Source organism: Triticum aestivum, chromosome 7B (assembly GCF_018294505.1).
Source record: "Triticum aestivum cultivar Chinese Spring chromosome 7B, IWGSC CS RefSeq v2.1, whole genome shotgun sequence".
Classification (NCBI taxonomy): domain Eukaryota; kingdom Viridiplantae; phylum Streptophyta; class Magnoliopsida; order Poales; family Poaceae; genus Triticum; species Triticum aestivum.
The window spans coordinates 672,308,120-672,379,390 of record NC_057813.1 but is presented as its reverse complement, the minus strand read 5'-3'; the positions used below and the strand labels follow the sequence as shown (position 1 = coordinate 672,379,390).

Sequence of the window (71,271 nt, the reverse complement as noted above, 5' to 3'; positions counted from 1 at the left end):
AGATCATGGTGATGGTATAGCAATGAGAGGGAAGAGTGTTCATCCACGTACCCTCGTAGACCATAAGCGGAAGCGTTAGCACAACGCGGTTGATGTAGTCGTACGTCTTCACGATCCGACCGATCCAAGCACCGAACGTACGGAGCCTCCGAGTTCAGCACACGTTTAGCTCGATGACGATCTCCGGCCTCCGATCCAGCAAAGCTCCGGAGATGAGTCCCGTCAGCACGACGGTGTGGTGACGATGATGATGTTCTACCGGCGCAGGGCTTCGCCTAAACTCCGCGACGATATGACCGAGGTGGAATATGGTGGAGGGGGGCACCGCACGCGGCTAAGGAACGATCCGTAGATCAATTTGTGTGTCTATGGGGTGCCCCCCCGCCCCCGTATATAAAGGAGCAAGGGGGGAGGCCGGTCGGCCCTTGGGGCGTGCCAAGGAGGGGGGAGTCCTCCTCCTAGTGGGAGTAGGACTCCCCTTTCCTAGTCCAACTAGGAAGGAGGAAGGGGGAAGGAAAGAGGGGGAGAGGGAGAGGGAAAGAGGGGCCGCGCCCCCCTCCCCTAGTCCAATTCGGACTCCCCATGGGAGGGGGCACGCCACCTCCTGGGCTGCAGCCCTCTCTCTCCCTTCAGGCCCACTAAGGCCCAATACTTCCCCGGGGGGTTCCGGTAACCCCTCCAGCACTCCGGTTTTCTCCGAAATCACCCGGAACACTTCCGATGTCCGAATATAGTCGTCCAATATATCAATCTTTATGTCTCGACCATTTCAAGACTCCTCGTCATGTCCGTGATCACATCCGGGACTCCGAACAAACTTTGGTACATCAAAACTTATAAACTCATAATAAAAATGTCATCATAACGTTAAGCGTGTGGAGCCTACGGGTTTGAGAACTATGTAGACATGACCTAGAACTATTCTTGGTCAATAACCAACAGCGGGACCTGGATGCCCATATTGGTTCCTACATATTCTACGAAGATCTTTATCGGTCAAACCGCATAACAACATACGTTGTTCCCTTTGTCATCGGTATGTTACTTGCCCGAGATTTGATCGTCGGTATCCAATACCTAGTTCAATCTCGTTACCGGCAAGTCTCTTTACTCGTTCTGTAGTGCATCATCCCGCAACCAACTCATTTGGTCATATTGCTTGCAAGGCTTATAATGATGTGCATTACCGAGAGGGCCCAGAGATACCTCTCTGACGGTCGGAGTGACAAAACCTAATCTCAAAATACGCCAACTCAACATGTACCTTCGGAGACACCTGTAGTACTCCTTTATAATCACCCAGTTACGTTGTGACGTTTGGTAGTACCCAAAGTGTTCCTCCGGTAAACGGGAGCTGCATAATTCTCATAGTTACAGGAACATGTATAAGTCATGAAGAAAGCAATAGCAGTATACTAAACGATCAAGTGCTAGGCTAACGGAATGGGTCATGTCAATCACATCATTCTTCTAATGATGTGATCCCACTAATCAAATGACAACACATGTCTATGGTCAGGAAACATAACCATCTTTGATCAATGAGCTAGTCAAGTAGAGGCATACTAGTGACTATATGTTTTGTCTATGTATTCACACATGTATCATGTTTCCGGTTAATACAATTCTAGCATGAATAATAAACATTTATCATGATATGAGGAAATAAATAATAACTTTATTATTGCCTCTAGGGCATATTTCCTTCACTGTCGTGCGTAGCACCTGCCGATCAGGCATGACAAAGCGTAGCACCTGTCGGTCAGGCATGACTTGACATCACTACCGAAGCTCCGTGCAAGACGAAGCCGCTCCACCTCCTGCCTCTCACATCCAGCGCTGCTCCGGAAGCGATGCTCCCAAGAGAGAAACGACACCGCAGTGCCGCCATCGTCCGATCTGGAACACCAGATCCTAGGGTTTCCCCCGGAGCAGCACGAGTGGGTCGACAATAGTTACACGATGATGCCTTCATCAAGGTAACGGTGAGAATGTCGCCATCGCCTGCCGTCGGCTCGGTTTTCACCGGCAACCATGTCTCCCCTACTCGCAGCCGGGACAAGATGATGGATCTCGAGATCCGATCACCAAGCCTCTGGCCGGCCATCTCGGGAAGAAGATGACCACCACGTCCACCAGTGTCACCACGCCGGGCACGCGTCGCCGCCGGCACCCCCATGGTGCCTAGAGGCCGACAAGCCCCGACGATTCCCATGCCTTGCCAGCCGCCATGGCCCAGACCCCGGCACCACCAGATCCAGATCGGATCGGGGTCCGCAACCGCCGCAGAGGCATCACCACTGGACGGTGCCTAGCCCTCCAGCCCGCCGCCGAGTCATCGGCGGAGCTCCGCCGCGCCACGCCGCCAAGCCGCCGCCGGGATAACTCGCGCCGCCACTAGAGAAGCCGCAGCCGCCGCGCGTTGGAGAGGCCTCAAGCCGCAGCTGCCCCGCCGCCGGGCAGGGGCGCCGCCACCCAGCATGCCCTCCGCCGCGCCGTTGGGTCCCGCCCAGCCCAGCGCCGTCCCGCTCCAGACGCCAACCGCAAGGAGAGGGGCAAGATCTCCGCCACCACCAACGCCGGCCGGTCTTTGCCCAGCGGCGCTGTGCGGTGGCGGCGGGGGGGGGGGGAGACATCGACGAGGGAGGATGAGGGGCGGTGGCGGCGGGGGGGGGGCATCGACGAGGGAGGACGAGTGGCGGCGGCGGGTTGATGATTTATGGAGTGTTCAAACCTGGGGGATAATCAAATACTGTTTTCCGAGAACAATCTCGGGAGTCGCATAATCACTACAACAAGAAATGAGACTGTTGCAAAAGCAGGTGCAGGTGACCATGTTTACAGGACTTGTCTTCTTAACGAAGCCGATGCCGAAACTTTGTTTTCCCGAAGAACTTTTGGGACTGTGGGTGGGTGCCCTGCCCATTTGAAGGACGTTTCAGCTCAGATCATGAGAAAGTGTGGTGGTTTGCCACTCGCTATAGTGAGCGTGGGTGGCTTATTAGCCAGCAAGGTGCGCACAAGAGATGAATTTGAGAGGTCAGGACTGGAATGGCGGACAAATTCAGAGCTAGGAGGGATGAAACAGATCATCAAACTTAGCTACAGTGATCTTCCTGCCAATCTCAAGGCATGCCTATTGCACCTAAGCATATTTCCTGAGAACCATGAGATCGAAATAGAGCGTCTTGCGAGGCGTTGGGTTGCAGAAGGGTTCGTCAGTGAACAGCGTGGCACAAGCATAGAGGAAACAGCGAGAAACTACATCAGTGAGCTCATTGGCAGAAACTTAATCCAACCATCACAGCTGAATCATGATGGCACCCATAGGAGCTATGTTCTTCATCTAGTAATACACGATTTCATCATTTGCAAGTCCATGGAAGACAACTTTGTTGCCCTGGTGCATGCTCAATAGCAAGATGTCAAACCTTGTAATGGCACTGTCCGACGGCTATCTTTACCTTTTTTTTGTGGTTGATCTTTACTTAATAGTGATAAGCATGATCAGGCTGCTGCACAAATTGATGGGGCAAATGTGTCTCGTGCTCGCTCCATCACCATATTTTCTCATACTGGTCGCATGCCTCGTCTAAGTGAACTCAGTGTACTGCGGGTTCTTGATCTCGAAGGTTGTGTAGGTCCGGTGTGCCTTGATGGTCTCTACAAATTGCTGCTTCTGAGGTACTTGAACCTGAAAGGAACAGATGTCAGCGAGCTCCCTGTACAAATCGGAGAGCTAATATGCTTGGAGACACTGGATGTGAGATCCACAAAGGTGAAAGAGCTACCTCGCAGCATTCTCAGGCTGGAAAAGTTAATGCATTTGCTCGCGGGGAATGCCAAGTTGTCGAGTGGGATAAGCAAGATGAAGTCATTGCTAACACTCTCGTGCAGCAATATTGAGAAGAGTGCTGATACGAACCTCATTCAAGAGCTCAGTGAAATGGCAAGCTTGAAAGAACTGGAACTATTTTGTAATGTTATGCAGACGTCTGGAGATAAGAAACAAGTCGCATTTCCAAGCGATGGATTTCGTAGTCTTAAGAAACTTTCGATAAGGTGCAGTTTGCCATCAGTGGCCTTTGTGACCGATGCTTTATCGAAGTTTGAAGTGCTTGAACTAAAGTTTGAAGATGGCCTTTCAGAGGAGTCGAGTGGTGTGTCTAGTATAGAGCATCTGTCAGGCCTGAAGCATATGATCATTGAGTTTTCACAGCATGATGCGGGTGCTGCAGCAGCAATTAATGCAGTCAAGAAGACTGCTGAGAAGGTGCATCCTAATTGTCAAGTGATCATCGTGAATGCTGATAGGCTAGTCATAGTGGGAGTAACTTAGCAAGTAACATAGCGCACTTCGAGAAATTTTTGCTTATGTGGCATGTAGTTAATGAGAAGTGGTAACATAATATGTTACTGTAACATAGCGCTTTCCAAGACAAGATGAGTCTACAAGCTAATTAATGAAGTCCTCTATGACACTACTACTATGTTACTTTGCACTATGAAGATAGTAACTTAGACTTGACACTAGTCTAAGTTACTCCCCACGAATAGACTTTTGGAGCATTGTGCACATCTGATTCTGAGCAAGCATGGGGGATGTGACATACCTTCTACCGGAGACAGTCAAGGGCATTTGATGATTCGTTTCAACACACTTCCTTAAACAGCGTTCTCATGATTAATGTAGTGAATTGGTGCTTGAATAAGTCAAGTGATGCCCCTAGAACTAGGCATTATCTATCGTTCCTCAAATTAAATGTATGATGTTTTCCATTGTTACTTGCTTCTATGCCAAGTGTTTTGATGGGAGGGTGTATCTTACAGAAACTTTATTTTGCTTTCAGTTTCAGTCTGCAAACTATACTAGCAAATGACCCTGCATGGAGTTCGTGTGAATACCTTCTATGTAAGTCGCCTGAATTTTGAATTTGGGTCCATCTAGACCGTTGATTCTTGCTCTGAGATTCGTGTTTTTTTTTTCAGGGCTGTTCTATGAGATGGTTTGGGCTATTTTTTTTGGACTGACCACATATTTGGGCCAGTCAATTGCTACTGGGCTTAAGCCCATTACATATCACGCCCAGCCCATCCCTCTTTCCCTTTGTTTTTGTTTTCTGTTTTTCTGTGTTTCTCCTTTTGCTTTTTGTTTATCTTTATTGATTGGTATTAAAAAAATTTTCTAAGTATCTTTGGGATGTTGGGTAAGTGTAAATGTGTACACACAAATTCTGTGTAATATGTGCAAAAAATACAGTATTATATGATTATTGTTTGCATACTACAAGAAGTGCAAATTTAGAGCAAAATTGTGTGCATTTTTTTAACTTTCTTACAATACTTCTATTCTTAAAGATTAATATCAATGGCACTAATTCATTGTTCCTTATAAAACTTCCTTATTTTGATTTTCATTTTATTTCTTCCCTAGGGGTAGTACATCTCCACTAACTCATTCCTTAATAGGATTATTTTTTTGAAAAATTCCTCTATTATACGCCAATTCTTGCATTTTTTTAAAAAAAATTGTGTATATTGTGTGAAAATTTTGTCATTGTCTGTTTTAGATATTTATTTTATTTTATTTCTTCTTAAAGGGTAATACCGATGCCACCAATTCATTCTCTCTTAGGAAACCTCATTATTTTGATTTACTTTTAGTTTTAGTTTTGGTTTTATTTTCTTTCTTCCTAAAGTGTAATATCAATGCCACTAATTCATTAGTCCTTATAAAACTTCCTTATTTTGATTTTCATTTAGTTATTATTTCATTTTATTTCTTGCCTAAGGTTATTACATTTCCACTAACTCATTCTTTTATAGGATTTTTTTTTGAAAATTCCTCTATTATACACCAATTCTTACATTATTTTTATTCTTAAAGATTAATATCAATGGCACTAATTCATTGTTCCTTATAAAACTTCCTTATTTTGATTTTCATTTTATTTCTTCCCTAGGGGTAGTACATCTCCACTAACTCATTCCTTAATAGGATTATTTTTTTGAAAAATTCCTCTATTATACGCCAATTCTTGCATTTTTTAAAAAAAATTGTGTATATTGTGTGAAAATTTTGTCATTGTCTGTTTTAGATATTTATTTTATTTTATTTCTTCTTAAAGGGTAATACCGATGCCACCAATTCATTCTCTCTTAGGAAACCTCATTATTTTGATTTACTTTTAGTTTTAGTTTTGGTTTTATTTTCTTTCTTCCTAAAGTGTAATATCAATGCCACTAATTCATTAGTCCTTATAAAACTTCCTTATTTTGATTTTCATTTAGTTATTATTTCATTTTATTTCTTGCCTAAGGTTATTACATTTCCACTAACTCATTCTTTTATAGGATTTTTTTTTGAAAATTCCTCTATTATACACCAATTCTTACATTATTTTTATTCTTAAAGATTAATATCAATGGCACTAATTCATTGTTCCTTATAAACTTCCTTAGTTTGATTTTCATTTAGTTATTATTTCATTTTATTTCTTCCCTAAGGGTAGTACATTTCCACTAACTCATTCCTTTTTAGGATTTGTTTTTGAAAATTCCTCTATTATACTCCAATTCTTGCATTTTCTTTTTAAAAATTTGTGTATATTGTGTGCAAATTTTGCCATTGTTTGTTTTAGATATTTATTTTATTTTATTTCTTCTTAAAGGGTAATACCAGTGCCACCAATTCATTCTCTCTCTTAGAAAACCTCATTATTTTGATTTTCTTTTAGTTGTTGTCTTCTTAAAGTGTAATATCAATGCCGCTGATTCTTATTTTCTTAAAAACTTCACTATATTAAGAAATAAATTTTTCACTTTCTTTCAATCTTATTTCCTTGTCTTGGATTATTTATCCTCCTAATTATTTTCTATTAAATTATTTTTATTTTATAATTTCATATATGAACTTATTATATCTTTTATCCATCTAGTAAGCATGGCACACATATATGTCATGTAATGCGCAGGTTCCAAGCCTAGATGACCTACAGTCCGTGAAACGGAACAGGGCACCCTATGCAGCCCCTAGCCCGTTTATCGTTGGCTCAAAATTCGAGCAACTAACCAACGAGTACTCGTTGTCAGAGTTAGCAGCACGCATGGCCCCCTTCGGGCCCTTGTCCCTCCCACTGCCAGCCCCGACATCTATCTCAGCCTCGATAGCCGGAATTGAGCTCATTGCCCACACCAGCCGTCAAATCTTCCTTTGGGTTTCCCAACCATTGGATCCTGCGAGAGCACAGAAGCTGAATTTTGTGGGCATTAGTTTTACACATTATCTGAAACAGCAACAACAACCACGGTGCCCAAAAACCTTCTCTCTCATGCATTATAATTTTTTAGGCATCAAGTTTCAGAGCATCTTCAATGACTGTACTACTTTTTTTTGGAACGAGGAGGTAAAAAACGGCCTCTAATAACTGCCTAACCGCAATTCCTTTCGCAAAGTTGACTTCAGCGGCTGCTGTTAAACGAGCAACGCTGCTCGAAACCAACTTTCTTTTCGATGCCTTCTCTGCCTCCTCGGCCATCAACCATCCTCGCCACTCCGGCGACCAATTCCGGCCGCTGTTCAATGGATTCGGTCGCGAATCGGCCGCCAGCCGCGTCCGTTTGTGCGCCCGGCGACCAGCGCCCCTCCCCGCCGAGTGTCTAAGCCGACGAACAGTGCCACGTAGTTGCCGTCCTTACATTACTAAACTTGCCGTCGGAAACGTTCCATTTGCCATTGCTCGTAGCTGGCCTTCGGGCGTTATCAGATTTTAAAAGCTACGTCGGACAAAGCATCACTTTTGACATAGATGCTGTAAAAATCGGTTTTTTATAGGTCTACATCATCATAATATCTATGGGAGATGCTCTAAGATGTCGACACGTGGGCGGGAGCAGAGGCTTCATGAGTGCTGCAGAGCATGGCGGTCAGACGCTTACCCCGTTTGGCCATCTCGTCGTCCTCTCACCTGCTCGATAGATCACGTGATCATCATTCACCTCCTCCGCCTCCCCCGCTTTGCTCGCCTGCCCAGCTACAGCCTACAGGCTACAGCACCCTGAAGCTCGCCGGCGCCGACGCAAGGTAAGCCCAACCCAACCCCCCGGACTGGCTCGCTTCCCCCTTCCTCTGAGCGACATTGGTGATTGGACTGACTGATCCTCGCTGAGCCGTACGTAAAACCTCAGGTTGGTTGGTTGGTTGGCGGCGGGGGCGGCGGCGGTCTGCCCATGGCTTCCGGCGAGGCTCCTGATGGGCGGTACGTGATGCCAAACCCCTCTCTCCGTCTCTCGAGATTTCGCTCCATATCCGGCCGGTGAGGCAGCTCCAATTGACCGTCTTTGCTTTCCCGATTTCGGTAGGATTCGCGAGGCAGGGGGTTCCCGGAGGAGCGACCGGAGCAGCAGCGATACCCTGCGTCGGCGTCACGCAGCTGGAGCAGTCACCAAGCGCGTGAAGGACGAAGTGCCGGACCCCTCGGAGCCGCCGCCGGCCGCGGCGCCTCGCCCTGTCCAGAGCAGAGAGGAGCAGTTCGTGTGGCCGTGGATGGGCGTGCGGAGAGGCGGACGACAGATCGGGGAGAGCGGGAACCGGCTCAAGGAGCGGCTCGCCGCCTTCTGCCCGCACAAGGTCGTGCCTTTGTGGAGCCACAGAGGCCACACCGGGAACGCCATCGTCGAGTTCGGGAAGGACTACGCCTCTCTCGGCCACGCCTTCAGCTTCGAGAACCACTTCGAGGCGCAGGGCCACGGCAAACGGGGCTGGGAGGCGAGCAGGTACCGAGGTGCGCCGGAGATGTTTGGGTGGGTTGCGAGGGCCGACGATCGACGAACGCCGGGGCTCGTCGGGGAGTACCTGCAGAGGAACGGCGATCTGAAGTCTGTTGCAGAGCTTGAGAGCGAGGGGACGCGCAAGACTGACAAGCTGGTGGCCAATTTGGCCGGCCAGATTGAGGTGAAGGCCAAGCATGCCCAAGAGCTCGAATCCAAGTACAGTGAGAGGACTACATCAATGGACAACGTGATGGAAGTGAAGGAGCTCATTCTCCAGAGATACAACCATGGTCTGTTGCAAAAATCTTTCTGTTCATATATGTGCTCTGTTTATATGCATTTCTGAACTTGCATTGGGGCCTTCTGAACTTGCATTGTCACCAGAAATCCACAAGATGCAGCAACTTGCTCGTCGGCACTCGCAGAGGATCATCGATGAGAATCAGAAGGTCCGTTCGGAGCTGGATTCCAAGATGCAGGTTCTTGAATTCAAATCCAAGCAGGTCGATGAGCTTGCTGTGCGTAGCGAATCTGACATAAGGAATCTTGAGAAGGAGAAGGAAAAGGTACGCGCCGGATGTCTCCCATAAAAATATCATATATGGAAATTAGTTCATCTCTTTTTGTTTGTTATGGATGATGGTTCATTGTTTGACTGCTTCTTTCTAAGAAAAAATCACCACAAAATTGCTTTGTAGAAAAATATTTCCTGTGTTCAGAACCCAAAAAATCATGGTACAGTTGTAAAGACTGTACCAGAACAATGCTCAGGATGCTACTTGAGTGATGGAACACATATTCACACAAACGAGAGGCAAATATTTCTTTCACTTGTAGAGTGATTATTAATCATTAATCCCCCTTTTCTCATAATTACAGAGTTCCACTAAGCCTAAACACAAAAAAACACTACCCTAGTGTTCTTTCTGTTACTACTTCTTGTGCTGTGTCTGCTAGAGAAACCTAGAACATGTTGTTGCAAACACTTGCGTTAACATGGGATTAATCTAGAGAGAGACCTGAGGCGGAAAATGATGAGGTGATCAGATCCCATGTCCATCTGACACAAACACATGCCATTGAAAAAATGCATCTTTCTGTTTACTTTTTTTTTTGTCATTCGACATTTCGATCTACTCCCTCCGTTCCAAAATAGATGACCCAACTTTATACTAACTTTAGTATAAAGTTGGGCCATCTATTTTGGAACGGAGGGAGTAGAACATTTTGACAATTTGAGCAAAATGCATGGAACTTCTGTTTTAATCTCTAGAGACAGCATGGTGGTAGGTAGGTAAACAACTAAACATGTAGATGCTGTTAGGTGCCCTCCACTCGGTGTTTCTGCATAACACTCATGTCAGGCTGTTGTGGTGAATACAGAACATGATCAAAGCAAAATTTCTCAAGATGGCAACATTGGAGCAACAGAAGGCCGACGAAAATGTCCTGAGGCTTGTGGAGAAACACAAGGTTTGCGGCTTGATATATTATGTCACTTGACTTCTTTACATGCTAATTCATATGACTGTCTTACTTTGCTTGAAATGGCAAACTGTAGAGGGAGAAAGAAGCTGCTGTAGATGAGATTATCAAGTTAGAGCAGAAACTGGATGCCAGACAGAAGCTTGAGTTAAAAATAAGACAGCTGCAGGGAAAATTGAATGTTATGAAGCATATGCCAGGTGAGGAAGACTTTGAATCAAAGAGGAAAATTGATCAACTTAGCGAGGAGCTGCAGGAGAAGTATGATGAAATAAATGAGATGGAATCACTCCACGGGGCTCTGCTTATGAAGGAAAGGATGAGCAACGATGAGTTGCAAGATGCTCGGATGAAGCTAATAGATGTAAGTTATCTCATTTATTGTGCACTTGCACTTGTCTAGTATTTTGTTTGAATTTACATCTTCGAGCTATCTGTCGCATATGCTGCAGGGCTTGTTGGATATCACAACTGGCCGAGCAAATATAGGCATTAAAAGAATGGGTGATCTTGATCTGAAATCATTCACGATTGCCTGCAAACGTAAAATGGCAAAAGAAGATGCAGAAGTTACTGCTTCCATTCTTTGTTCAAAGTGGGAGGATGAGATTAGAAATCCAGAATGGCACCCGTTTAAAGTTGTCATGGATGGCGGCAAAGCGAAGGTAATAATCTCTTCACTCTTGCTTTTATTCACGTACGGTTCTCTAATAGCTTCTAACCTTGAGTTGTCAATTCCACGGTGAATTTCCTGTTCTGCAAACAGTAAGGTGGTACATATATGTTGACAGTCACGGGTTAGCTAAGCTTCATCTACTTAATTTGGTACCTTGTGGAAATTTGCATAGCATTGTATTGAATAAATGGCGATATGTATTTACCAAATACTTGCTTTTGTCCTTTTATCACTTTTCTGTAAACCTGCCAGTCAGTTCTATGGTAGTCAAGTTATCTGTAATTCGTCAGCTTTCAGAACAGAGTCCATCTAGCATTTGCTCGTGGAGTTATGTGTGGGGCAACCAAACTATTTCCCGATAAAAAGCTTTGCCACTCGGTACCCAGTTACCCTCATCGCCGCATGCTAATAACTCACCCTCCTAGAAGTATATGATGTTCCTTAGTCTCAGTTAAATTGAGAAAATTAAATGGCATTCTCTGCTCTGTCTCAACTGAAGCAGAGTAGTGAGCTACTGAACCCCATTGTCTGATGAACAGTTTAGAGATGAACAGTTTAGATCTGATTGTGTCTGAAGCAGGAGTGAACTGAACCTTGGCCTGCTGCTGCACTGACGTCCCCCATTGTCTATTAAACAGTTTAGACCTGATTGTGACTGAAGCAGAGCAGTGAACTGAACCTTCAGCTGCTGCACTGCCCTATGTCTGTTTTTTTTCCTCATGAACGGTTGGATGGTTGTCGGAGTTTGGTGCCCGGATTATTCAGCCTTGACATGAATTCTGCTAATTTGAGATTGTGAAGTGCCATTTTAGGACCATTTATTTTTTGTCAGACTGCTAATTTGGTTGTGTGGTGGCTGGTTCTCTTATTGATTTGCATTTGCATGGATGGTGTGATTGCCTGGCGCTGGGCATTCCTAACAAAACTCTACTTTCTTTTTTTCAGGGAGGGATGCCTAACAATGGTTATGCCCCTTTCTGGATCGGGGCAGTTCGTCGCAAATCTCAGAAAATGGGGAAAAGTGCAGCAGGCGTGAACCATGGCATATTCCCATAAGAGGAACTGCATGTGTTTTGATTTCTTTCACAGGCAAGCCGCTGGCTTATAGCTCAGCTGAAAACGGCGAGAAGGTAAACAGTAAGATGCGGTGAAATGGAACAGTAATAACTGTGAATAACGCCTCAGTGGTATAGGGGAGCGAATCGAGCCGCTGGATCCTGCCGCGATCTACGATCTGGGCCGTCCGTTAACTGAAGTTTTTACAACACTGCTAACTGAAGGTGATGCCGAGGCTCTGCAACAGAGTATGGTCTGACAATGCACCCTTTGCAGCTTTGCTGCTATGCTAACTATTCGATTCGCCAAGGTCCAGCTCGGACGCTGAGCCTGTTGGTTAACTCGGATCAGGCGGACCCACCATCTCGCCAAGTCTGTTGCTTGCCGCCGCCATTGCTGGGAAACTGTCTCGCCAATCCGAGAAAGTTGCTGAACTAGTCCATGCACGCACGCACGCACGCGCGTACAAAAGCTCTAAATAGGGGTTGAATTTACTTGCTTATAAAATCATAGCGAACTTTTCATGGACGTCGTCAAAGGATTTTTCATGCATAGGAATGATCTCGCGCTTCCAGCTGTGTGCAAATCGTTGAATTAGTCCTTGCACGTGCGTGTACACGTAATACTCCCTCTGTAAACTAATATAAGAGCGTTTAGATCACTATTTTAGTATTCTAAACGCTTTTATATTAGTTTACGGAGGGAGTACATACAGAAGGTCGCTTCTCATTCCATCCCGTTGGTCCATGGTGTCCGAGCCGTCACTTTCGGGATGAATGGAGTAATAATATTGAGAGGAAGATATATTATTGACCACAAGCCCCAGATCCAACCGGCCATGCCCTCCCATGCAGTTAATTCACGCTTATTTGACGCACGAGCGCGAATGTCCCTATGTTGAAATGGGCAGAGCACCCGCCTTCCCCGCAAATTTGGTATGATTTTGGTAAATTCAAATACTTCAGGCTTCAGTATTTAGGAGTTTAGGTAGACTTTCAGCAAAGTTCATCAATTATTCTTTTTATCATACAACAAGGTACATACATGCCTTTTCTCTCTAAATAAAAGATAAACATTACAACTGCACCAAACAAGGGCATATGCCCACAAAAATGGTTTCATTAAATTTTGCATGAATAAATTAAGCAATACACAAGTATTTCCCCAAAAAATGTAATCATAAATAATACTACTCCTAGATACCACGATTACACTACATTTTAAGTTAAAAAATAAGTGATCTAAACATCAAACTTACAATACTATATACGGTGGTTTACGTTATAATATAATCTTTCTAACTGTTAAAAACAAGATTGATCTAAACATCAAGTGAGCTTTTGGCAAGGAGTGGTGTCGTTGTAGCCGATGCCCTTCCTTTTTGTGGGGAAGATCATGAACACAAAACTGGACAGAAACGCGATGCCCAGAGGCAGGTTCTTGAGAAGCTCCTGAGTGTTCATGCCAGGGTTGGGGAAGAAGCAGTTCTGCAGCCCCACGTCGCTGAAAGCCATCGTGAGGAACACCAGGGCCGTGAAGACGGCACGGATGAAGTCGAGCAGCCGGATGCGGAGCCTCCGGAACTCCGCGGGAGTCCACTGCAACTTTTGCTCTTCGTCCGAGAAGTTGAAGACGTTGAAACCGCGCGGCGTGGCGATGTCGTAGTAGAGTTTCTGGTCGCGGCCGAGTACGCTGTCGATGAAGGTGAAGAGGACGCACGAGATAGTAAGGATGATATATGACCAGCGCCGTCGTGAGCCACTGGTTGGAGGAGAAGCACTTGCCGTGGTTGGTGAAGGACGGGGACAACGCCTGGTATGCCAGCACCGTGCCCGTCGGCAGCAGCTGCGCAAGGTCCAGCGGCAGCCATCTCGTCGCCGGCGATCTGGTCGGACAGCGGGCATGGCAACATCTTGTATCTCCAGCGCTTACAGGTACCGCATCCCGCGTCCCCCATTAGTCTCGCTCGCGGCAACATCGAACGAACTACCGCCGTCTTCGTGGTAGTGGTTAACCTAGCGGGGCAGGTAACCTAGCTACCCGGCGGCGCAGGTGATCGTGGATCTTGTTCCGGTAGTGGTGCTCCTCGTGATCTGGGTTTTTTCAGTCTAGGGTTAACATAGCGTCGGTTGCCGTCGGCTCTGTGCACCACGACTATCGTTATTTGATGTGGTGGCTAACCTAGGTATCCGGCGGAAGAGGTAATCACAGATCTAGCTAGGTTTGGTAGTGCTGCTCCTCGCGATTCAAAGTGATCACGACGGGTGTCGTGCCCATCTTCCTTACTAGGTTTGCAAGATCTGAACGCCCTCGATTGGGGTAGTTTACTTAACATCCGTGATAGTGTGCTATGTTCTGTATATTTCAGTATTGATAATGTTTGCACATGTGATGATACATATTATTTGTTGTAGAAAATGGCGAACGATGAGTTAACTGCTATCATGGTAGACATGAAGTTTGGAGAACTGATGAAAGACTTGATAGAAGATTAGTCAGATGATGAAAATTCAGATCGTCGAGATTGGTCAGAGAATGGGAACGAATGGGAAGATCTTAATGTGAGTGGCATTATCATGTTGTAATTTTTTGTGGCATCCGACAACATTATATTTTTGTGTTGTTTATAGATGGATGTGCTTGATGATGGTCAAGAAAATAACTCGGAGCTCTCGAATGAAGATTACATTAGTCAGGTACGGAAGTGGAATTTTTTGTTAACATGCAAATTGAGTTTTTCCTGGAATATTATATTATAAGTAATTATGTATTTGTGTTGTATTTTTCAGCTAATTTCCGAATGTCATAATGCGTACGACTATTACAGTGAATCAAACGCGAAGACATGCCTTAATGACGAATCATTAGATACACATGATTCTGGGGAGTCGAAGTCGTTGGTCATCATGAGTGACGTATGTATGTAATCAATGTTGTAGGAAAGTAATGATAAACCATAGAAAACTGTTTTCATGACTATGTTTTGATTGTGTAGGTGACAGAAGATGAGGGGGAAGAGAATGTCCAAGATACTGCCAGTGCAAATGATAAGAGGAATATGTTCATGCACATAATGGAAATGACTTTTATGTCTCACGATGTTGCGTTTGATTTCGATGGAGTTTAGTGGACGGGAAAAATATTCAGCATTGACATGAATGCGGCTAATGTGACATTGTGAAGTGCCATTGTAGGACCGACTGCTAATATTAATTTGGATGTGTGATGGCTAGTTCTCATATTGATTTGCATTGCATGCATAGTGTTTACACTATAGCTCAGCTGAAAAACGGTACACCATAATTAAGCCGCTCGGTGCTCGGCATGCCCACAAAACCCTACATTTTACATAGAAGATGGATGCTCACCATAATTAAGCCGCTGGTTTATACTATAGCTCAGCTGAAAAACGGTACATAACGCTTCATCAGTGGTAGGGGAGCCGCTGGATCGTGCCGCGAGCTTCGATCTAGGCCGTCCATTAACTGAAGACTTGAACACCTGCTAACTGAAAAGGTGCTGTCGGGGCTCTGGAACAGAGTATGTATGGTCTGACACAATGCACCCTCTGCTGCTGCTATGCTGACGGCGACTGCTAGGCGCCGGCGCACCGGCCGAAGTTCGCAGCCCTCCGATGCAGCGATTCGCAGCCGTCAGATGAGGCACCCGTTACCTTTCTTCCTCCTCGCCTATCCTCCATCCTCCCGCCGCCACACGCCAGCGCACATCCCCCGAGCCATGTCTTCCTCATCGCACCTCCCACGTCCTCGCATAGCGGCTTCAAGCTTATGCGGCGCCCGCTCCTCCCCTCGCGCTCCACTCGCCGCTCATCGGACCACCGTGGACCTCCACCCCTTCGTCTCCGTAGGTTGCAACCACCACGGCACCAGGCCGTCATTCGTCAGAGCACCAACAGGGGGACGTTCGTCGTGCCTCATGTTGGTTGCAGCGTTCTGCGCTCCCGATTCGAACATCTCCCGACGCCGGTTCCAACTCGCCGTTTACAAAAAGTTACAAGCAGAAATGTCACCGGCGCGTGGAACGCCGATGAACTGGTTTCAGCAAAAGTTGTGATGCTGCCCGCACGCATGCTGATGGCTGGTTCCAGCAATTTGTGGTGCCGGTCGTAGCACCCCATCTCGCCAAGTGTAGGGAAAGGTCAGGATATCGTCCTGCACAACTGGCCCGCCTTCCAGCGACCATGGAGAGGAGACCTGGGATGACCTAAATTATCCAACGATTGTCCATGCACATGCGCGCTCACGCGCGTGCAAAAGCTCTCAACAGGGGTTGAATTTACTTTTCATGGATCTCGCGCTCCCCGTGCAAGCCGTTGAATTAGTCCTTGCAGGTACCCGCGCACGTGATACATACACAAGGTCGCCTTTTATTTTATATATCACCCCCTTTCACCCTTTCTCACGAATGGAGTAATGTTGAAGGGGAAGGAAATAAAGGTGACATTGTGTATGTACTTCTCGAAGCATGGGAACCTATTCAGAGTGCCAAACGATCCATTGACTTTGACGACAAAACTCCTGATCAGCGAAACACCACCATTGCAAACACTGCTCACTGTGTGGGATCTGAGGAGTTGTACATGGACCTGCTTTTCTCTCCCCCAACGGACGAGGCATGACTCCTTCCTTTTGGAAGATTGGTGGAACAAGATAACCGTGGTAAAGGTTGCCTTTCACAATCAATTTGCATGGTGTTGAAGCCAGGATTCATGTGATGTGGAATGCGTGGAAGGAGCGGAATAGACGACCTTCAACGAGACCCCCTTACTAATGTGCTCGATGTAGCTTATCTTGCAAAGTAGGACATTAACCATAGGCGGTTAGGCTGTTAGCACTCACACCAGACATGAAGTTCGCGTTTTCGTTTTTCTTTTCCTTTCTCTTTTATTTTCTTGGCTCAGTGTAAATATTTATTGTAGTCTTTTTTTTTGCTTTGTCCCTGCGTTGATAAAATAGGCAGAGCGCCCAACTTTCCTGATTTTCTTAAGAAAAAAAAACTTCTCATCCTGCGAGACAAATTTGGTATGATTTTGGTAAATTCAATTGTTCAAATAACTCAGGCTTCATAATTCAGGTACGTGTTTGCGTAGACTTTTAGCGAAGTTGATCAATTACACTTTTTGCGTGAGAAGGTTTATACATGCCTTTTACATTTAATTAAAAGATATATATTATAATCATAGCATTGTACAAGGGCACCTGTTGACACGAATGGTTTCCTTAAATTTGGCATGAATGAACTGTACAATACACAAGCATTACAGAAAACAAAGTAAGCATATGTAAAACTACTCCTATATACCGTGATTAACTGTTAAAACAAGTGATCTAAACATTATAATCTACTGAAATCTATCTAACTGTTCAGAATCTATCCTCAAGCTGTAATACTATATAGCATTTTTTTTTGAAAAGGGGATGTACCCCAGCCTCTGCATCAGAAAGATGCATTGTACTATATAGCGTGATTATACTAAAATGTATCTAACTGTTCAGAAAAAGATGATGTTAAAATCAAGTGAGCTTTTGGCGAGGAGTGGTGTCGCTGTAGCCGAAGCCCTTCCTTTTTGCGGGGAATATCATGAACACAAAGCTGGATAGAAACGCGATGCCAAGTGGCAGGTTCTTCAAAAGCTCCTCGGTGTTCCTGCCGGCGCTGGGAAAGAAGCAGTTCTGCAGCGCCACGTCGCTGAAAGCCACGGTGAGGAACACCAGGGCCGTGAAGACCGTACGAAGTCGAGCGGCCGGATGCGGAGCCTCCGGAACTCGGCGGGAGTCCACTGCAGCGTCTCCTCTTCGTCTGAGAAGTTGAAGACGTTGAAACCGCGTGGCGTGGCGATGGCGTAGTAGAGCTTCTGGTCGCGGCCGAGGACGCTGTCGGTGAAGGAGAAGAGGACGCACGAGATGGTGAGGACGATGACCAGCGCCGCGGTGAGCCACTGATTGGAGGAGAAGCACTTGCCGTGGTTGGTGAAGGATGGGGACAGCGCCTGGTACGCCAGCACCGTGCCCGTCGGCAGGAGCTGCGCGAGGTTCGCCGCGCTTGACATGACCTTGTCCGTCGCCATGGCTGCTGCTGGCACCGTAGTTGGGACGTCGCCCTCGTCCTTGGGCGTTGCCGGAGCCGTCGGCTGGCCGTTGGTGTTTGGACTTGGAGGCATCTGGATCACGGCGGAAGATGGGGAAGATGATGCCATGGTGTGGTCGATTAGAGATATCCTAAGCTGTTCCATTCGTGTGGCAACGCAAGCGTTGGTGTGTTATATATAGGCGAATCCTTTTAGAATGGGTCCAAAGTTGGCCGCGTTGATTTGTCTATTCCAATGTGGCGTGGCATGCTAGCTGAAGGCTGGACGCTGCAGATGTTGACTTCAACTTTTCTAGGCGTGGTGAGTCGTTTCTACGTGCATTGAATTGTCTATGTACGTTTGCATCCCATTTTTGCTAGAGTTCCTCGTATGTTATTTGATCACGAAATTTTGCACGCATCTTTGATGCAAAAAAGTTTCATGTTTTTTGATCTTTTTGCTATTGTTTTGCATTTACTGTTCACCGACGTACATATTTACAGTTTTTTGTTTGTCACGAGCTGCTCAAATATCGAAACACCACGAAATTTTGCACGGATCTTGCGCACCAGAGTATCTTCGATGCTGTAAAATTTCAGTTTTTTTTATTTTTTTGCTATTTTTTTGATTTAACTGTTCACCGATTTACTGTTCATCCCGGACTAAAACCGCCCGAAGCGGCATGAGGGACGGAAACTATCCGGTTTTGATAGTTGAGGGACGAAAACTCTTCAATTCAGGGTTGAGGAACGATTTCTAAACTCTTGGAAGAGTTCGAGGACGAAAAATATACTTATCCCATCCCTTCCCAAAAGCCTGAGTATCTTTGGTAGTACTGTACGTGCTCAATTCGTCTGCTGTGATACTCGGACTAGACAGAGTATGCATGGCTAGTCCATCCAAGACTTTGCAATGTTCTTGGCCTTCCGACCACCAGGATGACGAAAATTGTGTGATTCACAGTGCTCAGTACGCACAACCTCCGTAGTTTATTTACTACTAGGAGGGGGCTAAATTATCCAACGATTGTCCAAGTACGCACGCGCGTACAAAACTCTTGAAAGGGCCTTTACTTTCCACTCTCAATGGGGGTTGAATTTACTAAAAATCATATACCGAATTTCCATGGACTTCGTCAGAGTCAGACCATTGTTTCTAACTCTCATGAATTACTAACTCATGCCTCCGATGCAAGTCGTTGAATTATTCCTAGCACGTGCGCGCGTACTACGTACAGAATGTCGATTTTTATTCCATCCGGTTGGTCCATGGCGTCCCATCCCTTTCCGGATGAATGGAGTAGAGTAATAATATGGAGAGGAAGATATATTGACCACAAACCGCAGATACAGTCGGCCACGTACACCACTCACTATCTCATGCCCTGCCGTGCCGTTAATTCACGTTTATTTGACGCGCGAGGGCAAATGTGCGATAATGAAGAAACACCATTTCATCAGCCTAGAAACAGCCGGATTATTGGTGCGCAAATTTTCTTCGCTACTCCTTTATTTATTTTTTGATATTATTTGTAATTGGGTGGTTCCTCAAAAAAGAAAAAAAATCAAGGGGCAACCATCATTTTCGTCTAACAGTACGTTCATATTGAGATTGCAGCTTGCCATCAAGACGTCTTCAATATTACTCCATTCAACCCCGAAAGCGACACACCATGGACCAACAGAGCAGAAACAAAAGCGACCTTTGTTATGTACTACCTCCGTCCTGATTTATTAGTTTTCTATATAATTTGTGCTAAATTTTAACCAAAAATTGAACGGAAACAATATTAGTGCATGTCAACAAAAATTATATCGTAATTGACAAACTATCGGTGCATGTCAAGAAAAATTATATCGTTGAATTCATATTTAAACATAGTTTTCAATGATATAATTTTTTGTGACATGCGTGAACATTTTATTAGTTAAATTTATAGTCAAAATTTGACATAGATTACAATAGAGACCAATAAATCAAGACGGAGGTAGTACTTCTTGAAGCGTGATATCCTGTTCGGAGTGCCAAACAATCCATTGACTTTGACGACTTCGATGGCATCATTTTTGGACATCAGCTAAACCAACGTTGCAAACCCTGTTAACTCGTGGAATCTGAAGAGTTGTATGCACTTGGTTTTCTGTCCACCCAGGGACGACACACGACTTCACCATTTGGAAGATTGGTGGAGCAAGAGTATTTTGAACTGAGATAAAGCTTGCCTTTCATAATTTATTTGCCGAAGTGATGATTTGTGTGATGTGGAATGCGTGGAAGGAGCAGAACGGACGAACCTTCAACGAAATCACATTTACTATTGTGCTCGATGTGGTTTATCTTGTAAAGGAAGACGTTGACCAAAGATGGTTAGCTCTCACACTAGATATGAAGTTCACGTTCTTCTTTTTCTTTTCTTTTCTATCTTTTTTTCTATCTCCATGTAATATTTTTGTACTCCTTTATTCCATGTCCCTATGTTGAAATGGGCAGTGCACCCGCCTTCCCCCTAAATGGTAGTATGATTTTGGTAAATCAAATACTCCAGGCTTCAGTATTTATGAGTTTAGGTAACTTTCAGCGAAGTTCATTATTTATTCTTTTTATACAAGAAGGTACATACATGCCTTTTCTCTCTAATTAGAAGATAAACATTACAACTGCAGCGAACAAGGGCATCTGCCCACACAAATGATTTCATTAATTCTGGCATGAATAAATTAAAATACACAAGTATTCAAAAAAATGTAATCATAAGTACTACTCCTATATACCGCGATTACACTGCATTTTAACCGCTAAGAAACAAGTCATCTGAACAACAAAGTTATAGTACTATATATACGGTGATTTATATAATCTAATCTATATAACTGTTAACAAGATCGATCTAAACATCAAGTGAGCTTTTGGCGAGGAGTGGTGTCGGTGTAGCCAATGCCCTTCCTCTTTGTGGGGAAGATCATGAACACGAAACTGGACAGAAATGCGATGCCCAGTGGCAGGTTCTTCAAAAGCTCCTCGGTGTTCCTGCCGGCACTTGGGAAGAAACAGTTCTGCAGCGCCACGTCGCTGAAAGCCACGGTGAGGAACACCAGGGCCGTGAAGACGGCGCGTACGAAGTCGAGCGGCTGGATGCGGAGCCTCCGGAACTCGGCTGGAGTCCACTGCAGCTTCTCCTCTTCGTCTGAGAAGTTGAAGACGTTGAAACCGCGCGGCGTGGCGATGCCGTAGTAGAGCTTCTGGTCGCGGCCGAGGACGCTGTCGGTGAAGGTGAAGAGGATGCACGAGATGGTGAGGACGATGACCAGCGCTGCGGTGTGTCAAACATCATACATATGCAGGGCCGGAGATATGCTAGAGATATAGACTAGGAGTTAGTTTGAATGAGATATTCATGTAATCATCTTCTCCTTTCTTCTCTCCCAAGTCTTATCCCTTGTAACCGCATGATGTATGCCATCTAGGGTTTTGGCTCCCTACTATATAACACAAACCACGTCGCCCCAACAGGGCAAGACGTTTCCTCGCTCGCACATGGTAATCAGAGCCCCTCTTCTTCGATTCATCTAGCTACCAAAACCATCTGTGCCGAAGCCACCATGTCTTCCTCCTCCGGCGCTTCCCTCCCGGCTAACCTCAATGGCCAGGTCATGGAGAAGCTATCCCGCACGAACTACGTGCTGTGGCGCACGCAGATGATCCCTCAATTGCGCGGCGCGGGGTCTTCGGCTACGTCGACGGCACCCAGCCGGAACCGGCGAAGCTGCTCGTCACCACCGACAAGGAAGGCAAGCAGACTTCAACGCCCAACCCTCTCCACCCAATCTGGGTCCGGGAGGACCAGCAGGTCCTTGGCTACCTGCTGAGCAACCTCACAAAGGAGGTGCTCCTCACGGTGACCACGGTCACCACCGCGGGCGCGCTCTGGACGACGCTCGCCGGCATGTACTCGTCACAATCAGTAAGCCGCATCAACAATATTCGGACCTCTCTCATCAATGCGCAGAAGGGCAACCTCTCCGTCGCCTCCTACTTCGCCACCATGCGTGGCTACGCCGACGAGCTGGTCGCGGCGGGCAAGGCGATCCTCGACGACGAGCTCATCTCCTACATCATCCACGGCCTCGACGCTGACTATCAGCCTCTGATCTCTGCTCTCGACGCTCGTGTGACCCCTGTCACCCTCGATGAGTTGTTCGCGATGCTCTCCAACTTTGATCAGAGGATGGTGCACTTCCACGGCTCCGATGGCGGCGGCTTCAAGTCTTCCGCAAACTCAGCCTCCCGTGGTTGTGGTGGCTCCTCTCGGTGCGGCGGCTTCTCCCGTGGCAGGGGGAGGTCCTGTGGAGGCGGGAACGGTGGCGGCTCCAACTCCCGCAAGGGCGGGCGTGTCTCCTCCAACAACCGCACTCGCCACAGCGGCGGCAACCCTCGCGCACGCCCTGATGCTCCTCGCTGCCAGATATGTGGCAAGCTGGGGCACACAGCAAAGGATTGCTGGTACCGCTATGATGAGGATGACGACTCCTCCCAAGATGATGACAAGGTGGCGGCGGCTGCCGATGGCTCCTATGGCGTCGACACCAACTGGTATGTCGACAGTGGCACCACAAATCACATCACCAACGAGCTCGAGAAGGTAACCATGAAGGAGAAATACTGCGGCAGGGACCAAATCCACACGGCTAGTGGTGAAGGTATGAAGATCAGTCACGTTGGTCATTCAAGTTTTAGTACCCCTTCTCGTAGAATCCATCTTAGAAATTTTTTGCATGTCCCTAATGCCGACAAAAGTCTCCTCTCTGTCCATAGAATTGCTCTTGATAATCATGTCTTCCTTGAGTTTCACCCTTACTTCTTTTTGATCAAGGATCAGGTGACGAGGAGAATTCTCTATCGAGGTAGATGCGTTCGTGGACTCTACCCGTTGATTCGGGAGCTTAGGAGACTGAATAAACAAGCTTGTGGTGCTATTAAGCTTTCATCCACACGATGGCATGATCGTTTAGGACATGCTTCTTTTTCTTTAGTTGAAAAATTACTTAGGAAAAATAAACTCCGGTTTGTTGGTGAGCGTAATATTGAAACTATTTGTGATTCCTGTCAATGAGCTAAGAGTCATCAGCTACCCTATCCTATATCCACCAGTGTGTCTATCAAACCATTGCAATTAATTTTTTCAGATGTGTGGGGTCCTGCCCCCACCTCAGTAGGTAGACACACATACTACGTCAGTTTTATTGATGACTATAGTAAATTCTCCTGAATTTATCTTCTTAAGAAAAGATCCGATGTTTTTCGAGTTTTTAAGAATTTTCAAGCACTCGTTGAACGTCAATTTGACAGCAAGATACTTGATGTCCAATCAGACGGGGGGGGGGGGGAGAGTATGAGAAATTAAACTCTTTCTTCCAAACTCTTGGAATCTCTCATCATGTGTCATGCCCTCCCGCTCACCAACAAAACGGCTCTGCTGAACGCAAGCACAGGCACATTGTTGAGGTCGGGCTAGCTCTCTTAGCTGGCGCCTCCATGCCTTTAAAAATTCTGGGATAAAGCCTTTCTCACTGCTGTCCACATCATTAACATGCTCCCTAGTCGCGTTATCAACAATGAAACTCCCGTCGAACGGCTGCTCCACACCAAACCTGACTACGTGTCTCTACGTGTTTTTGGGTGTGCATGTTGGCCTAATCTTCGTCCATACAATCAGCGCAAACTTATGTTTCGATCAAAGAAATGTGTATTTCTTGGGTATAGTGCCCAACACAAAGGTGTCAAGTGCCTAGATGTGTCCAAGGGACGAGTCTACATCTCCCGTGATGTTGTTTTTGACGAAACAAAATTTCCTTTCGCTGATCTTCATCCCAATGCCGGTGCCTTACTTCGCAAAGAAATCCTACTTTTACCTCCCTCTCTCACCGGCCTTGATCATGGGGGAATTACTTGTGATGATTTAATGTTGACTGACTCTCCTAATGGTGCACGCGAGCTCTCTTGCGATGTTGTAGAAGCAATCAGCGAAGAAAATCATGAAGAAAATGGTCCTCAAGTGCCATATTGGCTGTGTCCAGATTTGGGGAGCAAATCCCCCTCGGGTTCAGCGCCGAATCAACTGCCCAGAGGATCTGCGCCGGGATCCGCGCTGGCAGACGCGCCAGGCCAGCCTGCGGCGGAATCTTCCGCGCGTGTGGATCAGACCCCGGCCGGTGGCTCTCGCTCCCCCGACGCCACGAGGCGGCGTCCCAGTGGTGGAGAGCGCGGCGCGCGGTTTCCCGACCAATCACGCTGCTACCAGCGGCGGGCCCAGGTGCAGTCGACCGGGGGCCAGGTGCAGCCGACCGGCGCAGGCGTGGGCGCAGGTTCCAGCGCCAACCCGACCAGCCAGGAGGGCACAAGATTCGGCACTGATCCTCGTGGCCCCACGCAATCATTGGCTCATAATGAGCCTGCTGGCGCGGCAGGAGGAGCGCCGGGATCTTCTGTGGCTGATTCAACTCCGCCATCACATGCTCCAACCACAGAAGATCCGGCGCGTGTGTCCGCTAAATCCGCCTCGGGATCGCTCGTGCCAGGAACTCCTGTGCATGCCTCTGGATCCTCTGCGCCGGCTGAATCCGTAGCACAGTCCAGGCGGCTCACGCGGCTACAAAGAGGTGTAACTCAACCCATTAATTACAAAAATCTAAGCAAATATGGCCTTGTTTGTTCTACATATGAGCATGCCGAACCAAAGAACTTGGATGAGCCACTTGGAGATGATAAGTGGAAAAAGGCAATGATGGAAGAATATGTTGCACTGAAGAAAAATGAAACATGGCGTTTAGTTCCTCCATAGAGAGGTAAAAATCTTATAGATTGCAAGTGGGTGTTCAGAGTTAAAAGGAAATCTGATGGCACTATTGATAGATACAAGGCTAGGCTTGTTGCTAAAGGTTTTAAGCAAAGATATGGTATTGACTATGAGGATACATTTAGTCCTGTGGTAAAAGCTGCTACCATTCGTCTTGTTCTGTCTATTGCTGTGTCCAGAGGATGGAGTCTCAGACAGCTAGACATACAGAACGCGTTTCTTCATGGTGTTCTGGAAGAAGAGTTGTATATGAAACAACCTCCTGGGTTTGAGAGCAAGTCTAATCCCTCATTTGTTTGCAAGCTTGATAAAGCACTTTATGGCTTGAAGCAGGCTCCAAGGGCATGGTACTCCCGTCTCAGTCACAAGATGCAATCACTTGGTTTTGTTCCTTCCAAGTCAGACACCTCACTATTTATTTACAATAAGCTCAATACATGCATCTTTGTTCTCATCTATGTTGATGATATTATTGTTACAAGCTCATCCAGTGAGGCCATTGCATCATTGTTGAAAGATTTAAGTGCAGAATTTGCTCTCAAGGATCTTGGAGATTTGCATTTCTTTCTTGGAATTGAGGTGAAGAAACACAAGGATGGACTTCATCTCTCCCAAGAAAAGTATGCAATTGACTTGGTAAGAAAGGCAGGCTTGCAAGGGTGTAAACCCTCCTTCACTCCATTATCCAGCTCAGAAAAGCTATCTCTCACTGAAGGGCAACTCTTGACTCAAGAAGATAGTACAAAGTACAGAAGTTTGGTAGGTGCATTACAGTACTTGACTTTAACAAGGCCTGATATTTTTTTTGCTGTCAATAAGGTATGTCAGTTTCTGCATGCACCCACCACTGTTCATTGGACTGCTGCAAAACGTATTGTCAGATATGTCAAACATACTTTGAACATTGGTCTCAACTTCAGCAAGTCATCCTCAACGCTTGTTAGTGCTTTCTCTGATTCTGACTGGGCAGGCTGTCTAGATGATAGACGCTCTACTGGTGGGTTTGCCATATTTTTTGGACCTAACTTGATTTCCTGGTGTGCAAGAAAACATGCCACAGTGTCTAGGTCTAGCACAGAGGCAGAGTACAAGGCATTGGCAAATGATACAGCTGAAATCATATGGGTTCAATCAATGCTAAGAGAACTTGGTATAAAAAGTTCCCAAGCTCCTTGCTTATGGTGTGATAATCTTGGTGCTACCTACTTATCTGCAAACCCAGTTTTTCATGCCAGGACAAAGCACATAGAGATAGATTTTCACTTTGTCAGAGAAAGAGTTGCACGGAAACAGCTTGATATTCGGTTCATTCATTCCAGAGATCAAGTTGCAGATGGGTTTACTAAAGCCCAGCCTATCAGAAACTTTGAAGAATTTAAGCATAATCTCAACTTGATGAAGTTGTGATTAAGGGGGAGTGTCAAACATCATACATATCCAGGGCCGGAGATATGCTAGAGATATAGACTAGGAGTTAGTTTGAATGAGATATTCATGTAATCATCTTCTCCTTTCTTCTCTCCCAAGTCTTATCCCTTGTAACCGCATGATGTATGCCATCTAGGGTTTTGGCTCCCTACTATATAACACGAACCACGTCGCCCCAACAGGGCAAGACGTTTCCTCGCTCGCACACGGTGAGCCACTGGTTGGAGGAGAAGCACTTGCCGTGGTTTGTGAAGGACGGGGACAGCGCCTGGTACGCCAGCACCGTGCCCGTCAGCAGGAGCTGCGCGAGGTTCGCCGTGCTTGACATGACCTTGTCCGTCGCGCTGGCTGCTGCTGGCGCCGTAGTTGGGACGTCACCGGCGTCCTTGGGCGTTGCCGGAGCCGTCGGCTGGCCGTTGGTGTTTGGACTTAGAGGCATATGGATCACGGTGGAAGATGGAGGAGATGAAGCCATCGTGTGGTCGATTAGAGATATCCTAAGCTGTTCCATTCGTGTGGCAACGCAAGCGTTGGTGTGTTATATAGGCGAATCCTCTATGAATGGGTCCAAAGTTGGCCGCGTTGATTTGTCTATTCCAATGTGGCGTGGCATGCTAGCTGAAGGCTGGACGCTGAAGATGTTGACTTCAACTTTTCTAGGCGTGGTGAGTCGTTTCTACGTGCATTGAATTGTCTAGGTACGTTTGCATCCCATTTTTTTCCCACGTACTCGGAACTCTCTCTGCATTTTCTTTGGTTAACGTCCGCTAATGGCAACAAAAGGTCGCCGTCTTCTTCCACGAAGATCGGGACATGGTTGATATGATATAGCCAGTAGTATGCACGAGCACTCGATCCAAGACTTTGCAGTGCCCTAGTAGTATAGCTAGTAGTATGGTTGATATGATATGATATAGCCAGTAGTATGATCGGGACATGGCTGGCCTTCCAACGCCCGTGGAGACCTAGCAGAATCTACCTAGCTACTCTCCATCCACCATGGAGACCAGGATGAGGAAAATTGTCTGATTTACAGTGCTCGGCACACACGACCTTCCAACGATTGTCCATGCACATGCGCATGCGCGTACAAAAAGGGGCCTTTTCTTCCCTCTTTGAATAGGGGTTGAATTTACTTTCGTACTGACTTTCCATGGACGTCGTTGTTGAACTAGCCCATTGGTCCATGGTGCTACTACATACAGAAGGTCGCTTTTCATTCCCTCCCGTTGGTCCATGGTGTCTGATCCGTCACTTTTGGGATGAATGGATTAATAATATAGAGGAAGATATATTGACCACAAGCCCCAGATCCAATGGAGTAATAATATTAATTCACGCTTATTTGACGCACGAGCGCAAATGTGCGATAAAAAAGAAACACTGTGCCTGCTTGGAAACAACCGGATTATTCGTGCGCAAAGTTTGCTTTGGTACGCCCTTAATTTCTTCTTTAGTAATATTATTTGTTAATCGAGGGTTTCTCAGAAAAAAAAAACAAGGGGGCAAATGTCCTTTCTGTCCGACATTACGTGTGTATCCAGATTGCAGCTTTCTATTAAGACATCTTCAATATTACTCCATTCAACCCCGAAAGCGACACATCATGGACCAACAGAGCAGAAACAAAAGCGACCTTTGTTATGTACTTCTTGAAGCTCGATATCCTTTTCGGAGTGCCAAACAATCCATTGACTTTGACGACTTCGATGGCATAATTCCTGGACATCAGCTAAACCAACGTTGCAAACCCTGTTCACTAGTGGAATTTAAGGAGTTGTATGGACTTGGCTTTCTGCACGTCGAGGAATGACATACAACTTCACCCCTTTAGAAAATTGGTGGAGCAAGAGTATTTTTAACCGCAATAAAGCTTGCCTTTCACAATTGTTTTGCCAAAGTATGTTTTATGTGATGTGGAATGCATGGAAGGAGCGGAACAAACGAATCTTCAACGAAACCACCCTAACTATTGTGCTCGGCGTAGTTTCCCTTGTAAGGAAGACGTTGACGAAAGACTCTCACACTCAATATGAAGTTCACATTTTTGTTTTCCTTTTCTCTTATCTTTTTTTCATGTTTCCATGTAATCTTTTGTACTCCTTTTTTCTATGTCCCTATGTTGAAATGGGCAGAGCACCCGCCTTCCCCGCAAATTTGGTATGATTTTGGTAAATTCAAATACACCAGGCTTCAGTACTTAGGAGCTTAGATAGACTTTCAGGAAAGTTCATCAATTATTCTTTTTATCATACAAGAACGTACATACATGCCGTTTCTCTCTAAATAAAAGATAAACATTACAACTGCACCGAACAAGGGTATCTGCCCACAGAAATGGTTTCATTAAATTTTGCATGATTAAATTAAACAATACACAAGTATTTCCCCAAAAAATGTAATCATAAATAATACTACTCCTAGATACCGCGATTACACTACGTTTTATGTTAAAAAACAAGTGATCTAAACATCAAACTTACAATACTATATACGGTGATTTACGTTATAATCTAATCTTTCTAACTGTTAGAAACAAGATTGGTCTAAACATCAAGTGAGCTTTTGGCGAGGAGTGGTGTCGCTGTAGCCGATGCCCTTCCTTTTTGTGGGGAAGATCATGAACACAAAACTGGACAGAAACGCGATGCCCAGAGGCAGGTTCTTGAGAAGCTCCTGGGTGTTCATGCCAGCGTCCGGGAAGAAGCAGTTCTGCAGCCCCACGTCGCTGAAAGCCACGGTGAGGAACACCAGGGCCGTGAAGACTGCGCGGATGAAATCGAGCGGCCGGATGCGGAGCCTCCGGAACTCAGCGGGAGTCCACTGCAGCTTCTCCTCTTCGTCCGAGAAGTTGAAGACGTTGAAGCCGCGCGGCGTGGCGATGCCATAGTAGAGCTTTTGGTCGCGGCCGAGTACGCTGTCGGTGAAGGTGAAGAGGACGCACGAGATGGTGAGGACGATAACCAGCGCCGCGGTGAGCCACCGGTTGGAGGAGAAGCACTTGCCATGGTTGGTGAAGGATGGGGACAGCGCTTGGTACGCCAGCACCGTGCCGGTCGGTAGGAGCTGTGCGAGGTTCGCTTCGCTCGACATGACCTTGTCCGTCGCCGTGGGTTCTAGTCCTGCAGTTGCTGCGGATGCCATGGTCGGGACGTCGCCGGCGTCCTTGGGCGTCGTTGGAGCCATCGGCACGCCGGCGTTGGCGTGTGGAGATTGAGGCATCTCGATCACGGTGGAAGATGGAGGAGACGCCATTGTGCGGTCGACTAGGAATATCCTAAGTTGTTCCATTCGTGTGGCAACGCAACGATTGAAGTGTTATATAGGCGAATCCTCTACGAATGATTCCACCTTGGCCGTGTTGATTTTTCTCTTCTCGGTGTGGCTGAAGGCTGCACATGTTGACTTCAACTTTTCTTGGCGCGGACATTCGTTTCTACGTGTGTTGAATTGTCTACGTTTGCATCCCACGTACTTGGAACTCTCTCTAGATTTTCTTTGGTTAACTTACACTAGTGGCAACAAAAGGTCGTCCTCCGAACGTGCTACGCAGTTTACTTCCACGAAGGTGAGGAAATGGAATTAGTTAGTCTCAAGATCATGACATGGTGCCCAATTTGTGGCTAGAATTGACACGCCTGGCCAGGCCAAGGTATGGAGGGGACGGATGGAGGGGAAGATTAAATTCTATGTATGGCTGTTGCTCCAGAACAGAAATTGGACGGCGGATCTGTTGCAAGCACGAGGATGGCCACACAACGACCTGTGCTTTCTATGTGACCAAGAACTTGAGACGGCCGAGAACATTACTTTGACCTCCTGATTTGCAAAAGAAGTCTGGATGCAGTTCCATCAAGCTAATGGCAGGATGGGGGCTGTGGGCTGTGGTTTACTCGACAACTTCCATCGGTGACTGGTGGTCTCGGCTGTGCTCGGCCAAGGTGTGGAGGAGATCACCCTCGCTGCCTACACTGCGCAGAATATTTGGAAGGAAAGAAATTACATGGTTTTTGAGCAGAAAGAGATGACGCCGATCGCGCTTGCTGGTCTGATCAGAGATGTGATCAAGCAGTTTTTCTCTTTTTTCTATTTCAGTGTTTTGCTGTACTTGTCCTCTGAGTGCCGGCTGGGTTCCCCCTGCCCCCGGCTGAGTGTCTTGTAAAACTTCAATTCTTCTTCAATGCAAAAGCAGAACTCCTACTATTCATGTCAAAAAAATAAAATATCATGACATGGTTGTCTCCATGTAGAAACCTATGAACTTACCCTTCACACTATCTTCAATGCAGAGAATGTTGGAAGTATGAGCAATTTACCGAATGATTTTATTAACAGAAATAGTAGATAAAACATGACTAGTATAGCAGTGATAAAATAAGCCATGCGATTTGACAAAGAGAAGGTAAACAACATGTTCATATATGAACCGTAACTAAACATATCTAAAGCAGACAATATAGCAAGTTGCACATATAAAATAGAGTCTAACATATCTAGGGCAAATACTAGAACCAGGAACTGTTGCAGAACCTCTAATAGAAAGGGGAGAGACACGTACGTGACAGCAGCAAGAGCAGAGGCATTGGACTTGGGGTCGGTGTCCTCCATGTCGTCGAGGAGGTTGTCGACGTTGGGGAAGTAGTCGTCCGAGTCCGGGGCATCCGTGACGAAGAAGTCATTAGTCGCGCAGAGCGCTCCCCAAAAACCTTATCACCCTTCTCCCATACAGGATTCAAAAGGTGCGGTTCCGGAGGCCTACTGTCCCGACCAGCGGTGCACGCCGCAAGTCGGGATGAGGAAGAACGTAACAGCAGCGCAGTGCTTAGGAACTTGTGGTGAGAGGAGGAAGAGATTCTGGTGCGTCTCTCTGAGAGGAGCGACATTTAGACATCGGCTCGACTCATTCCCGCGGCGCGGCGCGGCGCAGCGAGGCGGGCGGCGGAGGAGGAGCGCGCGTGGATGTCCCCCTTGTTCTCATGCTCATACAAGTGGGGAAAGAGCCTCCCTTGTAAGGAGGTCCAACTCTCACTCAACTAGCAATGTGGGACTAAACATTAGTAGTATCCCTTGCCTTGCACAAATGGGCGAAGTGGGCCTCTAGGATTTATTTAGGAATTTCTGAAATAGTTATTGGGCTGTCCCAAAATAGACTAAATTCCAGCAATCCCCCACCAGATTCCAGAGGCACACAAAATTTGTCTTTGGTTCCAAAACACTGTTTTATATACCGGTACTGCAGTGGAGACTGTTAAGTTGAACTTCCACCTAGAACTCTATGCTACACTAGTAAGCAACTTGAACAGTGGACTGGGCCTTGAACGGCAAGTTTTCTGCGAATCTAGCTTCACATAAAGCCTTGAACGATACGTGGCTACCGTGGGTCTTCCACGCGGGTGGAGCTTATGCGTCATACTCCGAGACCTTTCATGAGTTTACTAGAGAGAACCCTACTCTCATAGATTGCGACGTTTAACAATCAGACTTATATATGTGCGTTCTTCAAAAGATGTTCTGCATGACAACATCTCTTCTTCAAAGAGCCACTTAGAACACATTAAGATATACATCAACCTGCCATGCAGATTAGGAGAGTATTGCATCTTCATGGAGTGGTATTTTTAACAGTAAGGATACTCTCCTCCCAGTTGACCAACAGCTTGTCTTCCACATCTAATTCATGGGATCTCCGATCACAAAGAACAAGTCACCACTGTGAACAACTCATATTGTGGGTCTCATACCCATCTCCTCAATGCATTATCTATCACATTACGTGATAGACCCTTAGTAAAAGGATCTGCCAGATTTTTAGACATTTGGATATAATCCAATGCAATAACTCCGGAGTTTTTCATTTTTCTGACAGACTTTAACCTTCTCTGAACGTGTCTTGATGACTTCATGTTATCCTTTGAGCTGCTCACTTTAGTGATCACAGTTTGATTGTCACAGTTTATAAGGATACCCGGTACAGGTTTCTCAACTACCGACAAGTCATTCAAGAGCCGACGAAGCCAATCTGCTTCGACCGTAGCTGTATCTAGTGTTGTGAGTTCTGCTTCCATTGTTGACCTCGTTAAGATGGTCTGCTTGCAAGACTTCCAAGAAATAGCGTCACCTCCATGAGTGAATACATATCCGCTCGTGGACTTTATCTCATCAGCATCTGAGATCCAGTTTGAGTCACTATACCCTTCAAGCATCTTTGGGTGCCCGGTGTAGTGAATTCCACAATTTGCAGTGCCTTTCAAATAACGCAAAACTCTCTCTAGAGCTTTCCAATGCACATCTCCTGGTTTTGAGACAAACCGGCTCAGCTTGCTAACAGCAAAAGAGATGTCAGGTCTTGTAGCACTGGCTAAGTACATAAGCGAGCCAATGATCTGAGAATATTTCAATTGGTCTCTAGCAATTCTCGGATTCTTTCGAAGCAACACACTAACATCATATGGTGTTGGAGATGGCTTGCAGTCACTATAGCCAAAAGCGACTCAAGATCTTTTCCACATAGTGAGATTGAAGCAATGTAATCCCACCATCACCGTCTCTCAACGACTTGATGTTCAGAATGACACCAGCCACTCCTAAATCCTTCATCTCAAAACAGCGAGATAGGAAATCCTTGACCTCCTTAATAACATTCAGATTTGTTCCGAAAATCAGTATGTCATCAACATACAAGCAAAGCATAACTCCCTCGCCCCCACCATGGCGATAGTACACACATTTGTCAGCTTCATTCACAACAAAGCCTACAGCTGTTAAAGTTCTTTCGAACTTCTCATGCCACTGTTTGGGTGCTTGCTTGAGTCCATACAAAGACTTCAGCAACTTGCACACTTTCCCTTCCTGACCATCTATTACAAACCCATCTGGTTGTTCCATATAAATTTCCTCATCCAACTCTCCATTTAGGAAAGCAGTCTTAACATCCATTTGATGAACGAGAAGACCATGTGAGGCAGCTAGTGAAAGTAGAACTCGAATAGTGGTCAGTCGAGCCACAGGTGAGTAAGTATCAAAGAAATCTTCACCTTCCTTTTGGGTATAACCCTTAGCCACGAGCCGAGCCTTGTACTTTTCGATAGTACCATCAGGCCTAAGCTTCTTCTTGAATACCCATTTGCATCCTATAGGTTTGCACCCATAAGGACGATCAGTTATCTCCCAAGTTTCATTCGCCAAGATGGAATCCATCTCGCTATGAACTGCTTCCTTCCAGTAGTCAGCATCTTCAGATGCATAGGCCTCTGAAATAGAACTGGGAGTGTCATCTATGAGATATACAAGAAAATCATCACCAAAGGACTTTGCAGTCCTCTGTCTCTTGCTCCTAATAGGAACTTCATTGTTCTCCTCCACAGGACTTTCAAAGTGTTCCATCGAAATGGCAGGTTCGGTAATTGTAACTGGTTCCTGATTCGATGAACTAGGCATCTCCTGATTAGATGAGGTAGCCATATCCTTCATGGGAAAGATATCTTCAAAGAAAGTCGCATCATTCGACTCCATGATCGTACCGACATGCATGTCAGGTACCTCAGATTTTACAACCAAGAATCTATAGCCAATGCTATGAAAAGCATGTCCCAAGAAAACACAATCCACAGTCTTTGGTCCAAGTTTCCGCTTCTTTGGAATTGGAACATTGACTTTCGCCAAACAACCCCATGTTCGCAGATAAGAGAGTTTTAACCTTTTCTTCTCCCATTCCTCGAATGGAGTTATCTCTTTGTTCTTTGTGGGAACTCGATTTAGGACATGACATGCTGTCAATATCGCCTCCCCCCACCATGCCTTGGAGAGACCCGATGTGTCTAACATGGCGTTAACCAAATCAGTTAGAGTACGGTTCTTTCTTTCGGCCACCCCATTTGACTGAGGTGAGTAGGGAGGCGTCCTCTCATGGATTATACCATGTTCCGCACAAAAAGCATCAAATTCATTGGAAAAATACTCTCCACCACGGTCGGACCTAAGCCTCTTGATTTTCGATCAAGTTGGTTTTCCACTTCAGCTTTATAGATCTTGAAAAAGTTCAAAGCCTCATCCTTAGATTTCAGAAGATACACACGGCAGTATCTAGTGGAGTCGTCAATTAACGTCATGAAATATTTCTTTCCACCTTTTGTCAAAACACCATTCATTTCACATAGATCTGAATGTATAAGTTCTAGTGGTGCAAGATTTCTCGTCTCCGCAGTCACGTGAGACTTACGAGGTTGCTTAGCTTGCACACACACTTGACACTTAGATCCCTTGACAGTGGTGAAACTAGGGATTAAGTTCAACTTCGCTAGTCGCGACATGCAACCAAAGTTAACATGACAAAGACGTGAATGCCACACATTTGATTCACTATTGTTGCAAATATGATTAACAACTTTATTGCAAACGTCTGATAAGGATAAACGAAACAGGCCTCCTGACTCATAGCCTTTACCAACAAAGGTTCCATACTTGGATATTACAAATTTATTTGACTCAAAGACAAGCTTGTAGCCATCTCTACACAGAAGAGATCCGCTAACAAGATTTGTATTGATGGAGAGGACATAATGCACGTTCTTCAGCCGCACGATCTTCCCCGAAGTAAACTTCAGATCGACCGTGCCAACACCACGAACAGAAGCACTTGAACCGTTGCCCATCAGCACGGTTGAAGTCCCTGCGGTCTGATAAGACAAAAACATGGAAATATCACTGCATACATGCACATTAGCACCCGTGTCAATCAACCAATCAGGAGAATGACATACTGAAAGAATAGTGGGAAATATACCATACCCAACATCCTTCATGTCAATGTCTCCGATGACAACATTAGCGGTCTTGCCGCCTTTCCCAGGACAACTAGGAGCCCAATAATCAGGATCTCCACACACATGACAAGCACCTTTCTTCTTGTCACTCTTCTTCTTGAAGTTCGTGTGTTGTACAGCTTGTTCTTCCCATCAAACTTTGCTGTACCATCAACCTTGCCCTTGTTCTTGAACTTGTGGGACTGGAAGTTTTTCTTCTGTACCAGATTGGCACTAGATCCTTCCTCAATACCTCGAGCACGTGTGTCCTTTGCTCTCTCCTTTTCTTCCACATCAAGAGTACCAATGAGATCCGGGACGGAAAACTCCTGTCTCTTATGCTTCAGTAAGGTAGCAAAGTTCCTCCACGAAGGAGGAAGCTTAGTGATGATACCCCCGGCAACAAACTTGTCCGGTAGGATACAATTGAAGTGCTCAAGTTCTCTAGCAAATGACTGTATTTCATGAGCCTGCTCAATCATGAAGCGCTCTTCAGTCATCCTGTAATCATAGAATTGCTCCATGATGTACAGCTCAGTGCCGGCATCCGAGACCCCAAACTTGGCCTCGAGTGCATCCCACATATCTTTTCCATTGTCAATTGATGCATAAGCATCAACTATGTCCTCACCAAGAACACTCAAGAGATCAGCCTTAAACAAGGTATCTATTTTCTGAAAAGCTTGTTCCTGTTGGGCATCTTGCTCTCCTTCAGGTTTGCCAAGAGTGACGTCATAGCAACTCATGGTTTGAAACCATAAGACTGCTCTCACGCGCCATCTCTTATAGTGGATACCCTCAAACATAGGAGGTCTCATGGAAGCAGCAAAACCATTCGAGGTAAATTTCCTATAATAAGGTTTTTGGATTGTTGGAAATATGAGCAATTTACCGAATGATTTTATTAACAGAAATAGTAGATAAAACATGGCTAGTATAGCAGTGATAAAATAAACCATGCGATTTTACAAAGAGAAGGTAAATAACATGTTCATATATGAACCGTAACTAAACATATCTAGAGCAGATAGTATAGCAGGTTGCAAATATGAAATAGAGTCTAACATATCTAGGGCAAATACTAGAACCAGGAACTGTAGCAGAACCTCTAATAGAAAGGGGAGAGACACGCACGTGACAGCAGCAGGAGCAGAGGCACTGGACCTGGGGTCGGTGTCCTCCATGTCGTCGAGGAGGTTGTCGACGTCGGGGAAGTAGTCGTCAGAGTCCGGAGCGTCCGTGATGAAGAAGTAAGTAGTCACGCAGAGCGCTCCCCAAAAACCTTATCACCCTTCTCCCGTACAGGACTCAAAAGGTGCGGTTCCGGAGGCCTACTGTCCCGACCAGCGGTGCATGCCGCAAGTCGGGATGAGGAAGAACGTAACAGCAGCGCAGTGCTCCGGAACTTGTGGCGAGAGGAGGAAGAGATTTTGGTGCGTCTCTCTGAGAGGAGCGACCTCCCTTTTATAGGCGCAAGAGAAGGAGGCGAGAGGCTGCGCCGGGAGCTGAAGGGAACGCGGGAGACGAAACGAACAGGCAGCAGCCGAAGAGGCGCGCCGTTCGGATTCAGTGTCCACAACAGAAAAAAATGTTTCAGCTTCCGAGTGACCTTTCGTATACCCGTAGTGCGTGGCAAAAATTTAGACATCGGCTCGTTCACGCAACTCGCGGCGCGGCACGGCGGGCGGCGGAGGAGGAGCGCGCGTGGATGTCCCCCTTGTTCTCATGCTCATACAAGTGGGAAAAGAGCCTCCCTTATAAGGAGGTCCAACTCCCACTCAACTAGCAATGTGGGACTAAACATTAGTAGTATCCCTTACCTTGCACAAATGGGTTAAGTGGGCCTCTAGAATTTATTTAGGAATTTCTGAAATAGTTATTGGGCTGTCTCAAAATAGACTAAATTCCAGCAGAGAACTGTGCACTGAAACCTGAGTCATTTTCCTGCCCTCTCATGAGCCCCTGTGTTTTCAGCCATCGGGTTTTGTGATCTGCCCCCCCCCCCCCCCCCCAAGTGGGCCGGATGTCCTAGTGGGACTAGGCGTGTGCAAGACGACCCAACTAATTGATCTATTTCCGTCAATCAAATAAAGTCGATCCAATCTGGCTCTTCCCTTTCCCACTCGCATTGCCTCCTCCTCCCCTCCACGGCCTCTCATCTTTCCATCTTGCGATATGCCACTCTTCCAAGCCGCAGTTCTATGCGACTTGTAAAGTCCGTTTTGTCTACCCCTGCCCCGATGTAGACTGCCTGAATGGCGCCACCAGAACTGGCGTTCGCAGGTGCACTAGCATCGTGGATGGTGGCGTGGGCCTCCGCACTTCCCCAACACCGGGAGTGTTGGTAGTGGGTTTGCATGGCTCAACCGATATCGACGAGGCGGTGGTGACGGCCATGTGACTTCATGGCCACCAGCACTCTTTCCAGCCGCCTTCCATCCTGCGCATTTTCGGCCATTGGATTTACAATCTAGACGTTCTTTGTCGTCTAATCTCAACAAGTGCGTCGTCTCCCCCTTGTAGGCTTGATGTTCTAGAGGGATGCTGCTCTGGTGGAAAGATGACATGTGCTAGTTGGAAAGATGTTGCTCTACTCTTAAAAAGTTGCACCATGTGGTAATAGAGTTGCACAATATAGCACCAAAGGTGGCATAAAAAATATTGTCGAAATGTATTCATGGGATCTAGTTTCAAAGATCTCGCCGCGAGGGTTCCAATGGAAAAAACGGATATGAATTCCGACGCATAGTTTGAAAGATATGACTTTTTAAAATGTTGAAAATCCCAATAAATACACATGAGCATCCATCGGACATGAAATAAATGCGGTGTCCTGCCCACGTGGCCATCCTATTAATATGTGTGACGTCTTGAATAAAGACAAAATTTAGTCCACAAGCTTGCATGCATGCGTGTGTAAGAGCCAGCCGCTTTCTCAAATTAGTGTCGTACACACTTATTAGAATTTAGGTAATCCTTTCGGGTTAGAAATCTCTCTCTCTCTCTCTCTCTCTCTCTCTCTCTCTCTCTGAATTTTCTTGAAATTTAGACTTGATCAAAATTTGTTGATTTTTCCCCTAACATATTCCATTGTGTAGTTCGACCAGTGGTCATTTTTCATGTGGAGTGACTTGAACACTTGATAATTTTTTTACAAGGGAAATATATTAATACCGCGGAGATACCAATTACACCCAGCCTCTGCAACAACGCAACGTCGTAAAGACATTACAGATGCAAACAACTAAAAGACAAAAAGAAGAAGAAAAAATAAAGACTAAAAAACATTGCGGAGTGACTTGAACACTTGATATTTGTTGACTTTATTGATTAAACAAGAGTCCACCTGACTGAACAAAGGAAACTTGAGCTATATAGCTGATAAAAATAGACAGTTACGTCAAGTTCTTCAAAGTTTATTTTGAAAAGGAAGGTCGTCTTGGTCTTGCCAAGTTCTTCAAATTTTCTTTACATTTTCGTAGCAGATTCCACAGTTATTAGAACAAATTTTCTGAAGTAATTTTCTCTCTCCGCTCTTTCCATCTTCACGTTCTCTCCAACCTCCGATAAAGCAGATGTTGAAGACAAGGTAGGTCACACAAGCTTTCATTCAGCGCCATGTCAAAAGTAGAATTCAGTCGGCGTAGCCACTGGCGAAATCTTGGGCGCGACAAACCACTTGGCGTCGCCATCAAGGAGATCTTAGGCGAGACAAAATGTTCCAATTGCAAATCGCAAGGAAAAGCATGGCCCCAATGGTTGCTCGCAAACTTGAGGTGGTGTGTGCATTTCCCGGTGAGTTGATCGTAGACTTGTAGTGTCGAAGCTGCCGATGTGAGGAAACTGACAATATTATAGTTGTACACATAGAAGAGCAACTTTCGGCCATCATCCATCATCATCAACGGCATCACCGAATGAACATGTGAAGTCATTGGTATGGTGTACGTGTTAACCCAGGTACCTTTTGCGGGATCATTAAGGAGCCACATGAGCCATACATTGACTGGGCTCAGTTGGACGATGCATAGGGCGTTATTAAACTTGAGCATACATTTTGTCTGTGTCTTCCCCTCTAGTTTGTTACCGGATCTCAGTGGGACCTCAATTGACGGGCTCCATTCCTCACTTTCAAGATCAAACCGGAGCACATGGTGATATTCCTTGTCCACGTGCGACTTGTAAAGGAAGTGCATGACTCCATTGACAGTGATAGCGGGGTAGGGTTTAGAGATGGCAGGGACTAGTTCTGAAGGAGACTGCACCTGCCTCCACACGGGGTCACCTTCTAATGTTAGAACCATGCAAGGCTCTTCAGCACCTGTGTTGTTGAGGCAGACTAACTTGTACGTGCCAGATGGGACAGCACGACCGACGTTGACATTGCTAATCCAATCAGGGTTCAACTCTTCAGAGGTCCTCCAGATCACATTCCCAGTGGCGAGATCGATCACGTTGACTATGAACTTGCGGCCGCCAGTAGTGATGCGATAATCTTCCGTGAGGCAAATGGGACCATCGAGGTGGTAGGCCCAATTCATATGACCTGCCCTCTTGATGGTTCTTATGAGGTTGCCATCTATGTCCACGAGCTGGCTGCAGGTTTTCCAGGAGGAGTTGTCGAGAAACAGGAGTAGCGGCTTGGCGCGGGCTCCGTGAGCAGCGGTGAACGGCTGGCCAGAGATGAGAGCGTGCCAGCTCCTGGACACGCATCGGAATCTACAGACCGACTTCACCGGTACCCTTGAGAGTATCTCGAAGAAGACGTCGGCTGGTAACGACGACGGCAGCATCGTCGCGTTAGCGATGTGCGATGGTAACAACCATGTATCCTACGTGTTGATGACGTTCTTCTCAGATTGTTTTTATGCTCACTATATATCGCACAGAATTATTAGACCTCGACAAGAAGTCGGATGGGTAGCCATAGCTGGACTACTGTAGTCCTAGAGTCCGGCGTACGTCCAGCAGATCGAAGCCACGCCCAGCAGATCGAAGCCCAGAAATCATGAATCGTTCGTTGTCCAACCAAACTTCCGATTCCGAGTACAATACAATCGAGTGTGGTGTAGTAGCCACAGTCCTTTTTGAGGTCTAGTTCCAACCTTACGTAGTGTCGTAGTCGGGACAAAACCAATCGATATATGAACAAGTCATCATCAAATCTCTAGAATATATACGGGGAGGCATATGATAACCACATGAGAGTTCGACCAACGCCGAAGAAATCCTTCTCTAGGTCCTTCCTTCAACAACTTACGGGTGTTTTTACCATGGCCTCCCCGATGATGCCGTCGTTGCCAGACGATGTGATCTTTGAGATACTGTCGCGGGTTTCGGTGAAGTCTGCCTGCAGATTCCGCTGCGTGTCCAGTGGGTGGCATGCCCTCATCTCCGGCCCGGCCTTCATCGCCGCGCATAGAGGCAATGCGGAGCGGCTGCTCCTGTTTGCCGCCAATTCCACCGACCAAGTCCACAGCGACCTGCGGCTGATGGACATGGACGGCAACGTCATAAAAGTTATTAAGAGGCCGGGTGTCTGCACCTTCGCCTACCGCCTTGACGGCCCCGTCTGCATTGCCCATGATTATTTTGGCGTCGCGTCCTTTGTCGACGCGATCGATCTGGCCACTGGGACTGTGATGAAGATCTCTACCGAGTTGAGCAGGGAATATTTCTGGCATCTCAATATCGGCTGGGCCGCTCCGTCTCACACGTACAAGGTCGTCTGCATCAAGAGCCCATATTGTAAGGTTCTCACGTTACAAGATGGCGCCAAGTGGAGGCCGGCGCCGTCCCCTCCAGAAATTGTCACTACCCACGGCAGCTCTGCCATCACGGTCAATGGTGTCATGCACTTCCTTTCCGGGTCCGGGTTACAACGGGTGGAAGAGGTCTATGTACTCTGCTTTGATCTTGAAAGTGAGGAATGGAGGGCGTCAATCAGGGTCCCAATGACATCTGGTGACAATCTACAAGGTAAGACATGGACAAGATCTATGACCAAGCTTAATGACGCCCTATGCATGGTTCAACGGACCTCAACCAACATGTGGCTAATATGGCTTCTAACTGATCCCACCAAAGGCACCTGGATTAAGGCGTACACAATACCAATGGCTTCACCCGTTGACCAGGTGATGCCTTTGATGGTGATGCATGATGGTCAAAAGTTGCTCTTCTATCTGCGCGTTACATCCTCGGCAACTCCGACACTGCAAGTCTACGATCCACTCACACAAAACTTCACGCAACGTCTAAAATTTGCGAGCAACCTTCTGGGTGCTCGTCTTTGTGACTTCCATTTGGAATATTTTGTCTCGACTAAGGTCTTGCCAGTGACTGCGCCGAGTGTTTCATCTCACCTAACATTTCGCCAGTGGCTGCGCCAATGGAAACCTCTTTCTCTCGTATAAAGTGATTTTTGGCGGACCAGAGGCATGACATTCAACAGAAACTTGAGTGACCTTGTCATTGACGTGTATAGTTCATCAGAGGTTGATAAGGAATGTTAAGATGTACGGAGTGGAGCTATTGAAAAACTTGATCTAACTTTATGCACCCGTAGATGATGAGCCATGTATGACTTCTCTTTTCAAAATAAACTTTGTAGAACTTGACATACTGTAATTTTACAAGCTATAGCTCAAGTCTTTCAATTTGTATTCGTTCTACTATCTTGTTTAATCATAGAGCTTCTACTATCTTATTTAATCATAAAGCGGTGAAGTTCGGGGAAGCGTCCTACCCTTGATGGACGGGTGGCGTACGTGTTAAATAGGCAGGGGCTTATCCTCGATGGTGATGCCTCAAGGCAGGTTCTTTAGCACCTCCTCAGTGTTCCTGCTGGCATTGAGGAAGAAGCAGTTGTGAAGCCCCAGATTGCTGATGCCGTGGCGAGGAAGACCAGTGCCGTGAAGATAACATGCATAAAGTCCAGCGAGCGTCATGAGTCAGATGCGGAGACTCCGCAGCATGGCGGGAGCTCACTGCTGCTTCGTCTCCTCCTCGTCAGCTCGGTATAGAAACGCCATAGTAAAGCTTCTGCTCGCGGCTGAGCACGCTGTCGGTGAAGGTGAACACGCATAGGGTAGCGAGGATGATGACGAGCACCACAGCGAGCCACTGGTCGCAGGATTTGCACTTGCCGTGGTGTGTGAAGGACGGGGACAGAGCCTGGTACACTAGCGCTTTAGAGCATCTCCAACCGTTCGGCCCCCCAGGGCGCTGAAAAAGTGTGGCCTGGGGGTGAGCCGGCGATAAACTCGGCGTTGGGACGGTTCGGCACCCAGCCGTCGCCCTCCAGGTCGCTCCCAGGCGCTGATTTCGGCCCAGTGTTCGGTCCAATTATGTCCAAAAACGGCCCGATATCTGCGTGAATCGACCCATATTCGGCGCGGTTCGGCGTGTTTCGGCGTGAATTTTCACATACAAATTGAAATCAATTAGTTCAGCATGGTTAGGTGTATTTCAGCATGTTTCATCACATAAATCAAATAGTTCAATACAAATTATATAGTTTAACAAATAAAAATTCAAGTTTCATCACACGTCATTCCCGGCCCCGCCCTTGAGCCTCCATAGGTGCTCCACCAGATCATGTTGTAGTCCTTGATGTACCTGTGGGTCTCCGATCTCCTGATGCATATTGAGGTAGTTAGTCCAGTTTGCCGGTAGCTGGTGATCAATTTGGGCAAGAGGACCCTGTTTGTAATATGGTTCAGTGTCAAACACTGGCTCTTCCTGCTCGCTCTCAATGATCATGTTGTGCAAGATGACACAGCAAGTCATGATCTCCCACATTTCATATTTCGACCAGGTCAGAGCAGGGAACCGGACAACGGAAAATCGAGATTAGAGCACACCAAATGCCCGCTCGACATCCTTCCTGCAAGCCTCCTGAACCTTCGCAAACCAGGTGTTCTTGCCTTCTGGCACAGGGTTTGAGATGGTCTTCACAAATGTCGACCGTCTCGGATAGATGCCATCAGCTAGATAGTACCCCTTGTTGTATTGCCGCCCATTGACCTCGAAGTTCACCGGAGGAGAATGCCCTTCAACAAACGTGGCAAAGACTGGGGAGCACTGCAGGACGTTGATGTCATTGTGAGTGCCTGGCATCCCAAAGAAAGAAAGCCAAATCCAGAGGTCTTGTGTGGCCACTGCCTCAAGTACCACACTGCAACCGCTTTTGGCGTCTTTGTACAACCCCTACCAAGCAAATGGACAGTTCTTCCATTTCCAATGTATGCAGTCGATGCTTCCAAGCATCCCAGGAAATCCTCTTGCTTCATTCTGTGCTAGGATCCGAGCAGTGTCCTCCGCATTGGGTGTTCGCAAGTACCGCGGTTCAAACACGGCCACCATTGCCCTGCAGAACTTGTAGGAACACTCAATGGTGGTGGACTCGGCCATGCGCCCATAGTCGTCGAGTGAATCACCGGGAGCTCCGTATTCAAGCATCCTCATAGCTGTCGTGCACTTCTGGATCGAGGTAAATCCAAGTGTGCCGGTGCAATCCATCTTGCACTTGAAGTAGCTATCGAACTCCCCGATGGAATTTACAATCCTGAGGAAAAGCTTTTGGCTCATCCAATAACGGCGCCGAAATGTTTTCTCATCGTGCAATGAAGCGTCGGCGAAGTAGTCCGAGTAGAGCATGCAGTAGCCTTCCAGACGATGCCGGTTCTTTGCTTTCAGCCGCTCAAGCGTCGAGCCACCTCGCCGCGGCTTTTCACTGCTCGCGAGCAGGCCGGTGAGGGCGGCGAGCACCATGAGATGCTCCTGCTCCTGGACGTCGGTTTCGGCTTCCTCCTCCAGCAACGCCGCGAGCGCCTCCTCATCTTCGGAGTCCATCGCCAGGCCGGGCAATTCACCGAACACCTTGCCGGCGAGATGGGCGCAAGCCCGCCAGTGTACAGGCCCTGCGCGGCCCGAACGCCGGAATAGGTGCCCAGACGGCGGCAAAGAGACTGCCTCGTTGAAACCCCTTCTTTTTCCAGGCGGGAAATGGTCTACCTAGCTGCGGTGGGTGGTGGACGGCGCCGAGATCGGCAGGGTGGCGCATGGTGGCGGCCGAGCGCAGGGGGTAGGAGGCGAATCTGGATGGGTGGCTTGACTTTTTGCCTACCAATGTGGCCCCGGGAACGCTTTTCCCCTGTGCCGGAGCCCCAGAGCGCCTCCCCCCTAGTGCGCCGGGTTTGGCCTACGATCGCCAGGCGCAAAAATGGGCCGAGCTAGCGGAATTCGGTGTCCTGGGGGCTCGACTGGGGCGTTTTTCCAGCGCCGGCGCGGAAAAAACGCCTGGGGAGGACCTGTTGGGGAGAGCATCTCCAGCCACGTCCCCAACAAGGCCCCCAGGCGATTTTTCGGTGCCGGTGCCAAAAAATCGGCCCAGTCGTGCCCCCAAGGGCCCAGTTTTCGCCGGCTCGGGCCGAAATTGGCGCCGGCGGAACCAACCCGAACCCGGCACGCTGGGGGGTGCTCGGGGGCGTCGGGCAAATCGTTTTTGGCGCGAAAGCGCCGTGGGCTAGCCGCGTCAGCGACTGGACTCTTTTCTCGCCGCTTCGTCGTCCTCATCGCCTCGTTTCCCGCGGCGAATCAATGCCAAAGCTGCGCGCGCTGCCGCGCCTGTCAGCCTCCATTGATGCCTCACAGGCGGCGCAGTGAAGGCCGGGCAACGCACGTCCCCTCGCCCGCCACGCCTCCCGCCACGCGTAACGCGCCAGCCAAGCCCACCACGCGGCGCCTCCGCCTATATAAGCCGACAACCAGCGCGCCGGAGACACGCACAGATACTCCACTGCCGACGCGCCCATTTCTCCCCCTCCTCCTCTCACCGTCTCCAGTTCAGAAGAATGGCCGAGCGCTTCCCAGGCGACGGCGCGTCAGCGAATGGCATCGAGCGCCGCCATCTTCACGAGGACAAGGCTCGCCTCCTTTTCGAGGCCGAGTACCCAGCCCCGCCGGACGTGCGGGTGCCCGGGTCGTGGAGGATCAACGCCGGCGGCGTGCCGGTGCCACCACCACCCACCGGGGCGGCGCGGCGTGCGGAGATCGCACGTATCCGCGCGTCCCTACCGCGGGCGGCGAGGGAAGGCCTGCGGTACACCCCCGACAGCCCGCTTTGGGAGCCCTACTTCCGCCGCCGCCACGCCGAGCAGCTCGAGGCGACGAACGGCGTTGTGCCCTCCGGCAGGCTCAACTGCGAGGGCCGGCGCCGGTGGTGGGGCATGCCCGACCGCACGTTGGAGGCTGTCCTCGAGTACATCAAGGGCGGCAACACGCCGCGCCTCGAGTACCCTGCTCCCCCGTCCTTCTCACGCCGCCCTGGGAGCTCCCGGATGCCGAGGCGCATGGAGCGGCCCGGGGCATCCTCCTCCTCGTCCGGCCGCTCGTCGGGCTCTCCCTGCCTCCTCCCCATCAACCGGAGCCCCAGGACACGCCCGTCAGCGCGCGCACCCGCAGCTCCGGCGTCCGCATCAGCGACTCCACCCCCCTGCGGTCGCTGATGCATCGTCGAGCCCAAGCCGGAGCCCGGCCTCCCCGCGGAGTACGAGGAGAAAGCCCGGCGCGGCTTCTCCGACGAGGATGCCATGAAGTGGGCGCGGGACGACTACCTCCGCGACGAGATGGTCCGACAGCGCCGGGCCCTGGAGGAGCTAGAAGCCCGCAAGCGTGGGCGCGAGGACGAGCACGGCGTCGTGATCCTCGACAGCCATGACGACGAGGACGCCCCCGGACCATCCAACCCGCCGCGCCAACCGGGTGAGGGATGCAGCAGGGACGACGGCGGCGGAGGCGGCGACGACGACGACGACGACGGCGACGAAGGCGGCGACTACACGTGGTTCTACAGCCTCCTCGGCATGTAGAACTGCAAGGGCGGGCAGCGGGCGGCGAGGAGCGGCGATGGAGACGGCGAGGGGCAGCCCCTAGTAGTTTTTTCTTTTTTTGTATAATATGTTTAAATTTAAATGAACCCGCAGATCCGTAATTTTTTACCAAGTGAAATGCACCAGTAAATAGTTTAGATGTGTAAACATTACTACACTCCCAAACAAAAAGTGTTGTTTAAAAAATCAGAACGAGCTAATGCTGTGAATTTGGATTTGTAATTACTGGGGCACAAAATGAAAGTAGTTATATGAATGCAGGTATCAAAGTTCGAAACGCAGATGCGTGCAGCTCCTCCACTCCGTTCGGCTGGAAGGTTGTTATCCTCTTCTTGGACAACCACCGTGTTTTCCATAGACCGGCCATGTACGACTTGTACCAGCTCCATGTTGCACCCTTTGGATCACCCATGAACTCTCTCCACATCCACAACAAAGTTACCGGTCCTAAGAAGGGCAGCTTTTTCTCTCCCATAAGTTAGCTCCACTCCTACAAGTTTACTCAATTCAGCTCCACTCCTACCGCTCCTAGCCTAGACAAATGGAGTAGAGGAGACTCAAAACTTTTATTTTGGAAAGGATTACTCACTAGATGCTACTACAAGAGGCATCTTTGTCTAGTTGAGGGCGTAGGACTTATGTGTTGGTACAACTGACACTTGAAAGGTCTTATATATGTGTAGACGGGTTTTCTTAAGTGATACTAACCGAGTTACGAGGAAGCCATTGCAATGGTGTTCTGGAGGTGGGCTCTTCATGGATGAACTTCATTGTGGGAACCAAGGGGTCTTCTTAAGAAGTTTTGATTTGATGAATATAGTGTAAGGTTAGTCATAGTGGGGAGTAACAAGACTAGTGTCATGCATATGCGGAAATTGCTAGGCGTGGACGAGCTCACACGGTCCTGGTATCCCCAATGGTTCAATGGTTATGGGGATGTGGGGCGTACGAGGTGGAGTACGCCGTATCAATAAAGGTGTTACATGGACGTTGGTCTTTGCCGTTACGAGCGGCGGCACCGTCTGATAGTGGGAAGCGGAGTATGCGGGTCTGCCACGGACAGTTATTATTTACTCCTAGGTACCCTGCACAGGCCTGTTTACTCCACTTTCCCCCAAATCGACCGAAGAACCCTAGTTGCAGATAATGGAGAACGCCAAAGGTGCAGATCCGGTCGTACGTTGCTCGTCGCGGCCAGTTCGCCGATGAACACTTCTACAAGTGTCGCAATCATAACGTAAGTGAATCTTGAGTTTAACGAATAGTTGATTTCTATTGCGCGGATATCTTACTATGTTAGTGGTCATGTGAAATCCATGGCAGCCGGGGCGTTGTGGATGCGATTTTTACCGGTGGCAGGAAGCCTATGTGGAGCACTGGCTTCGCTTGGTCCGGTGGCAGCTCCGCTGGCGAAAATCAATCCAGGGCAGCAGCTATGTCGCGAAGACACCTTCAGAGATGCAATCATCTTGTGCTGCAGATTTTCAACAGACTTGACACTGGGTCCATCGCTCTGTACTCTGAATTTATGGGCATGCTTCGAGCAGCAGAGCAATAGCAGTAAAAAAAATGACTGTCCGCGATTCAACCACGCCTCCGGCACCATTTGTGGTCCTTGTCGTGGCTTCTCAAGGTTAAATCTTTGTTGGCCATTATATAATTTACCTTGTGTTGGCAAAAATTCATTGCAAAAGTTGCACACTTTATTCCCATTTTATTAACATTATCCTGATTTGCTCAAGATGCAATCTGAACATTGGTGACCGCCTAGCTAGATTGATAGAAGCACATAAAGAGAAACAAAAATGCACTCCACATGCTGGATCAGGCTCCATGCCAAGCTCCTCTACAGGATTGAACATCACACGTATGTGCTATACCTCTACCTTCAAAATATTCATGATCTGCACTTCAGTTATCTAACTATATTGCCTGTTGCATGATCACCAGATCTCCACATGCAAAAGCCCACAGCGCAAACACTGGAGATGAACTTTGCACATTCACTTATGCATCAAAGCTGGTCATCCAAGATGGCGACGCGCTCGCGCTCGCGCTCGCTCGTTCCCTCCACGCATGGCGACGCGCCTGAGGAGAGATGGCGCGTATCGTACGCCGCCGATCTACAGGTGCGTTCGCTCACGTTCCGCGACGGCGTGCTTGCTCTACGACGCGACGCGCTCCGTCTTGTCCTGATAGACGAGCACGGCGTCACGGTGGACGCGCGATTTCTGCGCGCAGGAGAACATATCGACATCAACGACGTCATCTCGCTGCCGTGCCACTTCGTGAAGATAAGGGATCGTCTTTCGGCGACGTGCCCGATCCCTGCGGGCGCTGCGCATGGTACATCTGGCAGTGCGGTGCACGGGAGGTACACGGGCCGCCAGGCAGGCGCGGGTCAGGACCGGGCGACCCTGAACCACACCAACCGCTCGCTAATGGCGGACAGACGCGTGGGCACGCATGCGGGACCCAGCACCGAGCCAGGGGAGGTGCCTACTAGAGCGGGGGAGGCGCAGGGAGCCGCTTCATTCTCACCTACCACCACTACGCGCGACGCTCATCTCGCTCCTCTCTTCAGCCATCTGTGGGGGCGATCTAGGGTTTCCTCCCCAAATCCACCCACTCCTGATTCCTACGGTTGGTGGCGAGGCAAAGCCGGCGGCGACGACCGCTCCTTCGCCCAGGTTGTTGCGGCGGAAAAGGTGGGAGGTGCGACGCGGGTGGTGATGAGAGACCATGGCGGGGGGAGATCCGGAGGCTGGCACGACAACACGACGCGGGGGGGGGGGATTTGGCGGAGGGCGCAGGGCGCCGCTGCCAAACCAGACCCGTCACATGGTCTGGCAGCGGCCGGATCTGCCACCGGCGCCGTCGGGCGAAGCGAGATCTGCCGGTGGGGAAGTTGCAGATAGATGGGAAGCTGCTGCGCGTGCCATGAGCGGCGCAACCAAGGAGAAGACGACGGGGAGCAAGGAGCCGCCTCCGCCTCCAACTTCTGGTCAAGTGAAGGCTAAAAACAGTAATGAGATCTGCATCAACTGCTCCCTCCCAGGTCATTTCGCTCCTCGCTGCCCTACTATTCGTTGTGAGAGATGCAACAAATTAGGTCATATGGCTCAGTTATGCCAGGTCTTGAGGCCTTGGGAATGCATCCCATTCATGTGTGGTTTCCAGTCCCCTGGTCAGGGTTTCTTCTATATTCCTGATCTGTGTGCTGCTAAGCAGAACGTTGAAAAAACTAACAACGTGGTCATCACTATAGTCGAGGGGGAAGCTACTATGAAGGATATTGAGCAGGAATTCAATGCCATCTTCGCTAAGAAACCTGGCAAAAAGAAATGGCACTGCACGGCCCGCTCTATTGGCCCTGATAGGTATGTGATGCGATTCCCTAATGCCAGTGAAGTTGAGAGAGCATGCTGTTATGGGAAACACTTGCCATTAAAAGAAGGGGCCATTGTTGTTTGTATTACTCCTTGGACTGCTTCGATTGGAGCCAAAGGTATCATGGAAAAAGCTTGGGTTAGGGTTCGTAATATCCCTATTGAGAAAAGATGCATTGAACATATTGCATATGCTGGGGCTCTGGTTGGGGTCACGTTGGAAGTGGATGAGTCCACGGTTCATAAACCTGAATATGCTAGAATACTTCTTGGGTGTAGAGAAATTGAGAAAATTCCACCCTCAGCGGAGGGTATGCTGGGGGAGCAATATTATGATTTTTTCTTTGAGGTTGAGAAAGCTGTGACTATGGGTGCTGAGAAAGGCCAATCCTCCACTGCTGTTGACAATAGTTCATCCCAATCTTTCCCCAAGAAAGCTAGGATGGATTCATATCCTGCTTCTTCTGTGGGTCAGGGGGAAACAAGTACTTTTGTGGGTGGAAACTTCGCCTCCCAGAACTATGATAAGGGCATGCAAAGGCTACCTGCGGTAGCTGAAAGTGAAGAAGAGGAGGAAAGTGAGGAGGATAACAATACAGAACTGTTGATTGAAACTATGGCAAGAGAACATGCAGATGAAAAACTATCTCTCTGTGGTTCTCAGTCTGGTGATTTGGAGGTGGATGAGCTGACTGCATCTCCTTGTAATGAGAACAATATGCATAAAGGTGCTTGGGGGATAATTACTCCTGTTCCACCCTCACCTCTGTTTGCTTATCATGATGTGAATGCTTATGGAAACACATTTCCTCTCCTATCAGACTATGTGATGTGGCCATCCCTGCCTCATATCATGCCTCTAGAGGAAGGGTCCGTGGAAGGAGGAGAAAACTGTAGCACTTATACAGTTGAGTATCCATCTGGGTCACCGATTCATGACAGTATGGCCTGTGAGGAGGATGCTCCGCGCAGGCAGAAACAGAAGCTGGAGAATGTGGGTGACGTGGCTGCCAACAGGATGAGGAAACGCAACTTGGAAGGTACGAACATGCCCAATTCAAAAAATCAGTTCTCTGCTTTGTCTGATACTTCTATTATATTGCGTGCGTCCCTGATGGGAGTGCAAATCCCTGATGATGACTTTGATACTATTGATATCTTGCGGGAATTAGAGATTTCTAGAAATATGTTACAAGAAAAGAATTTAAATTCTAATTCCCAGAATATTACCATCAATGATGGTTTAGGAAATGATGTGCCTCTATCCTTAGATTGGGACGATGATAATAGAGAGGTAGAAGAACCTTTTACCCTGGTTCAGCTTAAAAATAGGAAGAAGAAAAATCCATACAAGAAAATGGTGGTGGCATTTTCTCCTAATAAGTCCAGCAGACCCATGACTAGAAGTCAGCAAAAAAAGGGTGTGGGTAGGGCTGCCATGGATCCTGGCAGACCTACCAGAGTGAGGGATAAACCTGATCGATATAAATGAAAGGGATTTTTTGGAATTGTAGGAGTGTGGGTAAAAAAGGTATGTCCACCTGTATTGTTGACATGATTAATGGCAACAATCTTGACTTTATTGGGCTGCAAGAGACTATGAAAGAATCCTATGACTCTACCTTTTTTTAGAAAGATTGACCCCCAAGATAGGTTTCGATGGGAATGGGCTCCTTCGAGGGGGAAATCCGGAGGTATTCTCTGTGGTATCAAGAAGGATAGCTTTGATATCATTACTACTGTGTGTGGTAAATTCATACTGCAGTTGAACTTGTTCGATAAGAGCAAAAACTGTCATTGGTCCTTGATGACTGTGTATGGCGCTGCGCATGATGAGCAGAAGCCTGAATTCATTGCTGAACTGTCAGCTATGTGCCACAGGGTCAGTATACCATATCTGGTCGGTGGTGATTTTAATATCATTCGACATAGTGGAGAGAAAAACAAAAAAACGCCCCTGTCCCATTTTTCAGATGTGTTCAACTCTGTTATTCACTTACTTGGAGTGAGGGAGATTCATATGGCTGGTGGTCGTTACACTTGGTCCAACAAACAAGATAACCCTACGTTGGAAAAACTTGATAGGGTCCTTATGTCCTCTGATTGGGAGGATTTATACCCTCTAGCTAATGTTCATAAACTGGTAAAGGACAAGTCTAACCACAATCCTTTGGTGCTGGATGGCGGGAGAGCCCCATCCAGAGCACCAGGCAATAGGTGCTTTAGGTTTGATAATGCATGGCTCAAGAACCCAGATTTCCTCCCTTTGGCTACTGAAATCTGGTCTAGGCCGGTTTACACTGTAAACCCTATTGACATCTTAAACATTAAATTGAAAAGGATTAAGAAATTTTTTAAAGGTTGGGCATCCGATCTATTTGGGCACAATAGGATCAGGAAAAAAATTATCAAGCTCGAACTTCAGGAGCTCGAGAGAATGGAGGAGGACGATGGGTTGTGTGGGGATGCATATAAAAGGAAGTTGGATATTTTAGTGGAGCTCAACAATATGTATGTTGAGGAAGAGCTTCATTGGCACCAGATGTCTAATGAAAGGTGGCTTTTGAAAGGAGACAATAACACTGACTTTTTTCATAAAGTGGCTAATGGTCGTCGTAGGAAAATTTCCATGGTTTCCTTGGAATGTGGGTCCACTGTTGTGGAAGGGACCAAAAACCTACTTGCACATGCTACTGAGTATTACAGAGACCTATTTGGATCAGCCCCTGGCAATATTTGCCAGATCGATGCAACCTTATGGTCCCAGGATGAGCTGATTTCCCTGGAGGAGAACGAAGACTTGACTCGACCTTTCTCTTTGGAGGAGATTAAGCATGCTCTATTTGAGATGAGGTCTAACCGTGCCCCCGGACCTGATGATATCCCTGTTGAATTCTATCAACATTGCTGGGATGTTGTAGCTCAGGATCTGTTCTGTTTATTTGAGTGGTTTCACGCTGACAAGTTAGATGTGCAAAGACTTAACTATGGTATCATTACCTTGCTACCTAAGTCAAGCAATGCAAGTAGAATCCAGCAGTATAGGCCCATTTGTCTGCTGCGCGCTGCCCGTATAAGCTGCTCACCAAAGCCATGGATATTAGAGCTAGCAAATATGCCCATAAGCTGTTTAGTATCCAGCAGAATGCCTTTATTAAAGGGAGGCATATTGTGGATGGTATACTATCTTTGCATGAGATTATGCACTATACTCATGTCAAAAAACAAGTCGGAGTAGTTCTCAAGCTCGATTTCGAGAAGGCTTATGACAAAGTAAACTGGGATTTTTTGCTTGAGTGTCATGAAAAGCGCGGGTTTAATCCCAAGTGGTGTGGATGGGTCTCTCAGATCCTAAAAAATGGCACGGTTAGTGTCAAGATCAATGATGAGGTGGGGCCCTATATTCAAAGTGCTAAGGGGGTGAGACAGGGAGATCCTCACTCCCCCTTCCTGTTCAATTTAGCAGCCGAATGCCTGACTAAAATGGTGCTGGCAGCTCAGAAGAATGGCCTGGTCAAAGGTTTAGCTGCTGATCTTATTGAGGATGGGGTGGGCATCTTGCAATATGCTGATGATACGGTGTTGTGCTTTGAACATGATGTTGACAAGGCTGTCAACATCAAACTCTTGTTGTATTTCTTTGAGCTTATGTCAGGACTTAAGATCAACTTTGAAAAGAGCGAAATTTTCAGTATTGGGGGTGATAATGATACAGACTTAATCTATGCGAACATGTTTGGATGCCAAGTGGGGACTCTGCCTATGAAATATCTGGGGGTCCCTGTTACCTATTCCACTCTCAGGAATGTTGATCTGGACTTCCTTGATGGTAAAATGATCAAAAAGCTTGATGCCTGGGTGGCTTACGCGGCATCATCTGGGGGCAGACTGACCTTATTGGGATCCAGTTTGGATGGGATCCCATCTTTCCTCATGTCGATGTTTCTCTTTAATAAAACTTTTATTGAGAAGCTGGACAAACATCGCAGGCGTTTCTTTTGGAGGAGAAAGAATAAGAAACATGGTTATCATATGGTTAAATGGACGAGAGTTTGCAGATCCAAGAGGATTGGGGGTTTAGGGATTAAAGATCTTCATAAACAAAATATTACCCTGCTCGCTAAGTGGTGGTGGAAACTGGAAACGAGTGATGGTTTATGGCAACATATTGTTCGAGCAAGATACTTCAGGAACAAAACAGTAGCTAACATCCGGAGTCACTTTTCGGACTCCCCCTGCTGGAAAGCCATTATGAAAGTCAAAGAGTCGTATATGGCTGGTAGAAGGGTTAACATTGAGAGCGGGAACCTTACTAGGGTCTGGTATGACCCGTGGATCGAAAACATTATATTGAAAGATCATTTTCCTGACTTGTTCAGTATCTGCCAGGATCAGGATTGCACTGTTGCATCCTGGGCTGCGAGTAAGTATGAGATTGGCTTCAGACGCAGATTAGTTGGGACACTGGGTGATCAATGGGCTTGGATGGTCATGGAAGCTAAAAAGCCGACGTTGAATGATTCCCCAGATAAGATTTCTTGGTCCCTTGGTGGTAAAGGAAAATTTACCACTAAATCCTTGTACGAGTGGCTGGAGAGAAACCTGTCAGGTCCTAACTATAAAATGGTGTGGAAAGCACCTATCCCGCTAAAGATTAAGATTTTCCTTTGGCAACTATTTCAAAATGCCATCCTTACCCGTGATAACATGCGTGCCAGAAATTGGCCTGGAAATCCCATTTGCTCCTTCTGTACTAATGTTGAAACGGCAAACCATTTGTTTTTCTCGTGCTCGCTCGCTCGTTCAGTTTGGGGGACGCTGGGCATGACAGCAGGGGCATCTTGCTGCCCTCGTTCCCTTTGGCAAAGTTTTTCTTGGCTTTATAAATTCTTTTTGGGTGGGAAGCATTTATATATGATGATAATTGCTGCGATATGTTGGGGGATTTGGATTCTCCGTAATAAAGTTACGTTTGATAAGCATGTCGTTCGATCCCCTCTGGAGGCTGTTTTCACGGCATGCTCTTTTATGATGTATTGGGCAGGTTTGCTGAAGGAAGAGGACAGGGTGAAGCTCCAGGCAGGTGTGAAGAGATTGGCGCATGCTGCTGCGGCACTGACGGACAGATCTTTCCCTCGAGACAGGCTGCTCGTGGGAGACAGAGATGGTTTGCAGATTGGCTAGACGCGATCAGCGTCTGGCGGCTTCTACCTCGCGTCCCACTGGGGTTTGATGCCCGCAGGTGATCTGTACTGGGACTATTTTACCTAGTCGCAGGAGTTTGTTAGATGTTTCACCTTGGGTTATCTTTTGATACTTTGTGTTCTGAGAAGATGGCTTGTAAGTGTCATCAGATTTTCGCCCCATGGCTGGTGGTCCGTTCCAGGATCATCACGCGGTGGTTTTCCTGGTGATGCGCCAACTCGCTCCCCCCTTTTCAGTCTCATTTCGCGCAAGAAGATTTTATCTGTTTTGAGTTGGGTGATGAACTTGGATAAAGACTGATGTATTTCCGTTGATTGCAAAATTAATGGAAAGGGGTTGTGAGCCCGGTTGGAAAAAAAAAACTTATGCAGACTTCTGGTATTCATTCGCTTTCCAAACATAATGCTTCCTTTTTTCCAGACCACGTGTATCCGGACAAATACAAAACTCCTGATACCACACTGCCTGCTCCTCAATTACCAACTGCTGGCGACACACTACTGTTGAAAGCAACCAAATGCCCGTCCTCCACTGACAACTCTACTCGTGCAGGTTAGTGCTTGGACTCGTGCTGCACTTTATTTTATTTTATTTTGGTCTACACCTGACAGCCATGTGGTCTGCTTCATTTTTTTCTTCAGACAACCTACATGCTGATTTAGAACAGCTGGCATCACCGAACTGCCCGCCAACGCCATTCCATGTACGTAGCGGCAGCTAAATAGTGCCCATACCAGAATCAATTGCATGGACAAACAAGCGACAACGGTGAGGTGCTGCAAGAGAGCTGGACTGAAAGAAACAGAAAACAAAAGGCCCATTAGTGATCAAAAATCAGAGCAGTGATCCGCATTCTACAACAACTCCATGCCTGCTCCTTTGGGTTCCCTTTCAAGCGGAGTGCCAAAACGATGCAAGTTTTATGTCTCCACACCCTTGACACGTCATGTGACCATCCAGCTGAGATTTGTATATAAATTGTTAGCCGAATTGTAATTCTTGCAGGATACATTTCTACCGGTTCAGACAGATCACAAGTTCCGTTGCTATCATACAAGCGTCACCGAACAAAGGATTCACCTGCGTCCCATGGTGGGCATCGCTCTTCAGGTGACAACGGTTTAAGTGTGGACACATCTAAATGTGCTATCCAACTGAATTTTTAAAACTCAAATATTTCTGCTGTGAATTTGTTTTTATTGGCTTCAAAAATCACGATGCTGTGTGTGCCACTGTCACTGCAGCAGCCATAGCAGTGACTAGTCATACATCACTACTAGGAAAATGCCTGCTAGTGGCGCACCAGTTTTGCCTACTAATGGCGCACTACTGGTGCGACACTAGCATCACGCCATTAGTATCTGATATACTAATGGCGTACCACGCAGTGCGCCATTAGTATAGCCCACCGTGCGCCATTAGTATGCCTCCCAGGGGGCCATATGTACCCATGTGCTTTGACATACTAATGGCGCACTAGGGTTTGGTGCGCCATTAGTGTCCTTTCTGCAGTGCGCCATTAGTGTGCTGAGTGGTGCGCCATTAGTATGAATATTAGGGATTATTTTTTTAATGATATTTGCACAGGTTACAAAACATGTTACTGCACATAATATAAAGAGCACAACATATAAACAGCAGATTTATCGAATACAATAGAAGATTAGTCTTCGAATACAATTCATCATATTAGTCTCCGAATTTCAAATACCGAACAAAGTTATAACATTACAAGTCTCGAAACCGCGAGTAGCGAGTTTGTCTTCACATTAAAAGTCGATATCGATTATCTAAACTACCATCACATAGAAGAGAGATGCGGTAATCACGATGAGCATAATCACGATGAAACTGGTCTTCATCCGGTTCTACCAACGCTCCCTCCTCTCTCCCGCTAGATACCGCGTGTATCTAACTTCGGCCTCCGCCCTAGTGGTGTACCCTTTGTAACTGTTACCGCTGAAACGGTGAACTTGTCTCCGACACTCCTCCCAGTCGTCGTAGACTCCGGGAACCTTACCCTTGTACACGACATACGACGGCATCTCTATGCACTAGCCAAACAAAACGTTAGTAGCAATTCACAGAGATATACAAGTTCATTAAAGTTTACTATTACAACTGTAACAGCACGATTTATGGTCCTACTAACAAATAGCACTGATTTCATATAAGTTGAACGACCATCCAAACCAAAGAGACATACAAGTTCATTAAAGTTTAATATTACAACATGAGCCAATCGACATTTCAGATAGCATCACTACTTTCGACTCGAATCAGGGGACCGGAGCGTGGATGAAGCCATCGTCTTTCGTGATGGTCATGAAATCGCGGGCGTTGTCAGCCTGCATTTGTAGTGTTGTTTCAATCTCACTGTTGGACGGTTGAGATCTGAGGTAGAATTGCCCCAAGGTACGAAGGACATCTTGATGGATGATTTCCGCAAACTCTGACTGGATACAAAAGAATTCTTGTCTGATGTCCGCGTCCTGGATTGCCGACAAGCTAGTGGCCCAATCTTTGAGATTATCTGGTAGCAGAAGGTGATTATGATCCCGTACGATCGCCCGCATGTGATGGATGGCGTAGTAGGCATCCTTCTGACCGCCAGGCGGCTGCTTGACGCAGGGAAACGTCGTATTGTGGGTGAACATGTGCTCGCCGTACCTACGAACTGGCCTCTTGAAGGTGCCTCCAGATCTGGCGTAGCCGGGGAGAGCATCATCAAGAACTTTCTTCATATTTGTGTAGTCTATCTTTGACTCACGGTCCGGGTCAAAATACGTGGCCAAGGAATATTTCGAGCTTAAGAGGATGAGTGTGCAATGTGTGTCACTGCACAAAACACGGGATGTTAGAAAAAAAAGATCGAAATCTAAGAAATCATATATTACGGGGCGGTGAGGGGATGACTTACTCGGGAAAGTAAGGCACGAGGAAGTTATCCTTATCTGGGTTTGCCAGAATGACGCCTTCGAGGTGTGAACTCGCGACTTGCCGGTCCCCAGCGCTGCCCAAGATCTTGGCACGCATGTAGAAGGGGTCGACTATCACGATGTCTGGGGTCTTGTCTCGAATGATCCGCATCTCCATACTCAGCAAAAACAGCCGAACGAAGGTGTAGTGCAGCGGAAGAAGGTTAAACATAGCAAAGATGTCATCAAACCGCAGGATGATCGTACCCCCGATGGCGCTATCCACAAAGCCCTTGCCCTCTGGCACCTTGGCCACGAAAACCGGGTATGCCACATCATTCTGGGAGAGACACCGCTTTTCCAAAGAAAGAACACTGTCATGCAGACTTCGCATAGCACCGGTTGCAGCATTGAGTATATTTGTCAGTAGCATCGCCCTACCCGCCACATGCACCCTCCTCGAGATATCCTTAGGTGAAGGTGGCCCCTCCTGAGCACGGATCGTACTCAGTGCCGGCTAGCTCGCACCGGCGCCCTTGTTAGTCTTTTGTTTCCGTCCCTTCTTCTTGATCTGCTGTAATGGGATCGAGTTCTACTCACAGACCGCCTTCTTGAGTGTGTTGGGGATGATAATATTTCGCACCTCGGTTATCTGAGGCTCGGTGAAGGCGGCAGCTGGAGGCGTCTCCTGAGAACTGAACGCCAGACGACGCTTGTTGCAATTAGGTTTCTCCGCGGTACCAGCTAGATCGCGGTCGTCTTTTTCAGGGTTGGGTTCTTGAGAAGGAGGCCCGCAGAATTCGTCACCATACCCATGTTCGGCAAAGTACTTATCGACGTTGGTAAATGTACCGTCGTCGTTGTTGTCATCGTCCGGATCCTGTGCCATATGCATGTCCGAATCCTGTGCCATAGGGATGTCCGGCATGTCCGGTAGCATTGTGGCGTTCTTGCCATGGCTTGGCGCCGGCACGACTGGTGGTCTTGTCTGTGGGGTGTTATCCCCCGCCCCCAAACGAATCTGGCTCTTCGGCCAAAGTAGGGGCCAGCTTACGCAAGCTTTGAGGGTCATCTCATCATCTTCGTCGGCCCCAGCGGGTCGAATCGGAGGTAACAACTCGTCGCAGCCTGGCAGCACCCGAACCAGTTCAACCCTATACACTGTGGGTGGCATCGGATTACCTTGGAACACGGGGTTGCCCGGTTGAACGATTCTACCCTTGGCGACATCGATCAACTCGCTGCCCACGAAGTGCAGGAGAGTGCATGGAATGTCAGCGGTGCCTTGCGAATACATGTAGGGCGTCAGGGATGCCCAGTCAAAGGCAAGGAGATGAAGTCATCAGCCGAGAGGCTTAGTTACCATGATGCCATTGAGCTCGGCTAATGTCGAGGCACCGCCAACAGCGGGCGTGCAACTGATGGAGGGGGCTGCTTGCTGGCGAGGTGCCGGCCGGCGTACACCCGCCGGGTGCATTAAGCTCCAATGCCCGTGCCGGCACTGGAGACACGAATACCGCCTCCGCCGGAGACACCAATGGCGCCGCCTGCGCATTGTGCGAGTTGCTGGCCGTGAAGCTGGGAATCGTGGGCGGCCCTTGTTGGCCGCCCGCAATCCACGTCGTCAACCCCTGAATCAAGGTAGGCACCATGGTGGTGAGCGTCGTTCCAAGTTGTTGTTGCACTTGCTCTTGGATAATCTCCGGAATCCGTGCCACTTGTGCCTTGAGTTCTTGAACCTCGCGCAACTGGCTTTCCGAGCTGGTCTTTCTCTCCTTTCGCCCACCAGCGGTATAGTATGACGACCATTTTGTGGACAAGCCTTTGCCGGCCACATGACCAGATGACGACGGCTTACTGAGCTTATCTTTGTTCTTCATTATGTTCAACGCCCTATTTAGAGTGCTGTCCCAAGCAGGGGAGCTCTGAGGCGACCCCGCGCTACTGCTTTCAGTCTCCCGCGGAAGGAATGTGAACCATTTAGAAATTTGGCTTCATTAATTAGAATGCAACCATATGGAGCTAATTACGCAGGGGTGTATTCCTTACCAGAACAAGCTCAAGCGCCTTGGTCTTCGGATCCGTGGTAAGATCCTTTGTTACCGGGTCCTCCTTGTACCGGGCCCTGACAAAGTTCCTGGTCTGCTTGTCACGGTATTTCTCAAAGCGGGGCGGTAGGCCTTGCTCGGCACGCTCCGTGTCCTCCTTGTCCCATATAGGCTTCGTCACTCTGTAACCGCCGGGACCGAGTTGGTGGATCTAAGTTCAACTCCCGCATTTCTTCCCCCCATTGACTAGATTCCATGGTTGCGCTGCTCTCGCACTTGATCTTGAACTCATTGTAGTCATCTTCGCTGATCGAAGGATATTTCGCCTGGATCTTCTCATAACTATCACCTTTTTCAATCATTCTCTTCACCGAGCTTCTCCAAGTAGACAAGGGCGTGCTCATCCTCGTGAGGGCGACACTGTTCACTTTATTCCCTGAGAGATGTGTGTTTGCAAAGTCAGCGGGGAACTTGTATCGTTCGTGCAGCTTCGTGAAGAGGAGGCTGCACAAATTCCCTCGGTCCTTATGCATTAGGTTTTCGGTATTGATCGAGACGGTGCTCCGAAGAATGCACCCAAGCTGAACTGTGTACCCCTTGACTAATTCTTTGGGTGCCATTGGATGCCCGTCGGAGTTCACTTCAGTAAATTCCTCCTTGACGGCGCCGAGCACGTTCGGGCACCGGTCCTTCCATTGCCTCTTCGGTTGGCTGCCATCTGTGCGTGCGCCGCCATCATCAGTGGTGGCGTCCTTGGCGGCACCATCAGTGGTGTCATCCCCGATGCCACTAGGGGTTGTGTAGGCAGGATCAGTGTCTTTCGCGGCATCCTCATAGCGGTGAGGTTCTTCCTCCATCTCCTGGGACAGCTCCCAGAATTGCTTGCCGCCCGAACCGCCGGCCTCATTGTTGTTGGCCATGTTTCGTTCTAAATAGGAAAAAAGTTTGGTCAAAAAGTTGGTTATTATCAAGGAACAAGATCATGGTCTCATCATCTAGGGTTTGTCGACACCGAGGCATCCTAAAAGCTAAGCTTTTATCATTTAGGGTTTGTCGACTCTGAGGCACCCTAAAAGCCTAAGCTTTCATCATTTAGGTTCTTATCGACACCGAGGCACCCTAAAAGCCAAGGTTTTATCATTTAGGGTTTGTCGATGCTTGAGTCTAATCACTTGGCTCTATTGCCACCTATGGTTTTATGCAGCAAAAATGGCGGGGCAGTTGATCCTACTTAATTAAGTACTAAGATATCCCGGTCCATGCATTAGTCGCAAGTACCCCATATGTCCTATTTTTAGCAAAGTCATGCTAAAATTCACGGAAAATGTCAGCATGACCTCTGCTGAAAATAGGACATATGGAGTACCCGAATTTGCCAGAACGGAAGTTAATTGACATTCCGACAAACTCAAGGGCCTCTCGGGGTACCATTATCCCCGCATAATGAAGTCGCCAATGGGTCATTTCAGAAGATCACAAGTACAACATCATTTATAGCTTTATATTAACAAAGCATCAGAACATATACAAAAAGACCACTTATGCCAACAGTATGGTTTATATCAGATTCAGAGTTAGAAACAGGAAAAATTGGTGCTTCAAAGTCTACTGGACACAATTTACATCTATCAGTACAGGATGTCCTGACTAATTTCAAGTGTTCATAGGTGAACTTGTACCATGGATGAGCCTAGTGCTTCAGTAGTCAACTGAACAGAGATAATAGGGCATACCACCATACATAAAGTGATGAGCATATATACTACTGTCCAAGCAATATTGCCACTGATATAAACATTTTATTGTTCAAGTCTTCAACTGAAAGCAGTTAACAAGGTAACAGATGCAATATTGCCACTGACAAGTAGCATCATCACAAGTACATCAGCAGGGTTATTTTTATGATACAAGAAGAAAGCAGCCACAACTACAGTAAAAACAAGCAACTACACACACAGGAGTTGTAAAATATCCCTGGTGCTGTAACTTGTGCCGCACATCCATCGACAAATTCGGGTAGAGACATGACACATCCTACTATTCTTTTTTACATAAACATTGTAATTAGTCAAGACAACTTCTCTCATATTTTTAAACTTCCATTTATTTTAATCTATGATAGAGACATGACATCATCACCCTGCAGAAAAAACCAACAAATATGGCATCAGAAACATATGTGCCATCTGTCAGAAAATATAGAAAAGAAAGCATATAGTTATAAAGATTAGTATTCGAGACTTTGTAGCGAGCTCTGGTTTCTCTTAATGGCAATTTGGGTGAACCTTTCCATGCAAAAAAAAATTAAACTGTTATACAGATTTTGGACCCCATCATATGCTAAGCAGGTGTGATGGTTCAGGCTTAATATATTTCAAGCAGTAGATGAGGTGCAAACAAACATTTTTTTAAACAAACTGTGGTGGGCTATTTCAAGACATTGCGGTTCGAGTGCTTCAGAATGGCTGTGAGATGAGAACTACCAGAATGGATGAATATTCATGAGGGTTCAGTAGTTGACATGTGAATTGGCAACTAATTTAAATCCAGGCAGTAGCACCAACTTCAAGCCCTAGAACTGAGTGAATGAAAATTACACAATGAAGCCACACACATGCACATAGCAATGGTAGAAATGAGGAATCATCTTTGATCTTAGAAATGCTTTCTTTGACTTCATTTATGATACAAGAAGAAGCAACCACAACTAAAGTAAAAACAAGCAACTACACAAACAGGAGTGGTAAAATCTTCGTGGTGCTAGAACTTGTGTCGCACACCCATTGGCTCCTGCCTCTCAGACACTATTCCAGGTGCTTTTTCTGTTTCAGCATACGAGAAAGGAAAAACAGAGTAGGAAAGCAGATCTACGAAACAAAAAGATCAACCGAAGCAGAGGCAGTATTTAGGAGGAGGGGGGATTGTTTTGATTCACTCACTCAACCACCCAAAACAGATCAACTGAAACAGATCAACAAAACAAATTAACTTGTGCCCTCTAATGACTCACTCAACTTAACAGATCAACAAAACAATGTTTTTCCATGGTTTTTGAATGAAAACATTATGACAGCTTGCAAACACTAGACCATGTCATTATCATGGCAGTCCACTATATGTTTTTATGATAAAATACATCATTATCAGGGCACGTTATGGCCATTTTCTTACATGATGCTAACTGTAACTAACTGAATTTTTTGACATTAGCTAACTGTATTTAGTAATTTTTCTGTAACAGTCTTGCCCCTATTTGAAGGACAAGCAAATAGATACAATGGATAACTTTGGCACAATCCTAAGGCACAATCCTCTGACTAATTCATCGTTGTAGGCCAGCATGAAACACAATCCTCCAAAAAAAGCCTAAAATTCCACTATTATTGCCTGTAAAAAAGCCTAAAATCCACTAGTATTGCCTCTAAAAAAGCCTTAAAAGTCCACTATTATTGACAATCAAAATATGATCTGAACTGTAAGGAGTTAACTGAAAAATGAGTGTTAACTAAAGTTTTCCAGTACATATCATAACTGAAGTTATTCAGAGAATATAGTGACATCAAATGCAGTTTTATTCTTATATGAATCTTAGTTTGTATTGCTGTCAGATATTCACACATGCTCCCCTAATTATTTTAAGTGTATCTTTAGATTATCTACTTTAGACACAATCATACACAATTCTAGCTGTATTGTAACAATTGTACTCCATCAAAATGTTGAAATTTTGACATCCGGAGGGTCACCTGCGTGGTGGTGCCTGTCAGCGCTGTTGAGCTCGCGTAGTGTGGTGAGCTCGCCGGAGATGGACGGGCCCTGCACAGAGGTAGAGACTCACAGCAGAGGTTGAGGGCAAGAGGAAGAAGAAGAAGAAGGAAGTGGAGGGGAGGGGCTCACCTGCAGTCGAGGGCATACACGGCGCCGACCGGCCTCCTTGGACTCGGAGGAAGCCGCGATCGTGGCGGATCCCTAGGGCACAAGACCACGTCGCAGCAGAGCAGAGCAGCACACGGACGGCGGCGTCGCATGGGCTGGTTGAGCTGAGGTAGAGGCGGTCGTCGTCTCCTCCTCCTCCTGGTCCTCCTCCTGGTCCTCCTCCGGCTCGGGGTGCGGGGGCGCGGGGGCGGCGGCGCGGGGGAGCTGCAGTGGTGGGGGCGCGGGGGCGGCGGCGCGGGGGAGCTGCAGTGGTGGGGGGCGCGGGGGAGGCGACGCGGGGGAGCTGCAGTGGTGGGGGCGCGGGGGCGGCGGGGGTGGAGTCCGGCGGGGGCAGCGGTTGGATCTGGCGAGGGAGAGGGACGAAGGGATCTGGCGAGGGAGAGGGACGAAGGGATCTGGCGAGGGAGAGCGAGGAATTAGCTAGGGGGGAAGATTACTAATGGCACACCCCGCAGCAGTACGCCATTAGTATGTTTTTTTAGATAGCAATGGTGCACCACCGATCGGTGCGCCATTAGTATGTTTTTTTAGATAGCAATGGTGCACCACCGATCGGTGCGCCATTAGTAATCTTTATTATTATTATTATTATTTGGTTGCATCTAATAATTTTTTAGAAAATGAATATGAATATGAAACAGTAATAATTTTTTATAAAAACAGTAATAATTTTTTTAAAAATATTATCAAATTTGTTATTTGAAAATATTTATGAATATGAAAAAATATCATCAAATTTTTTATTTGAAAATATCATCAAATTTGTTATTTGAAAATATAATCAAATTTGTTTTTTTGGAATTTTAGTTGCATTCATTTGTGACGGTGGAGCGGGCCGGGGAGGGTGCGGGGGGTCGGCGGCGGCGGTGGAGCAGGGGAGGGGGTAGGGGGTCGGCGGCGGCGGTGGAGCGGGGGAGGGTGCGGGGGGTCGGCGGCGGCGGTGGAGCGGGGGAGGGTGTGGGGGGTTGGCGGCGGCGGTGGAGCGGGGGAGGGTGCGGGGGATCGGCAGCGGCGGTGGGGCGGGGAAGGGTGCGGGGGGTAGTCGGCGGCGGTGGAGCGGGGGAGGGTGCGGGGGGCCGGCGATGGCGGTGGAGCGGGGGAGGGTGCGGGGGGTCGTCGGCGGCGGTGGAGCGAGGGAGGGTGCTGGGGGTAGTCGGCGGAGGTGGAGCGGGGGAGGGTGCGGGGGGTCGGCGCCGGTGGTGGAGCGGGGGAGGGTGCGGGGGGTTGGCGGCGGCGGTGGAGCGGGGGAGGGTGCGGGGGGTCGGCGGCGGCGGTGGAGCGGGGAAGGGTGCGGGGGGTAGTCGATGGCGGTGGAGCAGGGGAGGGTGCGGGGGGCCGGCGGCGGCGGTGGAGCAGGGGAGGGTGCGGGGGGTCGTCGTCGGCGGTGGAGCGGGGGAGGGTGCTGGGGGTAGTCGGCGGCGGTGGAGCGGGGGAGGGTGCGGGGGGTCGACGGCGGCGGTGGAGCGGGGGAGGGTGCGGGGGGTCGGCGGCGGCGGTGGAGCGGGGAAGGGTGCGGTGGGTCGTCCGCGGCGGTGGAGCGGGGGAGGGTGCGGGGGGTTGGCGGCGGTGGCCGATGTAGCGGTGGAGAGGGTGCGGGGGGTGCTCGGCAGCGAGGGGGACCGGATCTGGCGAGGTGGGATAGCGATCGAGATGGAAGGGGATTGAGATCGAGTGTCCATGAAATTTAAAAATACTCATGAGTTCAAAAAGTGCCCATGAAATACAATTGAGAAATGAAGGCTACAATTTAAATATAATCGATCTTAGCTAGCTATCTGTTCACAATCTTCTTGCCCTTATTTTTCGTAAATGGAGTTCTTCTCTTGAACGGACGAACTTTAGGTAGGGTGGTCCTGCTTCTTCTTGTGGTGTATGTTGATACTTCATCGTCGTCGTCATGTTCCATCTTCGGGTCGCCGTACTTGTCGAAGTCTTGCTCATTGGCGACTCCATCCATTTCGATGATCTTCCTTTTGCCTCTCCTCACGACAACACGACTGGGCTTTGGCGGGTCGGTAATGAAGAAGCATTGATCCACTTGGGAAGCCAGTACCCATGGCTCATTTTTCGCGGTGACGTTTGCGCCCGCGGTCTTGGATTTGGCTTCGGGTATAACCATGATGGTGAAATACCGGTCTTCTTTTATGATGCTCTTGGCCCATCTGACACGGAACATCGTGACCTTCTCTCCAGCGTAGCTCAGCTCCGAGATCTCCTCGATCCTTCCGTAGTATTTGTCCTTGTCGTTACCGGTGTAGGATTCCATCTTTACCCTGGAGTTCTGATAACCATCGCTCTTCATGTTCTTTCCCTCGGTGTAGAATGTGTAGCCGTTGATATCGTACGCCCCATACGTTATCAGGTTGTGCTCGGCGCCCTGTGACAAGGCGAATATGAGTTGTTCTTCCGTGGAAGAATCCTCATGTAAATGGTATGACAGAAGCTTCTGCTTGAACCAACGCGTGAAACATGAGTTGTGCTCTTTGATTATATCTCCGCCCGTCCTCTGTTGGCCTCAGTCATTGTATGTCTTCTCAATAAAGGTTTTGTGCTCTAGCACCCAAGGATCGACCACGTCTATGTGTTGTAGCGCGACTAGGTTTGCTCTTTCAAAGTCGGCGAGTCGACCCTCGAAGTCGACATGCATTTCGCAGTGACCCTCACGGTGACCCCATCCAGCGAGCCTGTCGAGGTGCCTATTGACGGGCAGACCAACGGGGTTCTCAATGCCTAGATAATTCGTGCAGTAGGAGATGCACTCTTCGGTCAGAAAGCCCTTGGCTATGCTTCCCTCTGGACGTGACATGTTGCGAACGTATCCTTTGATGACACCATTCATCGTTTCGAACGACATCATGCTGTGCAGGAACGTCGGCCCGAGTTGGATGATATCCTCCACGATATGGACCAGCAGATGCACCATAACGTCGAAGAATGCGGGCAGGAAGTACATCTCAAGCTCGCATAGTATCACCATGATCTCTTCATGTAGCCTTCTGAATTGCCTCACGCCAACTGACTTCCGAGAGATGACGTCGAAAAAGTTGCATAGACCAAATAGCGTTTCACGGACGTGCGCGTCCATGATCCCATGGATTGCAACTGGAAGTATCTGCGTCATCAGCACGTGACAGTCGTGAGACTTCATCCAGCTGAACTTCTGCTTCGCTGGGTCTAGGTATCTGCTTATCTTCCCCGCGTAACCGTAAGGAAGTTTTACTCCTATGATGTCACATCCCTAGTTCTGGTATGCACTAGACTAGCCCTTCATGTGTGCATCATGTTTAAATTTTATTTAAATTGAAACGGGGATTGCTCAAACCCAAGCACCAGATCAAATCAACTAGGTTCAAATAAAAAATATTCTCAATGAACCCAAAATGCTCTTCAGAAATGTTCATTATTTTTGGATTGGTCTAGAACCTCTCCCAAAAATGGTGCACATTTTTCTAGGCCATTCTGGATTTTTGAATTAAATCATACGGTAGTTGCATTTGAGCATTTAATTGCTAAATAATATTTTAAATGCTCAAATAATCACAAACTGAAATGTTTGCTGTTGGAAATATTCCAAACAGTGACATTGAGCAGTTTCATGATTTTTGGAAATGCCCTGGCATTTTTATTAAAGCCAAACACAATTACAGAAACTAGAAAATGAAAATTAACAGAGAGAGAGAGACCAGCACCTGGGCCACTTACCTGGCAACCTAATCGCAGGCCAACCGGCCCAGCCCACCTAGCGCTGCCAGTCGTCCTCCTCCTTGCGCCAGAAGGACGAGGGCGTGTGCCCACGGCGCGCCAGCACGTGCACGACCACCGACGGCTACCTCCTGCTTGCCGCTTCGCCCTGGCCTTCTCTGGCATCACCACGCGCCCCCCAGGACCTCTCACTCTCTCCCGTGCTTTCTCCCCTCCTCTGCTCTCTCTCCCTCTCGCAACCGAGCGCTGCCGTCGACGCCGTTCACCACCATCGCGCCCACCGTTGTCGCATATCTCCCCTGAGCTGTCCAGAAGAACCGCCTCGGTCCCCTCCTTCCTCTCCACCGAGCTGTACGACGCCGGAGGCCCTAGAACGTCGCCATCGCTGTCGTCATCAACCTCTGCCCCGACGATCGCCGCCGTCAAATTCGTCGCCGTCTGGCCTTCCCCGAGCCCGCCGAGCATCTCTTCGTGACCGTGGTGAGCCCCCGGTCATATCCCCCCTAACCCCGCTTCCGTTTGGTCGCCGTAGCCGTTGTCCCCTTGCTTACCGTAGCCGCCGCCACACGGGCTTGTCGCCGGCGAAGCCCCGGTGACCTTTTGGTCCCACGTGTGCGTCCGTTACACTCGCAACGCCCCGTAGAGCAAAACTAGCGCGACAACTGTCTCGTTTGCACACTGCAGCCCCGTAGCCACAAATACCCGAACGCTGGCGCTGCCCCGAGCCGTTTCCAGCGAGCTCCGGCCGTCCCCGCTGCTGCTGCATGCCTACCTGGATGCGGGCGAGCCCCAGCTCCCCGCGCGTGCTCTCAGCCGCCCATTTGGTCGCCGGAGACGCAAACCCGAGCCCCTCCACCGCGTGTGGCCTCGCCGGCGTCATGTCGCCCGTGGGTTTGACCCCGTTGACCGTTGACTGGGTGGGCCCAGTTTGACCCCCTGGGTCACTGACTTGTGGGCCACCCTTGTTAATTATTAGTTAGGTTAGTTTAGCACTAATTAATCTAGATTAGTGCTTAATCTAACACTAACTAACTGTGTTTAGTTAGTTAACTAACCACTGACACGTGAGTCCCATGGTCAGTTTGACCTGGACCGCTCTGTTGACCTGCTGACATCCTAGTGACGTCATGCTGCCGCAGTAATTCTTCTGGAATTTAAATAAATCTTAAATGGTTTATTTATTTCAGAAAATGTTTAAAACTTGTAAAAATCATAGAAATTCAACCGTAACTGAGAATAAAATAATTTATATATGAAAAATGATCAGAAAAATCCAATCTATCCATCTGTACCATTTTCATGCATGTTAGAATAACTTATATTTGATGTTTAGCACAAATCATATAAATGGCATTTAAACCCTCACATATGGAGTTTGAATTTGAATCTTGGATTCAAACCAACTTCATTTGACTTGCTGCTAGTTGCATTAGCTCAAACCACAGCATATTGACATGTCATGATCATGCATCATATTGTGCATTGCATTGATTGTGTTTCCTTTTGTGATGCCGGTATTGTCCCCTCTCGATAGACGTGATACCAAGGATGAGATCGATGACACCGATGAAGAACTATACTATCTTCAGAAGTGCCAGGCAAGCAAAACCCCCTTGTTCATTCCGATACAATCCCACTCTCTCGCTCCTGCTCTATTTTACTCTTATTTGCTGCGGTAGTTGAACCCCTTTATCCTCTGCATGACCTATCATTGCCACAGTAAATAGATGAAACCCACTAGCATGAGTAGGAGTTGTTTGAGCCCTGATGTGCCTACTCATTCATGCTTGTTGTCATGCCTGCTATTGCTTAGAGTTGTGTCAGGTCTGATTCACCGGGGATGAATCGGAGGTGTGTGAACATGTCCTACTGTTGAGAGCTAAGTGTGTGAACATGATTTGGTAAAGGTAGCGGTGGGAGGTCATGTAGGAGTACATGGTGGGTTGTCTCATTGCAGTCGTCGTCAGGAACTGAGTTCTGTGTTTGTGATCCATGAACATCTACTACCACACATTGGGATCCTTAATTGACTCTCTCGACTTATTAATCAACTTGATCTCTGTCCAGGAGTTGCAACTAGTTTCTGGTGTTTGTAGGTAGTGTTAGTAGTCTACCAAGTGGCACCCGGTACAGGTGGGCTTGGGACAGACTAGGCACCATGGCACGGTGTACCAAGCGTAGATCCACCCGTCGAGGTGGGCTTGGGAACCCTGCACACATCGTTTGGGGCCGTGAGCGACACCCCGGCTGGATCTCCTTGCGGATGGAACCCGAATAGGCGATAAACCTGGACGAGAGACTTGTGTGGTTAGTCAGGTCGTGGCCGACACCCTCGCTGGGCTTCCGCTTGAAGGTTGCCGAGTACATGTCGTGTAAACGGCGGTAAGTGGTGAGAGCGTGTGTGAAGAAGTACACCCCTGCAGGGTTAATATGATCTATTTGAAAGCCGTGTCCGTGGTAAAGGACTTCTCGGTTGCTTGTATAGTTCATAGACAAGTGAAAGTGGATACTCTAAATACGCAAGATAAGCGTGAGTGCTATGGATGGCGTTCTCGTAGGGAGACGGGAGCGGATCCATAGTGGTGTATTGATATGGTGAATATGTGGACTCGTGTGCGCCACCTCAAAAGAGATACTTGCAGTCGTAGTTCAGGATAGCCACCGAGTCAAAGCTGGCTTGCTGCAGTTCAACCCCACCCCCCCTTTGTTGATAATGATGCATATGTAGTTAGTTCTAATGTAACTCTTGCTGGGTACATTTGTACTCACGTTTGCCTATTTTATGTTTTTGCAGAGACTTCCGCCTCACTAGTAATTCCGTGTGGCCTTCGACGTTTAGCTTGTTACCTCAGCTACGATCTTGTGCCCTCGGAGAGATCGGGTAGATAGTCAGGCTTCTCAGCCTTTTTCATTTGTAGATGTCTGTACTCAGACATGTTAAGCTTCCGCTTGTGCTTTGACTTGTATGCTCTGAATGTTGGGTCATGAGACCCATGTTTGTAATATCTCGCTCCTCAGAGCCTACTGAATAAATACTTTGAGTCATAGAGTTATGTTGTGATGCCATGTTGCATTTGCACATATCGAGCATATTGTGTGTATGATTTGAAATGCTTGATATGTGTGGGATCTGACTATCTAGTTGTTTATCCTTGGTAGCCTCTCTTATCGGGAAATGTCTCCTAGTGCTTCCACTGAGCCTTGGTAGCTTGCTACTGCTCCGGAACACTTAGGCTGGCCGGCATGTGTCCTTCTTCGTTCCCGTGTCTGTCCCTTTGGGGAAATGTCACGTGGTGTCTACCGGAGTCCTGTTAGCCTGCTACAGCCCGGTTTACCAGAGTCCTGCTAGCCCAGTTGCTACAGCCTGGATTCACTCGCTGATGACCGGCACGTTCATTGTTGGGTCATGTATGCATGTCCCTGTAAGTTAGTGCCACTTTGGGTTCATGACTAGCCATGTCAGCCCGGGTTCTTTGTCATATGGATGCTAGCGACACTATCATATACGTGTGCTAAAAGGTGCAAACGGTCGCGGGCCTGGTAAGGCGACACCCGTGGGAATACCGTGCATGAGGCCGCAAAGTGATATGAGGTGTTACATGCTACATCAGTGTGGCATATGATCGGGGTCCTGACATATGAGGCAGGTGAAAAACTGATCGATCTCCTCCTGACTTAGAGTGAAGCACGCGGGAGGGAAGTCATTTCCGGTCTTCTTGGCCTTTTTGCCTTTGCGGCGACTTTCTGTGTCCTGCTTCGCCTCATCATCATCATCATTAGCGTGAAGCTCCTCCCTGATGCCCATTGATTTCAAGTCTGCCCTTGCTTTCGGCCCATCTTTGGTCCTCTCTGGCATGTTGAGCAGGGTACCAAGCAGACTCTCGCACACGTTCTTCGTGATATGCATGACATCAAGGTTGTGAGGCACACGGTGGATCTTCCAGTACGGCAAGTCCCAGAAAATAGACCTCGTTTTCCATACCTTCAGCAGCGGCTCTGGCGCCTTTCGCTTCTTTCCC

The 71,271-nt window shown here is 47.8% G+C and overlaps 4 protein-coding genes and 1 pseudogene across 5 annotated transcripts; 2 read left to right on the top strand and 3 right to left on the bottom strand.

Moving 5' to 3' along the window:
- LOC123158418 (disease resistance protein PIK6-NP-like) overlaps window positions 1-5,002 on the top strand; it is a 23,102-nt pseudogene extending 18,100 nt beyond the window's left edge.
- A 2,918-nt stretch (window positions 5,003-7,920) lies between these two features.
- LOC123159312 (protein INVOLVED IN DE NOVO 2) lies at window positions 7,921-12,583 on the top strand. Of its 2 annotated transcripts, XM_044577139.1 has the most exons (8): window positions 7,921-8,083; window positions 8,188-8,258; window positions 8,362-9,062; window positions 9,157-9,338; window positions 10,156-10,245; window positions 10,334-10,621; window positions 10,710-10,922; window positions 11,879-12,583. In XM_044577139.1, exons 2-8 carry the CDS (start codon window positions 8,230-8,232, stop codon window positions 11,987-11,989), a joined length of 1,614 nt encoding a protein of 537 aa, XP_044433074.1. In that variant the 5' UTR covers window positions 7,921-8,083; window positions 8,188-8,229; the 3' UTR covers window positions 11,990-12,583. The 2 variants fall into 2 exon arrangements, with proteins under 2 accessions (XP_044433074.1, XP_044433075.1); XM_044577140.1 differs by lacking the exon at window positions 7,921-8,083 and having other exon boundaries at window positions 8,140-8,258.
- An 8,388-nt stretch (window positions 12,584-20,971) lies between these two features.
- LOC123158417 (protein DMP3-like) lies at window positions 20,972-21,397 on the bottom strand (the record flags this gene model as incomplete). Its single annotated transcript, XM_044576413.1, has 1 exon — window positions 20,972-21,397. A coding segment is annotated over one exon (426 nt), but the record flags the coding sequence as incomplete, so codon positions are not given.
- A 7,512-nt stretch (window positions 21,398-28,909) lies between these two features.
- LOC123163014 (protein DMP3) lies at window positions 28,910-29,613 on the bottom strand. The gene has a single exon (XM_044580764.1). The coding sequence runs from the start codon at window positions 29,611-29,613 to the stop codon at window positions 28,912-28,914; it is 702 nt and encodes a 233-aa protein (XP_044436699.1). The 3' UTR covers window positions 28,910-28,911.
- Window positions 29,614-37,521: 7,908 nt separating this feature from the next.
- On the bottom strand, window positions 37,522-40,046 carry LOC123158416 (putative F-box protein At1g50870). The gene is made up of 3 exons (XM_044576412.1): window positions 39,263-40,046; window positions 38,334-38,360; window positions 37,522-37,599 (listed from the first exon to the last, which is right to left on the bottom strand). The coding sequence occupies exons 1-3, from the start codon at window positions 39,950-39,952 to the stop codon at window positions 37,522-37,524; spliced, it is 795 nt and encodes a 264-aa protein (XP_044432347.1). The 5' UTR covers window positions 39,953-40,046.
- Between the last annotated feature and the right edge of the window lie 31,225 nt (window positions 40,047-71,271).

Bases quoted from the DNA above. Each gene is read 5' to 3' on its own strand.
- LOC123158416 (XM_044576412.1), bottom strand. From the start codon at position 39,952: ATGCTGCCGTCGTCGTTACCAGCCGACGTCTTCTTCGAGATACTCTCA. The intron at 38,361-39,262 runs GTCCCACTGAGA...GCGTTGTTGCAG, and splicing joins AATGGAGCCCGTCAATTGAG to AGGCTGGGTGTAATTGGTAT. The intron at 37,600-38,333 runs GTATTAATATAT...GAAAATGCGCAG, and splicing joins GTGTAATTGGTATCTCCGCG to GATGGAAGGCGGCTGGAAAG.
- LOC123163014 (XM_044580764.1), bottom strand. From the start codon at position 29,613: ATGGCGTCTCCTCCATCTTCCACCGTGATCGAGATGCCTCAATCTCCA.
- LOC123159312 (XM_044577139.1), top strand. From the start codon at position 8,230: ATGGCTTCCGGCGAGGCTCCTGATGGGCG. The intron at 10,246-10,333 runs GTTTGCGGCTTG...GGCAAACTGTAG, and splicing joins GGCTTGTGGAGAAACACAAG to AGGGAGAAAGAAGCTGCTGT. The intron at 10,622-10,709 runs GTAAGTTATCTC...CATATGCTGCAG, and splicing joins CTCGGATGAAGCTAATAGAT to GGCTTGTTGGATATCACAAC.